General features: G+C 43.9%; 7 protein-coding genes across 13 annotated transcripts in view; 4 read left to right on the plus strand and 3 right to left on the minus strand.

Moving 5' to 3' along the window:
• Positions 1–6,855: 6,855 nt before the first annotated feature.
• On the minus strand, positions 6,856–11,630 carry p2ry4 (pyrimidinergic receptor P2Y4). The gene is made up of 2 exons (XM_056600301.1): positions 10,839–11,630; positions 6,856–10,582 (listed from the first exon to the last, which is right to left on the minus strand). Exon 2 carries the CDS (start codon positions 10,541–10,543, stop codon positions 9,434–9,436), a length of 1,110 nt encoding a protein of 369 aa, XP_056456276.1. The 5' UTR covers positions 10,544–10,582; positions 10,839–11,630; the 3' UTR covers positions 6,856–9,433.
• Positions 11,631–12,108: 478 nt separating this feature from the next.
• inppl1b (inositol polyphosphate phosphatase-like 1b) lies at positions 12,109–34,517 on the minus strand. 3 transcript variants are annotated; one of them, XM_056600298.1, is made up of 27 exons: positions 34,375–34,517; positions 32,689–32,752; positions 29,805–29,943; positions 29,284–29,407; positions 28,838–28,978; positions 28,547–28,631; positions 28,349–28,426; positions 28,052–28,189; positions 27,530–27,644; positions 27,094–27,194; positions 26,880–26,982; positions 26,083–26,279; positions 24,864–24,981; positions 24,610–24,706; positions 24,305–24,443; positions 23,624–23,723; positions 23,129–23,217; positions 22,314–22,395; positions 21,070–21,159; positions 20,843–20,959; positions 20,649–20,737; positions 19,899–19,986; positions 18,047–18,202; positions 17,535–17,619; positions 16,437–17,265; positions 16,034–16,149; positions 12,109–13,177 (listed from the first exon to the last, which is right to left on the minus strand). In XM_056600298.1, the coding sequence occupies exons 1-27, from the start codon at positions 34,512–34,514 to the stop codon at positions 13,063–13,065; spliced, it is 3,735 nt and encodes a 1,244-aa protein (XP_056456273.1). In that variant the 5' UTR covers positions 34,515–34,517; the 3' UTR covers positions 12,109–13,062. The 3 variants fall into 3 exon arrangements, with proteins under 3 accessions (XP_056456273.1, XP_056456274.1, XP_056456275.1); XM_056600299.1 differs by lacking the exon at positions 34,375–34,517 and adding an exon at positions 33,087–33,433 and having other exon boundaries at positions 12,110–13,177; XM_056600300.1 differs by lacking the exon at positions 34,375–34,517 and adding an exon at positions 32,985–33,433 and having other exon boundaries at positions 12,110–13,177.
• Positions 34,518–41,453: 6,936 nt separating this feature from the next.
• On the plus strand, positions 41,454–46,417 carry arr3b (arrestin 3b, retinal (X-arrestin)). Its single transcript, XM_056600551.1, has 15 exons — positions 41,454–41,908; positions 42,012–42,072; positions 42,293–42,337; positions 42,452–42,645; positions 42,915–42,974; positions 43,371–43,447; positions 43,572–43,686; positions 43,788–43,872; positions 43,975–44,047; positions 44,286–44,423; positions 44,526–44,606; positions 44,716–44,739; positions 45,164–45,213; positions 45,581–45,610; positions 45,913–46,417. The coding sequence occupies exons 1-15, from the start codon at positions 41,816–41,818 to the stop codon at positions 46,107–46,109; spliced, it is 1,323 nt and encodes a 440-aa protein (XP_056456526.1). The 5' UTR covers positions 41,454–41,815; the 3' UTR covers positions 46,110–46,417.
• A 333-nt stretch (positions 46,418–46,750) lies between these two features.
• rab41 (RAB41, member RAS oncogene family) lies at positions 46,751–54,158 on the plus strand. Of its 2 annotated transcripts, none has more exons than XM_056600554.1 (8): positions 46,751–46,942; positions 48,117–48,175; positions 48,329–48,382; positions 49,295–49,400; positions 49,723–49,834; positions 50,236–50,329; positions 51,304–51,370; positions 51,768–51,843. In XM_056600554.1, the coding sequence occupies exons 1-8, from the start codon at positions 46,864–46,866 to the stop codon at positions 51,830–51,832; spliced, it is 636 nt and encodes a 211-aa protein (XP_056456529.1). In that variant the 5' UTR covers positions 46,751–46,863; the 3' UTR covers positions 51,833–51,843. The 2 variants fall into 2 exon arrangements, with proteins under 2 accessions (XP_056456529.1, XP_056456528.1); XM_056600553.1 differs by lacking the exon at positions 49,295–49,400 and adding an exon at positions 48,704–48,809 and having other exon boundaries at positions 46,761–46,942; positions 51,768–54,158.
• A 570-nt stretch (positions 54,159–54,728) lies between these two features.
• Positions 54,729–58,382, plus strand: stard14 (START domain containing 14). Its single transcript, XM_056600552.1, has 6 exons — positions 54,729–55,147; positions 55,267–55,414; positions 56,021–56,124; positions 56,337–56,454; positions 56,560–56,612; positions 57,395–58,382. The coding sequence occupies exons 1-6, from the start codon at positions 54,965–54,967 to the stop codon at positions 57,608–57,610; spliced, it is 822 nt and encodes a 273-aa protein (XP_056456527.1). The 5' UTR covers positions 54,729–54,964; the 3' UTR covers positions 57,611–58,382.
• A 396-nt stretch (positions 58,383–58,778) lies between these two features.
• Positions 58,779–61,407, minus strand: pdzd11 (PDZ domain containing 11). 2 transcript variants are annotated; one of them, XM_056600556.1, is made up of 6 exons: positions 61,167–61,335; positions 60,910–61,015; positions 60,577–60,717; positions 60,386–60,484; positions 60,223–60,283; positions 58,779–59,690 (listed from the first exon to the last, which is right to left on the minus strand). In XM_056600556.1, the coding sequence occupies exons 2-6, from the start codon at positions 61,000–61,002 to the stop codon at positions 59,656–59,658; spliced, it is 429 nt and encodes a 142-aa protein (XP_056456531.1). In that variant the 5' UTR covers positions 61,003–61,015; positions 61,167–61,335; the 3' UTR covers positions 58,779–59,655. The 2 variants fall into 2 exon arrangements, with proteins under 2 accessions (XP_056456531.1, XP_056456530.1); XM_056600555.1 differs by having other exon boundaries at positions 58,783–59,690; positions 61,330–61,407.
• Positions 61,408–61,786: 379 nt separating this feature from the next.
• gdpd2 (glycerophosphodiester phosphodiesterase domain containing 2) overlaps positions 61,787–68,635 on the plus strand; it is a 10,599-nt gene continuing 3,750 nt past the window's right edge. The window contains exons 1-11 of one of the 3 annotated variants that reach the window (XM_056600548.1): positions 61,787–61,912; positions 63,172–63,398; positions 65,717–65,820; positions 65,941–66,034; positions 66,328–66,387; positions 66,661–66,759; positions 66,921–67,014; positions 67,315–67,460; positions 67,709–67,791; positions 67,879–68,035; positions 68,633–68,635. The exon at positions 68,633–68,635 is cut by the window's right edge and continues 204 nt beyond it. In XM_056600548.1, coding sequence (XP_056456523.1) covers positions 63,300–63,398; positions 65,717–65,820; positions 65,941–66,034; positions 66,328–66,387; positions 66,661–66,759; positions 66,921–67,014; positions 67,315–67,460; positions 67,709–67,791; positions 67,879–68,035; positions 68,633–68,635 — 939 coding nt within the window. In that variant the 5' untranslated portion in view covers positions 61,787–61,912; positions 63,172–63,299. Of the gene's footprint in view, positions 61,913–63,171; positions 63,399–63,441; positions 65,451–65,537; positions 65,640–65,716; positions 65,821–65,940; positions 66,035–66,327; positions 66,388–66,660; positions 66,760–66,920; positions 67,015–67,314; positions 67,461–67,708; positions 67,792–67,878; positions 68,036–68,632 lie in introns of those variants that run through there. The other 2 variants (XM_056600549.1, XM_056600550.1) reach the window with 2 other exon arrangements.

A 68,635-nucleotide genomic window follows, 5' to 3' on the forward strand; every position in this document is an offset into this window, starting at 1 on the left:
GGGGACACCGGACCTGCGTGGCCCATAGCCCCAGGTAGCGGAGTTTAAGCAGCATAATTACGTTGATCAAGTTGGAATCAAGGCTCTGATAGCCCTGGCCCATATCACCCAATAGGTGTGGCTGTACTTGGCTGTGGGACAAAACGACAGGGGGGGGGGGGGGGGGGGGGGGGGGGAGAGAGAGAAAAGGAAATGAGAGAGAATTAGGAAGAGTGAGAGAAAGAGACAGAGATAATGACAGAGAGAGAGAAAAAATAAAGAGAGACAGAGAGAGAGAGAAAATAAAAAAAGAGAGTGGAAGAAAGGGAGAGAGAGAGAGAGAGAGAGAGAGAGAGAGAGAGAGAGAGAGAGAGAGAGAGAGAGAGAGAGAGAGAGAGAGAGAGAGAGACAGAGCCAGAGCGGGAGAGAGAAACAGGGAGCCAGATCTCAGGAGACGAAGCGGAACAAGAAAAACAGCGTTGAGGAGTCCAGGAACCCGTTGCGTCCGCACGGGAAGCCCACGTCATCGGCACCCATCACATGCTATTAGCGGCCATCAAAGCGCTCATTTTACTTGGACATTACGCCTCCGCCCCGCCGGCCCCGCCCTCTCCTGCTGGGCAGAGCGCTGTATCCTGGTGGGAAAAAGACACCAAATCCCCCCCTGAACGCCCCTTTCAGGCCAAAATCGGCAAATGACAGTTCTCTGCCTCTCAGATTTCGGGAAGTGAAAGGTACCAAATTTCACAGTCTATCTGAGCCCCTCAGAAGCTGGGAGTGGCTGGAGGGGGACAGTGTGTGTGCATGTGCATGTGTGTTTGTGTGTAGGTGTGTGCGTGTTTGTGTATGGTGGGGGGGGGGGGGGGCAGAATAGAAGGACACAGGCCAGGATCAGGGGGACCAAGGGGGGGGGGGGAGCAGGGTTAACAACCTCGCCTTGTCCTGCCTGGTAGTGACGGTGTTGGACAGGTACACAGAGAAAGGAGAGGACAACGCCTACGCAGCGGATTAAAGGTGTGCTTCTGCGGGACCAGCAAGAAGAGTTGACCCCTTCCTCAACCTCTGCCTCCTCCTGCTCCTCCTCCTCCTCTTCCTCATCTGCACTATACTCACCAGCTCAGAGATGGGTCTGGGTCTGAGCCAGAGGGGAACAGAGAGGTGGCTCCGTGGAGGTCGACAGCAGAGTTGGGGCAGCGAGCCAAGCACAGAGGCAGGGTGGCTGGGCACGTGGTGACCTGTGCTCTAGCAACCTCCATTTCCACAGTTCTCTCCTTTCAACAGAGTCCATCCACAGTATTATTTGCAGAGTTAGTATTGAATTGTCCATACCATGGCTCTGAAAGAAATTCAAACAGCAAATTCAATGCACATTGTGGACGAAAGGATGATGATGCGGGATTATAAATGAAAACTATACTGGATTCATATCACAGTGAAGCTCAATGTGTTGAAATACAACCAAGCGGGCAGGCATCTGTATGTCAACCATATTCGAAACAGGCACAAAGACACACGCACGCTTACTGCACGCACAAAAGAGGTACTTTCCTCCCGCGTTCGACCGCCACACACGAGGAGAGGAGGAAGACATCAAACATATTGTGTTGGACAATAATGCCGGCACCCTGACTGAATGCTACTCTTACTGCTAATTAAGTGCTAATGGCAGTTCCCCCTGCAGAGAATGCTAATTAATGCTCCATTCTCCTGCGTGCAGAGCGTGTACTCCAACACGGCACTAATGAGGAGGGGCAGGTACCGCTCTTCTCTCCCCCAGCTGGGGTAATAGGAACACCACACTGGGGTCTGAGAGGGAGGGAGGGAGGGCGGGAGGGAGGGGAGGGGAGGGGAGGGGGGGTGGGATGTGGGGGAGAAGAGAGTAGGGAGGTGACTTCCTGTTCACTCAGCTTAACAGACCCCCAAATCCTCACTAACCACCACCACCCCCGACCCCACCAACACCACCGCCACCACCACCACCGCCACCACCACCGCCACCACCACCACCACCACCACCACCACCACCACCACCACCTCCTCCCTAATCCAAGTCCTCTCAGAACACACACAATGAACTGTAGTGGAGGTTTTCTTTTTGGGGGAGCCCATCAACTCAGGCAGTAAGGCCGGTTTAAGACATTCTCAATGGAGAACGGCACCGTTAATGTTCATAGTATATCTGTATTGGTTTGGATTAATTAACATGCAAGGACATATTCTCCATATCTTCCTTTACACCTGAATTGCAGGAATGCATCTGCTTTCGATATTAAATATGTAGAATGACTAAAAGACATTGTTATAAATATATTTGTACATGCATACAAACTTCGTCACACATACTTTACATTATTATTAGCATAATGATACTAATTAATATTACTATTGAACAACAGCCCAATAAATAAATACAGTGAAAACAACTTGCTGAACCCACCAAGTTCCACTTCGAGTCTGGTATATTTCCCCTAAGTAATTACCCACATAATAACTGCGCCTGTGGAAAGTGCTGATGTTTGTTGTAAAATAACTTTAGTTTGATATAGTTTCGGGGGCTCAGTGAGAGAATAAATAAATACATAACCTGTTTGGAGGCAGGCAGGCTGAGAATCAGATTCAAAGTGGCTAAGAATGGACCTGTGCCTGTTTGCCTGTGTGTGTTTGTGTGTCTGTGTGTGTGTGTGTGTGTGTGTGTGTGTGTGTGTGTGTGTGTGTGTGTGTGTGTGTGTGTGTGTGTGTGTGTGTGTGTGTGTGTGTGTGTGTGTGTTTGTGTGTGTGTGTGTGTGTGTGTGTGTGTGTGTGTGTGTGTGTGTGTGTGTGTGTGTGTGTGTGTGTGTGTGTGTGTGTGTGTAAGTGTGTGATTGTGTGCGTTTGTGTGTGTATGAGTTTGTGTGCGCGCGGGTAAACACAGATTGGGGAAGGTATTGGAATTACCTGTGTGAGATAATGGCAGTGCATTAGATTAACTTTCCGTCCTTAAATGCAACACATTTAGGCAATCTTGTCCCCTAAAAACATGTCAATGTGTGAAAGGCTTCCCTCTCACTATCTGGAGTTTCTGGTCCCCCACACCGATGCAGCTGGCAAGTCACCACGGCCGACTGTCAAAACGCAGCGCCAGATCTAGTTATAAAATAATTGAATTTTCATATCAGAGGGGACCAGAGTCCTAGCAGACAATAGGACTGCTGAGTCCTCTCTGATACTGGCTCAGGCCCTTTGCCACGCGCATGAAATCAGTATGTTAATGTTCCGGCGTTTTCTTTTTTTAAGGGCACTTGTGCTCTCCTCCTCGCAATGTACAACCGATGCGGTACAAAAAAAAAAAAATGCAACTATTGATAAGTAGGCAAGGCAGCAGAACCCCCTCCCTCCTCCCTCGCTCTCGCTCTCTCTCCCTCTCTCGACCCCTTCTTCCCACCCAGCATGCTCCTCTTCCCACAGCACCCGTCTCCCTACTCCACACACCTCACCCACTGCCTCCACCCCCCCCCCCCCCCCCCCCACACACCCACCGTCGCCTCACCCCAGCGAGGCTCTAGACGTCCCCCAACATCGGTCGCCCCCCCCCCCCATCCTCCACCGCCACCGCCATTATTAAAATTGTAATTTATTTTTCTAAATCAGAATGACAGCTTGCTTTCTTTTCTGTGCAGCCGGCAGTGAATCACCGGGCTTTAATTACTTTCGTAACTTCGCTGACCCTCTGAGCGCACGCCGCGCCGCCGAGGGGAGAAACGGGACCCCGTAACAAAAGGCCCCTCCACCACCACGACCGTAGCCTCGGCTCATTCAAAACATGTAGACATTTATCAAACTCTGGATTTTTTTTATTAGATTTTGTTAACATTTCCCCTCCTATCTTCTCCACAAACCCCCCCCCCTCCAAAAAAAAATAACTCCCTTGCTTGCAGCTGCACAACGTGTCCTAATCTTCTGGCCCACTTCCTGAAGAAACTCAATTCACAGGAAAACTAAACAACCCTATTTTAACTCTGTGTTTGTGAAGGTGTGTGTGTGTGTATTCACACATCTGTGTGTGCTTGCGTGTGCGCGCTTGCATTTGTGTATTTGCCTGCACACGCGTGTGTGTGTGTGTATGTGTGTGTCTGCCTGAATGTGTGTCTGCCTGCACGCGTGTGCTTGTGTTCTGAGATTTCTATGTGTGTTAGTGTGCGTGCGTTTGTGTGTGTCAGTGTGTGTGTGTGTGTGTGTGTGTGTGTGTGTGTGTGTGTGTGTGTGTGTGTGTGTGTGTGTGTGTGTGTGTGTGTGTGTATATAGATGTGTGTGTGGGTGTATTTGCATTAAGCGAACAATGACCCCCTGTGGGTCAAAACAGCCAGAGGTCACTCTATTGTCCCCCACCACCACCACCACCACCACCTCCCAGCTCCACCACCCCCACCCCATCCCCCTCCACATCCAGGCCACGGCCCCAGCAGCAGGAAGACAGAGGGCCGCCACGCTGGAAAACAACAAAGCAGCAAACCAATGGGAGACCAACTCCCGCATTTGATCACTTCACACCACTCTTGTGGCTCACAGGGCCCGCGGGGTCAAGCTCCCCAGCCTACCCGGGTCCCGTCATCTAACGGGCAGGGCCCTCCGCCATTCAACCGCCGCGGGAAGCTAACAGGCGGAACAATCGCCCGTGTTACTGTTCAAAAGAAGGGCACGCGATCCGAAGCCGTAACATCACTCGATACCAGTCTGCGTAGGTGACTTCTGTAAAAGGGGAAGATGGGGAACAGAAGCGTTGGACGTTTTTTAAGCTTCTTCCTTCTATTCTTTTTTTTTTTTTTGCACAGAGCTCAGATACGCGTGTCTCCTTTGCCAGCGAAGCCTCATGTTGGCCCAGGTTATTACCGCTGTCTGTCTTATGAAAGTAGCTAATATGGTGTAATCCCCCACTATCGCTCTCACCTTCCCCCCGGCACGTCTGCGGTCGGGGGGGGGCTGTGTTGCTTTAGCGTGAACCAGGCGCACAGCGGCACAGAGTTGGTCTTTTCTTGACTGCCTGATAATTGAATGAGCGATTATCCCTCCCATTAATAGACAATGATACAAAAAGCACTGCCATATGTACGGAATATTAATGAGTGGCTGCAGAGGCCTAGATAAGAGGAGCCACACGCCACAGCTGTAATAGGGGTTAAAACAATTTGCCAGGAGTGCCATAAACCCAGCCTCGCAATCACCCACCCCATCCAACACCACCACCACCTACTCCCCCAAGCTACCCCTGCCCGCCATGTCTCCCAGTCTCCAGCTATGCTAATCCACAGCAGTCCTCCACTAACTAGCTTACCTCCAGCACTGCCCCCTCCCACCCGCCCGCCGCGATGGCCTGGGCCTGTGCGCGGCTGTGACCTCTTCGGCAACATGGCAGAGTCTATAGGAGAGCACAAGCAAGGTCACCTGCAGGCGGCTACAGATGCTAGCAGGGAGGTTAGCCTCGACATTCATGTGAGAGAAGGTCAGTGTTTATACATTGTGTATGTGTTGTGTAATACGTATAATATTAGACAGGCCTAGTTGCTTTTTTTTGCTGTGGCTCAAGTTGTTACCTTCACCATGTGTGTATGATTTTTGGCTTTTTTAAATATTTATTATATATATATATATATTACAATTTTGCGATTAAATGTCAGAAAAAAGTTAAGATGCACGAGCCCTCCAGGCACATATCGAACTGACCGCCACGCTCATCCAATTTGACTTTTATCATTATTTTTGCACAAAATGCAGAATATAGAGAAAGGTATGTGATGATAGCAGAGTTCATGAATCTTTACGGCAATCAATATCCAACGTCTATAGGCACTGGAAACTAATATTTCCCCGTTTACCTTGCAAGGTTCTTAATGCCGAGAAGTACCGTAGCATAGGTCTGACGGCAAAAAGAAAGGCCAGTTACCATGGTGATCGTGAAAGCTATTGGTTTCCTTTTCAGGGGAATAATGAACTTCTCTCCTCTGTGTGTCAATCTTCCCCTCCACTCTCAGGCTCTCCGGTTAATTGGAGTCCACGCGTCCTTGAAATTCTTCAATTCTGCCTTATAATTCGCCCAACAAGAGAGGAACACAAATAGAAATGTTCAACGCTCAACATATGCGCCATTCTATTTAGGTCAGGCCAGGGGTTTGGACTTGCAGTGTAGCACATGTCTAGATAACCTATATGGCTAGTTTATTGTTTAATAACAAAATAATGGGATGGAGGCAAACTATATGAAATTGGGAGGTGTAAACACATTGGTTCCCATTTGCTAAATTTGACTAGAAATATATTTCAATTTAACTTGCCTTGACTTCATTGAGTCAAATCGATGGGTTAACAACCTAGTAAACAAGACGGACACTTGTTATGATAAAATAAAATTGGTATGAAATCGTTTTTATTTTATATTTAGGCCTACTTGTTTGTAGACCAGTGCATTTTTTGTAACACGACCGTCAACCTCTGGGTTCCATGATATCTTGCAGGCTAAATTGTGCGGAAGGAAGGACTTTTGGCATGTTCAAATAATAAATTACGCATTTTTCCCTTTAAGGAAATAAAATGTGATATCCGGCTAGTTTCACTTCCGTAGTGTAACCGTAGAGCATAATTAAACTAGTTGGAATAACTTCTGAAGCCAAATGACGTAAACTTTGGTTATCTATTTCATCAAGATAATCAGGTTATCAATCTAGATTGAAAAATGAAGGTATCTTTTTTTAGACGGCATGTAAAGTAATTAGAGGTAGTAGTTTCATTCTTATTTCAAACAACATATTATGTAGCCTACATGTATACATAGTCGGCCGTTGCTTACTTCCGTAATTCAGAACATTTGCATGTTTGCAAATTATTTAATAAAATTAATAGAGTAGGCCTACAGGCAAAGTCAGTAAGAGTGGTTTTATAGCCTTATCCTACTTAGTTTTAGGCAATGCTTTAATTGATTAAAATGATTAATTCTGTCCATTTTACAAGTTCAACAGAAATCAATCACCCCACATCCGACAATGAGCCATTATGACAAGACATGTAACTCAAAGAAGCTAAATAGCTCGTTTGGAAATTAAGGTAGCCTAAAATGTGCACAGCAGGCAGTTGTCAAACAATCATTTCACCACCATTGTGTCCCGCTTGAGGCGTAAATGACACCTGTTATTACGTTGTTGTCCCGAGGCCATTTGCAATTTGGCTATCCATCACTCCTACCTGTTACTGAAAAAGTAATTTGATGGTTGGGGTCTCTTGACGTAGCACGCTCGGCCACTTGGAGGCGCCCTTACGCTGACCTAAAAACCTTGACCCCGAGGAAAACAAGCGACAACGTGTCAATCATGAGGGGCAGCTAGAGTCTAATTGTTAAGCTTCTATTTCAGTAGTTTATTTATTAGCTCTTATCCTTGAATCGCTAAAGTTTAGCCTTGTCATTGCCCTTACCGGTGTGAAATGAATGTATGGCACAGGTACAAAATCCAGTAGGGGAAACAATATTGAATTTGCCTTACACAAACATTTGGATAAACATTGCCGGAAAATAATAAAATAGAAAACAATAATAATTAAACTGAATGTATTTATGAAAATCTAAATTCAAATTATGTCAAATGTCAGCGTATAAGTGGCCCTTTGAGCGGGTCCCTGACATCCATTTCCTACAATTTAAGTAACAAATATAAATAATTTGAGTATTAAATGGTAACCTCAAAACCGCAGGTAACACATATGTGCTATGTATTTAATAAACTAATTTCCTCCATAAGAACGGTTTAAACAATTAAATTAAAGGGACATGTCAAGATGGTAGGTCTAAGTGTGGAGTAGTTGGCGTTGCTTTATTTAACAAATTGAATTCAAACCCATTTTATTATATTTGTATTCTATTTATGTATACACTTGGGTCCTTATCATAGAAATATATGAAATAAGCTAAAGTGCATCAACTACATGCCTTTTATAAAGTAAGGGAAAATAGTTTTATTACCAAATGTTTAATTAATTATACTACAAATTTTGAAAAAGTAAAATGAAACACAAAATCCACCTTCCTGTTACCTAATTAAATATGAGTCCTATAAAATATATGGATAATTATTCCAGGGATTTATATAAATATGTATTATTAGTTTAACTCAAACTCATAATACCGTCCTAAATCCTTACTACCTACTTTTAAATTAAGGATGTAATGTTTACTGTGAAGGTTTCTTATATCCTGTATTATGTACCTTTGTAGCATGTAGGCCTATGACCTTACAGGGTAGGGGATAATAGGTCCTCTTGACAACCTTACATCTCTTCATGATTCTTCTTTCATAGGCCAGGGTTTTCTTGTGTCAAATAGAATATTACAAATTAATTCATCTACATTCACACACACACACACACACACACACACACACACACACACACACACACACACACACACACACACACACACACACACACACACACACCTTAAATCACAAATACTTCATATATTCAGAAAAACAATCATTGCATACCAACTATATGACAGTTAATATAGTTATACATATACAAGTATATTGGTTTATATACCAAAAATGCTGAACCTCAAAACAGTTCACATAATTATACTTATAACAGAAAAACAATACATCATAGACACAGACAGATTCGACGTATACAGCGAGTGTAGAAAGCACATAGATCTTCCCAGCATTGTCCCCATACGGTGCCAAGATATTAGGAAATTGCGTAATAGTGGTTTCCAAAAAGAAAATAACCCCGATGCAACCAAATCGGTTCAACCACTAGAGGGCAGTGAAGGGAAAGCCCATTTATCCCCTCCAGGGGTTATCCAAAGAGGCGTGGGCTGTTCAGTATTTGTCCTTAGCCTCGGCCAGAACTAGTCTGGTTCCCAGCTCTCATTCAGCTCAAATGTAACAGCGTGCAGATGCAAGAAGCAGCTGTTCATCCTAGGGACCAAATACTAACAGCTGGAGAAAGAGGCTCTGCAGGCTTTGGTTTGTTTATTCTTATTTTTAAGAGTTAAATATAATAGAACCTCACATTACCTCATGTCTAACAATCATTTTAGACATAATATTACCAAACAGCTGGTCAGAGTCACGGTTCATAAACTGCGTATTTTACTTTTATGGCATGACAAACATTGTTATCGCACAACAGAACAGACAAAATTATATTTTTGGTATCACTTGAAAACATGTGTGCTCACCCAGCGCATTATATCCCACTATAGCAGGGTGCCTTCCAATAAAGGCATAATGCCATGTCACGCCCTGAAACCACAGTCCACAACACAATAGTGTTCATGACAGTGTTCTTTTGTGGTACCGCTTGGACCAGTCCCTGCAAAATATGTACCTCGAATATCTAGTGCTTGAACTAGAAACGTTCAATTCTCGGTTCAAATGTACGTAGCCAGGCGATGAGCACAATATACGTAGATAAAACAAAAACATGTTCAATTCTATCCATCTCCACTGGGTTTGGAGTCAGTGTCCTTCAAGGCCAGCGGGATGGCCGGGTTGGCCTTGTTGTTGTTGTTGTTGCGTCTGGTCGCGGCGTGTCCCTCGGAGGGAATGGAGCTGATCACCCTTCTGTTCCCCGTGAGGGCAGACAACAGCTTGGAGCGGTACTTGTCGCCGGCCAGGAAGTACAGGACGGGGTCGATGCAGCTGTTGACGCTGGCCAGCGGCCGGGTGATCTTGTAGGCGAAGTTGATGATGTTCAGCAGGCTGCAGTCCAGGTGCAGCACGCGCGCCGCGTAGTACAGCGTGCGCGTGACGTGGAACGGCACGAAGCACAGGGCGAACACCGCCAGCACCACCACGATCATCCTGATGGACTTCTGCCGCGACGAGGATCCCTGCCGGCTCTGGGACAGCCCCTTCTTGGGCCGGCACAGCGCCCGGGCCATCAGGCAGTAGCACACCACGATGACCAGGAAGGGCACGCCGAAGAGGAGCACCATGACCACCGAGCTGTAGTCCACGTACTGGTCGAAGAACCCGTGGCTGGTGGTGTCGTGGCAAATAGTGTCGTTGTCGCGCCGCGAGGTGGTCACGAACATGAAGTTGGGCACCAGGCAGATGGTCACCGCCAGCCACACCAGGCCGCACACCAGGTGGGCGTGGCGCGGCTTCACCAGCCGCAGCGCTTTGATAGGGTGGCAGATGCCGAAGTAACGGTGCACGCTGATGCAGGTGAGCAGGAGGATGCTGCAGTAGAGGTTGGCGTAGAAGAGGAAGCGGACGCTCTTGCAGGCAAACAGGCCGAAGGGCCAGTGGCTGCGGTTGGCGTAGTAGTAGATGAGCGTGGGCAGGGACAGGACGTACAGGAAGTCGGAGAGCGACAGGTGGAACATGAACACCGTGTTGGTGTTCCACGGGCGCATCTTGGTGATGAACACCCACAGGGCCATGGAGTTCAGCAGAAAGCCGAACACAAACACAAGGCTGTATGACACTGGCAGCAGAATGTATTTAAACTCCTCATCAAAGCGGCAATTAGAGTTAAAGTGTGTGCTGAATAACGTAGACCGGTTCAGTCCTTCTTGGGTGTTGAAAACATCATCCATGATATGATTGAAAATGGCACTTGGACTAAATTACAACACCTATAAAATAAGGGAGAAAATTAAGATCATTTAATTAACATGTGGAATGTGATTAACAGCAAAAAAGCCATCCAGGCAGATTTAATTACTACATCCTCTATGGGTTTTACTTTCCAGGAGCAGACATCACCGAGACAGACTAAATTGTTCAACATCTGAAGGCTACACAAACACATAACTGAAAAAAGACTCGACATTGGGGTTGCTTATATTGTAACATTACTGAGATTGAGTGCTTTATTGAGTGGTTACTTACCAACGGCGTTTCACAATGGAGGCGGTAAACTAGACTACTCCCGATTGTAGAGTTAGGAAAAAAAAAAAGTCGTACGCCGTATCCACGCTGTGCCTGCTCCGGAATGCCCTAATGGTCGAACCCAAATAGTATCTGCCTAGCGATGGTATCTCCTACACCCCTCCAATCCAGTCAGGAAACCTTTTAGCCAGTCAGATTTCGAGGGATGTCACCGTTTACTCAACCGCTCGAACTGCAAGTGAAAAGGCTACCAAACCGTGACAGGGAGCCATGTGATTGAGATCTAGGAAGTGGAGTTGCTGAGGAGGGAATCATGCAGGAGCCGATAGCAGAAACAAACCTATGGTTTCACATCGGACATTTGACTCCGGCGTGGTTCAAAGTGTAGGCCAGGCGGGTAATTAGATTCAATGTGCTATTATAATATTATTCAAGACCAATCTAGACTTTCAGATGAATTTAGTTTTTGTTTGAAAACTCTGTTTTAGTTACTTTTTTCCAAATAAGTTTTAAGTTATTCTATTTGGCTATGTATATGTAATATATGTAAACTGAAACTAAAACATGAACAATCTACCCGAATAGATTAAACTCATTTTAGAAATAACTTATTTTCACAGTAGGACTGACACAGGTGTAGCTCATAAAATTGATCAAGGGTCCAATATTGAAGCATGGCCGTGCCGCAATACAGACCAACCAATCAAGTCAACATGCGTTGGCCTTATGATGCTGCTGCGACACACATCATATAACCTACCTCATTTCAAAAGGACAGGGACATGAAGCTACCTATTTGACTACTTAATAGTGATAAACTCACTAGAATTACACTTGTTTGGGTGCAAATACATGAAAACGAATTGCATTAATTGTATGTTTTTTGGTCTATATTGTGTTATTGAAATAATTCAACTAATAATATGCTGATAATGTATATTATAACATATCAGAAGAAGCTAATGTTTCCATGACAGTCGGGTTGATTGTATACAGCTTTTGGGCATTGGGAATGCTGACTGCCGTAACAGTATATTTTCCAGAAGTAGCCTTGACGGTGAATACCTGATGTCAGGGATGTGTTGGCTCATGCCTTTAATAAGTAACTTCTACAAACAGACTCGAACTCTGTACTTTCACTCTAGCTCTCCGTCTCCCGTTAACGTATATAAATTAAGTCTCCCCCCCCCCCCCAACACACACACACACACGTTCAGTAAACAACTAACTTGTAAACTAAAAAAACATGGAATCAGGTCACAATAAAAGTGTACAACATGTGGTCAAGGTGTAAGAAAGAGATTGGAGAAGTATTTGGGTTGTTTGGTGGATTTATATCAAGTCAATATTAACATGCAAAGCAAATCAATCTGTTGCAACATTTGTTTCTCGGATTGGACCTTCCAAAATGTGTGGTACATTATGTCATACATTAGCAGAAACATCACTTATTCCGGAATGAGAGAAGTACGATAACATGATTGTAAAGGTTAACCAAAATTCATTTCACCAGCCAAGTGCAATGATCTACGTCAGGGGTCCATGAACACGGAACATACATGAAGTGAATTTGCTTTGCTCGCTCGCCGTTGCATGGCAGCCTAAATGGACCTCATTGATTGTTCAGTCACAGGGAAAAGCTGCCTTAGGTCTCCCAGTTAAAACATGACACAGGCACAGATTAAGTGACAAGATAGCAATAGCAGCACAGTATCAGACGGTAAACAGGAGATCCTGAAGGTTGTCCCCACCCCCGTCATCGCGTTACAGCTATACTGCCGTTTCTGGACACCGTGACTGTAATTAACTCCCTCTTTTACAAGCAATGACAGTACAACAGAAAGAACATCCAGGAGGCGGTCCGTACCAATGTTAAACATCAGCCATGAATGAATGCATTCAAAGTGAGGCAGTGCGCTTTTTACAAAGTAATTTAACAAAACCTGCGTGGCTTCAAATCCATTATCAATATTTGAACATGTCACAGTATTAAACGAGACACATCTTGACACCACGATTTGAATAAACATCTCTCATGAGGAAGGTGGACCGCTTGACAGAGCGATGGGAATGTAATGGTGGCCTGAACGGACCCTGAACATCGTGTGTGTGCACGTGTGCAGACAGGGCCCGGTGACAGTATTTGCAGAGTGAATGTAGAGGTTTTTAACGAGGACCTCTGAACCTCGCTGTCTTTAGTCTCTTTTGTGATTCTGCAAAGGGTTTAGTTCCAGATGCTGGGAAGGTTCTCCAGGATCCGGGGCAGGTTTTCCAGGATCCTGCGGCGATGAGATGGGTTCAAGACCCCTGCGGCGCGCAAGTCCTCCTCCGTGATTCCACTATGGAGAATAAAAAGAAAAAAGACCAGCACGAGCAAAATCAAGTGTCAAGCAAGGAAGACTGGGTTTATTTTCCTCTCAAGTTTAAGAACAAAACCAGAGAACCAAGCATGTGTACATTAATTCACATATATGGTATGAAAGTTTTAGAACTATTTCTGGGTATTACGTACAGTATCACATTTCTATAATACATTAAGCTACAGCAAGGCAGGGTGAACAGACTCCCTGCACATGTGCAGTACATTGCTGGGCTCGCTGATGATTAACAGATGTTTCAGGGAATAGAATGATGTTCCTATGCATCATTGAGGAACGGTTCTGCATACCATAGCAGCAGGAAAACTGTGTGGTAGTTGGGACTTATGTGTGTCAAAACACCAAGCTATGTTTACATTTTTTTATCCTCCTGTTACAATGACTATCATGTGTGGAGACATACAGGAGGAATTCACACCAGCTATGATACCCAATAACTCCTTTTATTTGGAGGTAGGCAACATTGCAAAGGTTGCATATTTAATTTGAGGGCTTATCCACGGCTGCCGTCTTCATTCTATGCATACACAAATAGGTCAGATATGTGAGCTGCTAAACCAGGGAAATATGATGGCCTGATGGCTTGTTTGCAATCAGATCCTCATGGTGACTTGATGTAGACAGCCCTTCTTTTGCTTTAGTCGCTTCATAACCTTACTTCTATTTGCATTCTTACATTATAATGATATATAAACCCCATGCAAAAGGAAGTGTGCAGACAGATCTCAGCACCTTAGACCTTGGTCGGTGTCTTACAACACCATGTAAGGGTGCACTCACACTTGGCCATCTGGCCGTGGCCGTGGCCGTTTTCACACCTAACCGTGCTCAAATCTGCCAGTGTGAGTGTGGCCAGTCTGGCCAGGCCAATTTGGCCACTTTGGAGAGGTGCGCTGCTACGGTACGGGCCGCTACGGTACAGATGCTAATGAGCCGACACACGCACGGCTACGCAACCTGAGCTGGATGACATATAGTCCATGCGACGACCACGGACATAATAAAGGCGACAAGCCTTCTTTCCCATTAAACGGTAAACATGGCGTCAAGCGGTTCAACTGTTGGTGTGTTCTCTGTGTTGTTGTCCATTGTTGTTAAAACTCTGACTGGCGGCAGACTTTATTATGGTCCATGCAGCGGACGCTTGGTGATGACGTGTTACGACGTGACGACGTATGTACCTACCGTGGCCAGGCCACAGTTGCGACGGCCAACGGCCACGGCCAAATGGCCTAGTCTGAGTGCAGGCCAGAGAACAATGGGGCCATTTGAGCACGGTTAGGTGTGAAAACGGCCACGGCCAGATGGCCTAGTGTGAGTGTACCCTTAGTTATTGTCAACACAAATCATATTCTTTTTTTTTCATCTCCCATAGCAGTGTTTTAGTTTTCTTCCAAAACAAGCACATTCAAACGGCCCTTGCTAGGTCGTCTTCGCAAATTGTGCCCACAAACGAAAAATCCACAAGTTCTGATTCAGATTTTACGCGCCACTGCGCGGGCTGTGCATTTGGGCGGGCAGGTATAAATCTGTCCAGAGATTGTGGCTGTGTTTCAGGAAGGTGAATCATTCTGAATTCTTGAGTGCAGAGAAACATCTAAATATGTGGGAAAAATAATTATGTTGCTAAGTGTGGGAGGCCAGAACTTTGCACCTGGAGGGTCAAAGCAGTTCCACATCCACACATTCACATAAAAATCAAGTAGTTGCGCGTAAACAGAGTGGTTACGCTTTGTTAAGATCAGTTAAAAAACACACCCTTCCACACTTTAGATCAGATGCCAAGGTTGCGGTTGATTGATACAAACGCTTAGCCTCGTGAGACCATCAGGATATTCAAGTTTGCGGTTCATAATAATTGCTCTGGCCTTTACTGTGAAGCAATTGATTTCCACATATGGGCACAGCCTATCTTTCATCAAAAGTCAATCAGCTTAGATTAGGTAAACTAGGTGAGCCTGGTGATGTCTTCACTCTTGCCGAATCCGGCCGAAATTAAAGCAATAAAATCTTCTAGTATGAGAGAAGCCTTCATCCAAATCTGTTGATCTTTTCACAGCACAATTCTATTCATTTTCAGATGAAAGATCAGACTGCACACTGATCTGCAGGGAGACATTCTTCTAACTTGCGAGATCAGGTTGTTCTCTTATGGCGCATTTCTACCGGAGCGGGTCGGTTCAGTCTGCAAAGGTGCGGCACGGGTCGCGTTCCACCGCCAAAAGTGGGCGTGATCCGGACTGAGCCGTACTCGTCTCGCAGTACTCCTCCGTTGGGGTGGTTCAAGCTACACACGCCGTCCGTTGATGGGTCGACAGTATCGTCAGTTCCCTGCGACACGGGGATAATAAACAAACACAGTACCCACAAGGTATTTCTGTACAACGACGAAAGCTTAGTTTATTGAATAAAATGTCATGCTAAAGTTTGACGTCCTTCTTGGACGTGCTACATTGTTGCTCTTTTATTGTGTCGCGTTCTTCTTCCTTGGATTTAATAGCCGGCTACACCGAGTAGGGCTGCTTTTAGGTCACGATGCTTACGTAGCTGCCGCGGCTATCGCCATCCGTCTTAAACCCCGCCCTTCCATAAGGGCATTGTCGGCGGTGGAAACACGAGCCGTAACAGAGCTGGGCTATACCGCACCCTCACTACCTGGGATGGCTGGGTCCGAAGCATACCCGCCAGTGGAAAAGTGCCATTAGGCAAATAGACACTTCCCTACCCGACTCCATGGCCCCCCATTGATCACAACCTTCACCCCTCCACCACAGACCGGATGTTTCTCAGGATTGCTACTGTCTTGGCTCATTTCACCTGAAGTAATCAAGGTCGTCCCAGCCGTGCAGACTGAGTCCCAGTGTGTATTTCTGAAGGCCCAGCATCCCGAGAAGCTCCCGCACTGTCTCCGGCGCACCGCGCAGGACCGACACCTGCAAAATAAGGAAGGAAGTGAGCGGTCACCTCAAAGTCCAAATGAGCCATTATTCACCTCACAGCCATCTTGTTTCTAAACCAAGCTGCAACCATGACATCTGTTTGGGAAGCCCTGCTGGAAGCGCCTAACATGGAGTTCCTCTAATGGCCTACAGGCAGCACTCCTAACACAAAATGTACCGCTTCATATAGGTTGTGTGTAAACCAATAAGGGATGTCACAGACACTACGTCCAGACTTTGCCTTCATACGGCCACCTGGGTGAAGGAACCCATGTCCAAACCTCATTCTCCCTGCAGTAGCCCCTCTCCGCCGGCGTGCCGGGGCCGTTCCTCTGTCCCGACCTCTGCTGTGCTACATACTGGCTGCCCATGTCCGGGGGGAAGAAGTCCATCTCACTGAGGGACTTGGCGATCTGCAGGGCGGTCAGGGAGTGGTCCCCCGCAGGTCTCGCTGCGTGTTGCTGGTGCTGCTGCTGCCGATGCTGCTGCTCCACCTTCCAGGGAGCGGAGGCCTTGCAGGCTAGTGGCAAGCGGGTAGAGGCGTAGGGGAACAGAGACGGGTGCTTCAGGCCCTGGAGAGGACCGGCCCTCTCTGGGGGAGGCATGGGAGGATCCCTCCTGGGGCTCTCCCTGGGGATGGCCGGGTGGTTGACGTACATGCTGGCCAGGTTCTTCCCCGGTGCGGGGGTGTGAGCCACCATTGGAGCCACCCCCGGGCCCTTGGCTTTGGCCTGTGGAAGATGCTCGTGGGCGTGCGCGATGCTTTGACTCTGTGCCGGGGGTAGAGGAGGTGGGGATTTGGAGGGGAACAGCTGGTAGGAGTTGGAGGAGTTAGTGTGATGGTGCAGGTGGAGGTCATTGATTTGGGAGTAGGGCGACGGCGCGTTTGGGATCTCGATCTCGGTGAAGTTGGACCTGCGAGCGGATTTCCCGTCTGGGGCGTTCCCGGCGGCGGTGAGTTTGGGAAGCTGCAGCGCCTCGTCCCCTGACCAGACCACCTGGGGGGCTCTTGGTTTGGGCGGGGGGTCCGCCGCCCTGGGGGCCACGGATATGCCCTCAAAGATGAAGTAGGCGGGGTTGGTGTAGCTGCTTGGCTTTGGATGGGAAGGACTTGCCGGAGACCAAAAGAGAAACCATACACATAAAAAAAGGTCCTTTAAATAAATACGTTAAGGAAACATCCTAAAATCGAAAAAAAAAAGGTAGCTTCACTATGACTTAAAATGTAAATCCTGGCACATTTGGTAATAGTATACAGCAGAATATCTTTAAGTGTACACATCCGCTTTAAGTCCTCAAAGTGTATACGTCTCTGTGTGTGAGTATGTGTGTGTTAGGAAGTGTTTGCGTTCAGCACAGATCAGTCAACAGGTTCTCACTTGTGGACGAGGGCCTGGATGGACGGCAGAGCCACTGGGGGACCCCTTCCTGGACCCTTGTCGTCCTTCTCAAAGCAGAAACACTCTGAAGAACAGCAAAAGGCAGAGAGGATTTTATTCCAATCATATAGTTCAACATCAGGAAGAAAACGTCAGTGTGTTTGTGTTTATAACGGCCAAAGCAGACTGAGGAGGTTCAGTGCGGTGGTGTTCCGGAGAGGTTCTGACCAAGCGGGGAAGGGGGTTAAACACACTACCCCTATCCCCCAGTATCAGTGTAGGCTCAGGATGCATCTGGTCAGAGGACTGCCAAGCAGAAGCAGCCAAAAAAGCAGAAGCGGTCAAGGGACAGCAGCTAGACACAAAATAAGGTCAAGATGGAGGTTAATTCAGGAGACAAATAGAGGAAGCACTGAGGGTTTCACAAGAAAAAAGAGTCAGTTGGAAGCGGAAGTTTAGCAGAAAGTGATGGCACAGGGAGAGCTCTGGACCGGTGGCTCTCGTGGACCAACCGTAGATCTTTGACCTGGCTGCTCGTCTGTAGTCTGCGGGCACGTGAACTTTGACATGGCCTCTGATGGTGCCCATCTCCTCGCCCCGATGGCTCAGAAAGGTTTCAAATTGCTCCAGCGGGCCGCTCGGTGACCGCAGGGCCACACAGCATTCTCCTAGAGTACACAGGTTTCAACAAGACATCATGTTTTCAGCTTATGTTGTATCATGTTTTCCACTAATAATATCTAATGTTTCCTCTTTCCTGCTCGGTTCAGTCCTGAGGCCAATTTCAATGACCAGTTTAAGATATCTTTAAACTTAAACCTGAACTCTCGAGTGAACGTTTTCTTGCGTGAGGCTGCTCACTCAACTTTGACCGGTTTAACCTGAATGAAGCATGTTCATTACAGGCCTCAGAAGCCATTATCGAATTAACCCTAGTCTAGTTGACTATATAGCTCAGTATATGTGTCTTTACTTGTGTCTGAGTATATGTGTCTGTACTTGTGTCTTTCCTGTCAACACCTGTGCTTGCCTAATCTGTCATCTGTGCTGTATCTCTGTGCTGTCATGTCATGTGTCATTTGTACTTGTTTACCAGAATGTCTTAAATGTTTTGAGGGGCCTTTCCAGGGAAGCAAAATTAATTTCAGTTCCCTACTGACAAATAAAGTAGTATTGTATCATATCGTATCGTATAGTGAAATACTTTGAGCATGCATCAATTACAAAAGAATGATGATGAAACTATCAATCCCTGGGGGTTTATTGCTGTGATCCACAGCTTGGCGCATCAAAGATATACCCTAAGCCGGAACCAAAAAGCCTTCGTTGCTGCCTCAGCCTTCCATAGGCTAGACTTCCTCTAGAAGTCTAGTGTCAATTGTTCAAGAAAGGAACTGCCCTACGATGTCAACCGCAGGTCGGACAAAGGGTCAAGCCATTATGTCACCGTTCAGAAGTGTCACATAAATCATTGCTTTAATATCCTACTGTATGCGTTTGTGGGGTTACTTTATAGGTTACTTTAAGCTTCTCTATGGCGATAAGCGGTAACTACGGTTGTGGTATTTGACCTCACTTCCCAGAGGCCCAAACAATGTTGCCTGTGTGACATCAGTCCGCTGACGGTTTGTTTACCGTCTGGTTCACCGGCAAAGCAGGCAGAGCCAGGAAAAAAACACTACGCCGCTTCACACACAAGTGGGCTGAAGAGCATGTCTGTTGCAGTAGCTCCGTCCCCCTCTCTGAACATCCCCTGCCGGGTGAGGAAAAATTTGTCGCAAAATGTGTGCTGCTTGATTTTTCCTGGTAATGTTGCAGTCAACCTCCAGTTCCTAACATCACTCATTCTTCATCAGACTAGACTCAAGCACCATTTTGTGACCTCATTCGGAGATGGATAGTGAATTAACAGTCATTTATTGACCTGAAAATCTTGTCAGACTAACAAGTAAAAAAAACATTAGGCCTTGAAAAACAATAGTTTCGGATGTGACAAAATCAAGCGTTATCTTTATCATTATTTAGACCAATGAGACAATAGAAGTCGCCACAGCAGCAGTGAGCAGGGTTATGTCTGAGCTAACCTATGCTAGTTATGTCATGCTCACAGCATGAAGTAGCTGAACTGATGGAGGTCTGATCTTGGTATCCAAAACTGAACATTCTGCCTTCAAATATCCCTTAAACTTGGAAATTCAGCATCTTCCAAGAGGGCCCTGCTCTAATAACATAGAAACATAGATTACTTAGAAATACTGCATATTCAAAAAGTTATGATAATTGATCACTTATCGCTAAGATAGATAAGGGCAACCACATTGCTATTGATAAGCTTTTGGAAATAGCGATGAGACAATGACCAACCATATGACTCAAAGCCATCACATGATTTGATGGACAACAGCAGGTGCTGATCTTGCAGATAGTCCACATCCGATGCAACAGGGAGCAGCTGTAAACACAAAGAGTACAGGTTTACTAGATAGACATCAGTTTACAATATGACATGTTGCAGCAGCTCGTGGATCTACAGTGGTTTACAAACTGTAGGGTCCGTCCCACAAGTGGGTCTGAGCAGAGGACCAGGTGGGTTGGTGGAAATGGAGATAAAAAACGTTATAAAAGAAAATAGAAATAATATAGATGCATGCCATGTCTACCATTTGATCATTAGGATGTTTAAAGACTGAGTGGGAGGATCCTATATTGAACAATTATTCACCGCAGGCGAAGTGAATGGTGGGGAATAGCCCTACCTCAGGCTTACTCACAGAGACTGAGGTGAATAATTGTTTTAGTATATACTACACGAACCAATCAACCGAACCAATCAAATTTTGTCATCTTACGAGGTTGGCATGTAGCATATACTAATGTTGACTATACCTAGAGAACTGTTCATTAACACATCAACAATTTCCTTAACAACATATTTGATAAATAAAACACACAGGTGTGTCAAGACAAGGTCTGCCAAAAAAGGTTTTGGCTCCCCCGAAGTCTGCAAGATCACCTTGTATCGGCTCAGATTCAGACAGGTATAGGCCCTAAGATGCATATCATCCCTTCTCTTTCGCCCCCCACTTCACTGCCCATAACATGCCTGGAACTTACCTTCGGCAGTTGCTTGGCTGACCAGCCGAGCTTGAGGAAACCGGGCACATCACAGCTCTGTGAGTCATTCTCACTAGACCGACGTGTCTCTGCAGGAAGCACACACAAACAAGCAGTCAAAGGGTAAGGCGGCTTGGAACCATAATGATGACTAGTGGTGTAACGGAAGAATTAGGGGGCTTCACACGCCATACCTTCCAGACAAGCGGAGTGAAACTCCACAAAGAACTTGGACTTGCTCGCAGTCTTCACGATGGCTTCCAGCCTCTCCAGCTCTATCCGGGCCCTCTCGGTGCTTGACTTTTGGTCCGCTGTAGATAAACAGGCCGGAGCCGCTCACATAAACCACATGTCTGATTGTATCACTTTTGTATTTTTGTGAAGGGCTGAATTTTTATCGGAGCCAAACCAATGAGCTCACCTGTTTTTGAACCGGGCAGTGATGACACCCCGACTTCGAATGTGCCGAACACAGGCGAATGGTCACTGGTGAAGATGTCGTCGGTACAACCTGGTTCAGGTGACATCATTGCATCATTATCATGGTCATCATGAGGCATCTTCTTCTCTCAGACTCCTATAATTGCACTGGTGTGCATAATATGCTTACTGTTCATATACTTTCTTGAGCCTTATTTAGGACAAAACATCTCTCTCTCTCTCTCTCTCTCTCTCTCTCTCTATCTCTCTCTCTCTCTCTAACTCTCTCTCTCTCAAATAATAATAATAGTCTGTATTTGTCCTCGCATGTGAACAAGCACTACACTATTAAATGAGACCTCTGCAGTTTACCCATCCATAGCTGCAGAACTGGGATATTCCTCATATTATTTGTGCACACACAAACACACATTGTCCTGTCATAGCTGCCTACACAGAGCCTAGAGGGCTCCATCTCCACATGGAAGCCCATGCGCATGTAGCCCTCTCCTGCTCCTCCCCACTCCCACAGTTTCTCTTTGTTTCATTCCCACAGAAAAGATAACGATGATGTTGTTATCGTCTTATGGCCTTGGTACTCCCTATGTGTTCCCGTGTAGAACTGCTCCTCTTAGCGGCTCAGAGGTCTAAGGGTTTCTCACTAAGGGGTTTTCCCACTATAGGCTCCTGTAAAGATAATAACGTTTTCCTCAACCGAGGGTCAAGTGCATTTTTCATAATCTTTATATATCCTCAACCTGTGGTAAATTAATACACATTCGTTTTTGTATTTTTCTGTGCCATAAATACATTAATCCAAACCAGTTATTTAACATTAAAGCCGAACAGATACATACAGCAATCACGGTTGTTCATCTGGTGGATTCGAGACATTGTTTTGATGACCAATGTAAAAAAGGTTGTGTAAAGAAAATGTGTAAGAAAGGACAGGGGTCATTTTGTACTGAAAGGGAACTATCAGCAGAAGTGATAGTCACATTTTCTGGTTTTGTTTTCTTACATGAATTCAATGAAAGGAAGTGACTCAGTTGGCCTCTTTATTGACCACAGATCAGGCAATGGTTTAATATTTTGATCAGAGGTATTGTTTTATGACAAAGCATTATACACCATCTGTTTATCTCATAAAAAATACAAGTGTCATTAATTCATGTCATAAGTTCCGCCTTCATAAACAGTTTTTTGCCAAGAACACCTTTAGATTATTTTGACTCCGGTATTTACCATAAGAGGTGCAGTTAAGGTGAGCCTCTGGATAGGTCCTCCACAGAACCCGGTCACACCACGATGGCACGTTGACTCGCACCTGGAACAACCGAGTCACAATGGGGTTAGACACAATGGGGTTCAAACAGGTCCACCAATTTAAAGAAACTGGTTTTAGTGTGTGGGTGTTGGCAAGGAAAACATACAAAATAAAGAAAAAAACATTTATGAAGTAAGTAACGAGTCATTATAAATATTTCCCAAATATTACAAAAATAAAAAAAAAACATGTAGATATAATGTAGAAGAAAACTAAACATTTGTGTAGTCTAATAATACTTCAACCACTATTTTTAGTGGTGTTGGCAGCTGCTGTCACGCTAGCTAGCCTTGCTGAGACCCATAAAAAGGATTAGCTTCCATGCAGAAATAGCCTTTACACTCAGCCAATGGTATACTTAGAATCTTTGGGTGAAGGGAAGCTTTTTTTAAACAAGCGCAGTGTATCTGCCTGTAATTTATCATCAATCCCGATGCAAAAATTGTTTAGGGTTTCCATGGCACTAACAGCTCTTGTGAACAAAATGATGAAAATGATGATGAGGTTCTATTACATAATTGTTGATTATGTCAATATTTTTTTATTTTATTGCAGTTTTTTTTAACTACATTTCTCCGTTTCATCTGTTGAGCACTTTGTAACTGCCGTTTTGAAAAGTGCTCTTAAATAAAGATTTGTATGATTCATTGAATATTCATTTTTCCGATTGCAGATAGGGACAGTAGGTAAGGTAAGGGAGGGGGGGGGGGGGGGTCAGTGTTTGGCTACCCACCCCTGACGTCTTGTACTTCTGCCACAGGTAGCATCCCCTAGAGCCTCTCTCGTAACGGTATGTGGGTGGAAAGCAAATCTTCTCTTCCTCTTAACCATGTCAAAATTAGAGAGAAGGGAGAGAGAGGGTAGTGAGAAAGGGATGGACGTTAATAAAAAGAACCCACTCGTAACGCATCGGACCTATCTATACCTTTCTATTAATTACACAAATGTTCTTGTCTTCCCATGTATAGCTACACGCCTTTAAGGTCTAAAGCAGCTACGAATGTTACAAAATTATATAAAATGGCTCATTGATATATGAATGGTTATTTTGAACACGCAACGTAGTCACAATATCTAGGACGGTGGTGCAGTTGAAGGAGGGAGAGAGAGAGAGAGAGAGAGAGAGAGAGAGAGACGGAGGAGAGAGAGAGGAGAGAGAGAGAGAGAGAGAGAGAGACAGAGAGACAGAGAGACAGAGAGACAGAGAGACAGAGAGAGAGCAACTCACTGAAGTTGAGGAAAGCCTTGTTCTTCTGTCTCTCTCTGGTAAGCTGGTCTGCACACATCAGCTCCTCAAACTCCCTCTTGGATACGTGCTTCAGAATGTCCTGGAGACCCCACCAACGTTGACTCCCCCCAGAATCGATGAACCACCAGGGGAAGACAGAGGATAGGTTGAGCGGGTGCATCCACTCGGTTTACATTGTTTGCACCTGAGCATTGTTACAGCACTGTCAATAATGGGACAACGATCTAAATGTTCAACTTTGCAATCTAAATTGTAATATGTTTAACTGGTTAAAATGGACATGACAAAAACAACATTATAAAACTAGGCATGAGCCACAAGCCAGAAGAAGAATTAAAAGAAATGTTCTTCCAGGTGGAGCAGAATTCCCCCTTAGGTAAATGCCAATGTTAGGGATGTTAGGAAAGGAAAAGCAGAAACCTGAGCTGAACTTCATCGCCTGGAGAAAAGCTCTCCAGGAGAATGTTTCATCTCAAATTCAGAGAAAGTTGGTTGGTCAAGAAAAAAGATGTACAGAGAGAAAAAATGTTTATATTTAGCTATTTTGCTTGTTACATGACTTTTGAGACCAATTTCATTGTGTTTCAGTTGTGCTATTCACACACTCGTAACTACCGATCGACCCCATGACGGAATTCTGTATAAACACCCATGTCCGACCTGCACGTCCAGGTCCAGTCGGTAGTTGAGGTCGCCGCACCAGAAGAGATGGGTGAAGCGCAGGCTGATGTCGAAGGCGTTGAGCTGTTTGTCTCCCAGCGAGAGCAGCCGGAGAATGTCCACAAAGTTCTGGTTCCTCCTATATTATTCATATACATTCATAATAAGATGCTCGGTCTGTCTTTCCAACCACAAGGGCTGTATTTCAGGGCACTCAGGGTCTGCAATTTGGGGCCCTGAACTTCCTGTGGGAAGAATAAGTTATTGTTTTTACTGGCAAACCCCTAAAAGTGTATTTATTTTACCTTATTACTTTCTCACTGCCAGAGGACAGATGGCAGTTGACAAAGCCAAAAGATGTTCCATTGAAATGGAAGGAGACCCCAACGGCTCCCTTGTTTCCTGAAACAGAAAAAGCAAAAACACTTTTGTTCTTGGCTGATCACCCACTGATGTTTTTGGCTGTTAGCCATTGGGCAGTACTTTTCCGGTATTTATTTTGCCTAATTATTATGTGCACTGGTGCTGATGGAAATGGCATGCAGGAAGGGCAGCTCACCCAGTGTGTTTCCCAGGCCGGTCTTCACACTGGCCGTGTTCACGTGGCTGATGCGGCCCTCGTGCTCAGGCTTTACCAAAACCACAAGCCTCATGTTCCAGAGGGACTGCACTGCCACCTGTAGGACAGAGAGCCTTACTGCATTAAGGAGCCATATTATACCACTCAGCATACAGATTAATATTTTCATGAATATGAAAATGATATGCTATGCAATGTCATGCAAATCTTGGATACCCTATCTATCTACATACATAGTTTTGAAATACATTTACAATTATAATTTCTTTTAAATAAGAATACTTAGATATATCTTAAGATATCATGGTCCTGTAAATTACCGTAATCAAGTAAACCAGTCATTCCTTGCTAATTGACAGGCTATATAGGCTATTGTTCATCTGGTGTTCACCCGTTTGAAGTCCAGTGGTGTTTACCCATTTTTAGTCTATGTGATGGTGTTTACCAGTTTGTAGTCCAGGTGATGGTGTTTACCAGTTTGTAGTCCAGGTGATGGTGTTTACCAGTTTGTAGTCCAGGTGATGGTGTTTACCAGTCTGTAGTCCAGGTGATGCTGTTTACCTGTTTGTAGTCCAGGTGATGGTGTTTACCAGTTTGTAGTCCAGCTGACGGTGTTTACCTGTTTGTAGTCCAGGTGATGCTGTTTACCTGTTTGTAGTCCAGGTGATGCTGTTTGCCAGTTTGTAGTCCAGCTGACGGTGTTTACCTGTTTGTAGTCCAGGTGATGGTGTTTACCTGTTTGTAGTCCAGGTAATGGTGTTTACCTGTTTGTAGTCCAGGTGACGGTGTTTACCTGTTTGTAGTCCAGGTGACGGTGTTTACCTGTTTGTAGTCCAGGTGATTGTGTTTACCTGTTTGTAGTCCAGGTGACGGTGTTTACCTGTTTGTAGTCCAGGTGATTGTGTTTACCTGTTTGTAGTCCAGGTGATTGTGTTTACCTGTTTGTAGTCCAGGTGATGGTGTTTACCTGTTTGTAGTCCAGGTGACGTGTTTACCTGTTTGTAGTCCAGGTGACGGTGTTTACCTGTTTGTAGTCCAGGTGATGCTGTTTACCTGTTTGTAGTCCAGGTGATGCTGTTTACCTGTTTGTAGTCCAGGTGATGCTGTTTGCCAGTTTGTAGTCCAGCTGACGGTGTTTACCTGTTTGTAGTCCCGGTGATGCTGTTTACCTGTTTGTAGTCCAGGTGACGGTGTTTACCTGTTTGTAGTCCAGGTGGGTGCAGCCGCGCAGGGTGGTGCGGAGGTGCTCCGTCCACTCCCTCTCCCCCTGGGGGTTCTCCTGTGTGCCGAGGGCGTAGACGTCGTGGGCCAGCGAGGCGGTGGACTCGTCCGGGGTGCGACCCAGACCACAGCAGGTCACCCAGGAGGTCAGGTCCCGGGGCGGCGGAGACCCTCCTGGACCGGGCAAATGAGCGTGTGAGTGAATGACGAGCTAAAGGTGACATAGACATCATACCAGGTGTGTAACGGCTTGTAACGGCTAATCATACTCACACCTGGTGGTATAATAGGTCACCTTTAACTGGTCCTCAGGCCAAAGTAGCTGGTGAAATATCCCCATTTACTATTGCTGCATAGACATCTAGTGGACACTTTTATCCAAAGTTCAATCTTTTCAGAAACATGCAATGACTGAGCCCGTAGCTTATGCATCTTGCAGAAGAATACCTACAGGTTACCCAGGGACCCTTTGGCTGGGAGGCAGACAACCTCACCACTAGACTATTCTTCCCCCATATCAATAGCTTAGTGTTATAAAAATTTTAAATACATCTATTTATAGCATTAATATTATATGAATGTACTTACTGCTCCTATAATGTGGACATTCATGTGATGTATGTTTTGTGTATCTGGCAAATGTGGATGATTATTTCTTTGAACGATCACACACATTTGCCAGAAAAGGATACCTAAGTTAAACAAGGTGTGCAAATAAGTGTCAGAGCCAGACTAAGTAACCGTGGTCACACTGATTCTCCGCTCCCTCCCTACCCATGTTCCAGGTGCCGACGAACACCGAGAGCAGGTCGGGCTCTCCCAGCTTGGCGTGTCTGGTCTTCATCAGCTGGAGCAGCATGCAGAAGGCCTCCCGTTTCTGGAAGGAGAGAGGTGTGGGGTAGGGTGGAGGACACTGATCAGATCTGCCCTCTGAACGTTAGCTGAACGACAGAACGATCAGGGGCGGGGATGACCTTTGACCTCTCACCCTGGCGCTCTGGAAGGTGAGCTCCCGTGGCGTGCTGTGGTGACCGTCCACCGCCAGGCGCAGCTTAGCAGGGCTGGCGTGGAACTGGACCACCTGCAGAACTGGAGGAGGAGATTACTTCACATTACTGAACGTGTTTAAAGACATATTCATTTTTTGGTTGCTTATTTTCATAATCTCCCTTGACATCTTACCTTGCAAGATCTTACCTACAAAAGCACCTTTAATATTAAGAGTTTATAGCTTGTTAGTACCTATGTTGCACTTTGATATCAGCATCCTATACCACGGCAAATTCCGTGTATCAAAGCCATATTGTTTGTGGGTATAAAACTGATTCTGATTCTGATATGGCTTGATCATCAAAGGGAAATACAGCAGGTGCCTATTGGAAAGACTAAAGTTGAACAGAGGACATAAGTGTTGTTCTGCTTACCCCGCTCGTGGGAGATGGTCTCCACGCCAAAAGTCCCTGTCTTCTTGTCAAAGAGCAGCACTCCGGTGTCCACGTCCACGGAGACGGTCTGCCGGCCGTAGCGCGCCATCTTGACCTGGACACGCAAATATTGACAAATAGGGTCGATATGTATGTTCGTTACAGATATTGTTATTGAATTAAGAAAAACATACGTGTTTATATTTTCTTCAGGTCTAGCATGGCGTGATCACAGCAAGGGTTATGGGGTTCGATTCTCATTTCGAGCACAGTATGTTATTGTAAGACCCTTTTAACAACATGGTGAGCGACCCCTTATAAAATCGCTCACCGTGTTGCAGATACTTATTTACAGTAGGCTAGGCCTATGTATTAAGTGTTTAGATAGAAATTCAAGTTTTGAAAAACAGCGTCTTTCAGTGTGTGATTTATTTATTAGGTACAATGCAGGTCACCATTGAATTGTACGGTCAAGAATGAAATGCATTCCTGAATCGTCATGTTTCATGTTTCATGTGGTACCTGGAATGCGTGGACGGGCAGGGGCCTGGCGTTGCTCCTGGCGGTGTTCACCGTCACAGCCGGTGGTTCCGGAGGAGGGGGGGCAGGTTGGACTGCTAGATTGTGATTGGTCACTGCATCTTGCAGCGCTTTCAAAACCTTCAAGCACAGAGCATCATCACAATTGGGTTTCTAATTAGTGGCATTTTGAGGTTAACGCTCATAATTTGTACAGCCAAATCTAAAACTTATTTATAATCTGGACAACCAATCTCAGCAACATTGAAACTCTGTTGGCTGCTCAAAGTTACAACTGACCCTTTTTTCCAGAGAAGACAGCAGGCTGACCAATGCTGAGATCTTACACAGCAGACTGTCAAGCTCCATCTCCGGGCCCTGTGTTCAAAGTAGGAAGATGCGGATCATTTCCCAAATGTAACCACTAGAGGGAGTCCTTCTACAGCTCATCGGGAGTTCCTCGAGCTATAAATGGCTGCTGCTGCGAAAATTCAGTACCTGTGACTTGTTGCAGAGTGGACTGGTTGGATGGTCAAACACCTTGGCCAGTGTCTCTAGACTCGAGAGCGTGAGGTCAATTTCACTGTGGATCACATGCCCTCAATGTTTAAAATATGAACAAACTAAATAACCATAAGTATAATAACCAAGAAGATAAATAGTATCTTCGCAGAAAATCTCTTTGTCTGTCCATCAAATATATCAAATATATCAGGGCAAATGGTCTATTGCAAAAAAGCATTTGCAAATAGTCATGGCAAGCCGCACCAGCAGCAGATGGTAGCTAACCTGTTGAGGCCTTGGCAGGTCGTGCCTAGTGTGTGTTGCAGGTTGCGTAAGCACGTAGCCCCTTTAAACACACTCTCAATGTCCAGAGGAAGATCCTTGTGGAGGTAGTCAGTGAGCAGTCCCATCACGTCTCCTGAGATGCTAATAACAGAGTAGAAGATGCATATATTTGAAATTAAATGCATTCTGGGATCCCACACAAATATATCCGATATAGCATAGTGCATGGTCATTTAAAGATGAATAATGGATAAAACTATATTCCAACCAAGATGGCAATATAATACAATGTCAATAAAACAATATAAACATTAGTCCAGAGATTCCAGCCGATTGGTTGATATCTATGGTCCTTAAACTATAAGCATCCTTGAGCACGATCTCTAACCCACCCATTAACCTCAACGGCTATAAATGACTGGGATACTATGAGAGCAGATGATAACCTGGTTGTGTTGAGTTCCTGCAACTTATGGAGGAAGGGGAGGTGAGAGGGCGTCCTCGCCTGGGCTGCTGTGGAAGAGGCTGCGGTGTTGAAGGAGGCCGGCACAGGAGCGGGCTTCTCTTCGTCTGCACACGGGGGGAAACGGGTGCTTAACATGGGGCGGAAAAACGTACCTGAGGCCTGTGAGTTAATGTCACTGGCACTGACTGATGATTTCAGTGTTGATTGCATATATTGTGCTCATTCTCCCAGCAATATTTGCCAGTGGATCACATGCATTGTAATACGCCAAATGTATTGTTGTCACTTGAAACATCATTATCCAATTAGCAAATGTGAAGAAGTGCTAAGAGTAAGACATTTTAATGTCTGTAATGTTTTTTTTAGAAACGTTGTGAAGCGTTTCCATAATTACTCCATTGTGCACTGTATACTTTGATTGTTCTCTGCCTCCCCATGTTAGTAACTGCAGCTGAACGTGTCAAACCAAGCATGTAACTAAAAGCAGACGGCCGGTCTTACCTGAGCTCTCGTCTCCAGGGTCGGTCACACGGCTCACAGGGTACTGCAGCGGGGTGACCAGGCCTTTATGGGGGTGCTGGTAGCCCATCACCAGCTCCTCCAGTGTACGGAAACAGTTGACCTGAACTCCCTGCATGGTCTGTGGGGCATGAACACTGTACGGTCAGTACCAGGTTGTGTGTATTCTCTGTAGCTGTCTTGGACTGTGGTGACAACACGGCTCAATCCCACCAAGGTCACATGGAATCCCAGTCAGAGGATTCATATAAGAATGAGGTTCTGAATGTGTTTCTAAACTTAATTTTAGGCGTCTCACTTGGAGCGGTGAAATCATTATGATGAATCAACAATACCTGAATTACGTTTTTACTAGATTCCTTAATTTCTTAAAAAGGCGTTTTGATGTATTACTATCATGTTATTTATCAGAAAGTTGTATAAAATGACAATGGATTCAGAAACATGACATGAAGGTAGGATATGGGGAAGGTATTTTGCATGCCTAAAGTATAGGCTTTCGAGTTCATCAAAATCCATTGCATCAACCCACCACATCCTAAATAGCCAAGATCTTCCAATGAGGATCCAGATGTATGCATACATACAAACACATACTCACATATAGAACACACTCAAACACACACACATAGGTCAGCTAGAGTTGACAAACTGAGCCCCGCCCTTCCAATGCAAAACCAATTTTTTCCAATGCAAAACCAACTCTCAGACCGTGGACTGTCAGCCCACTGTGATGAGGTCCACAACTTGTATTCAGATGGCACATACAAGCTGCATGCAGGCCAATGCAGAAACACACAGACCCGTTCAAATATACTTTGTATTTTTGTATTTATAAACTCATTCCCTAATACCCCTGGCGCTCCTCAAGAATTGTCCTTATCTGTCAGCAACTGTAACACTGCATCGGGCTGTTAAACCGTATTTCCCTCATAACAAAACTAAGCTAAGAAACCTTGTTTGGTTGAAGAAACACGCGTCCTTTAAGTGACTGAAACATAGAGTTTGCTTCCTGTATAACTTTATGCAACAGTTTGCTGTATGAAAAGCATAATAGAATAATAAATCGGAGGTATGCACACAACAATACCGTAGGTTCCACATACATTGTGTGTGGTAGAAAATGCATAGATCTGACAATGTTTTTACATATCAATAGGTGTCATAAGAGGGTTCATTTCAAAAGTACCAAACAAACCAAAAACAAATACACATAGCTAGCAAGATGTGTATTTAATCAAACAGAATACGCTGAATTGTTCAGGCAGAGATATTTTTTCTCTGTTTCATATTTTTGAGTCATGAGTTTTATGTTTTCTTTGTTCAAGTTGAAGGAGCCGTTCTCTGGCCTGTGTCACCCGATTCTGTTGCCAGGATCCCTTTGAATCATGCTTCTCCTTGTGCCACAAGGAAATCTTGAAAAGTAATTACAAATAACTGAACGGGAATAAGAGACGTGGAAAGGCAAAGTAACCCCAAAATATCTCCATGGCCCTCTTAGAATAACACAGTGTCCCGAATGTCAAGTCTTTGTGTGCTAGCGAAGCAAATCCAGAGAGGGAAAACGTTGATTGTAGGCTTTGCTCATGGCAGTGGAAAAACATCTGAACGAGTGATATAGTTTCTAGGAGGCTGGTTATATATCTGAAAAAGGCTAAGGTCCCCTTGCTAGAGGTTTGCAAATACAAGACACTCGCACACACACGTACACACACAAACACACACGTACACACACACACACACACACACACACACACACACACCACACACACACACACACACACACACACACACACACACACACCCACACACACACACACACACACACACACACACACACACACACACACACACACACACACACACACACACACAAACAAAACACCATGACTGAGCTAATGCTTTTGGAGTTGAATAGGCAGAAAACCCTTCAATAAAAGTTGTTTGTGTGTGTGTGTGTGTGTGTGTGTGTGTGTGTGTGTGTGTGTGTGTGTGTGTGTGTGTGTGTGTGTGTGTGTGTGTGTGTGTGTGTGTGTGTGTGTGTGTGTGTGTGTGTGTGTGTGTGTGTGTGTGGGTGTGTGTGTGTGTGTGTGTGTGTGTGTGTGTGTGTGTGTGTGTGTGTGTGTGTGTGTGTGTGTGTGTGTGTGTGTGTGCATCTGTCTGTCTATGTGTGTATTTGTCTCCACTTTGATACTTATTGGGATTACAGGGCGTCTGTGTGTTAGTTGTTTGGCCGGGATGTAAACAATAACAATGTTTTCACTACGCCACATCCTAGAACAGCCAATTACACGTCATACATAAAAAAACAAAAGTACACAGACACATACACTGTCTTTCTCTCTCTTACACACACACACACACACACACACACACACACACACACACACACACACACACACACACACACACACACACACACACACACACACACACGCACACACACACACACACACACACACACACTCACACACACACACTCGCGCAACCACAATACACAAATACACTCATTGGCCAATGGGCTAGTGGGCAGCGGTGGAATCTATGAGATCTTTGCACAATCCTCCTCTGTTCGAATGAGCTCACAAAATGAGCTCCAAGCATGCAGTCGTACGGCAGGGATGGCACTCTGACCGTATGACTGCTGCAGCTGTGAGGGGAACAGTAAGGAAACTGGGGAAAGAACAACACCTTTCTTGTGCTCCATCCCCCCGGCTATAACAAACTGCAGCCTCATGCGGCCAACTTTCTCGCAAATGTGAATCCCCCGAGCTGTGATGGTGCACTTAGTTGTTTTTGACTGTGTGCTATTTGGGAGCAAAGCAGGAAGACAAGGTGGTTAGTGAAAGAGGCGGGGCCTGCTCACCTGCACTGCCAGCAGACCCTCAGCATCCGGAAGGATCCGGTAGGTGTGAACATGACGTTGGAATCTGAAAAAAAACGAACCAATGAAACCAGAAACCAATTCCAATGTATAACCATAATTATCATAAGAACAATAACAAGCTAAAATAAGCATGTATAATAACCGTAAATGTACATAGGATAACATAATATATGAATAACAGATGCATGATAGCTAATTGCCTCAGAAGGGATTACAATGCAAACATGGTAAAGTGTACTACAGTTCAACGATAAAATCAAAAGCAGATTTCTTACTGTGGTAAAAAAAAAACTTATGAAAGCATGATGGATTTGTGGAATTTCCTGTGGAGACGTTAGTGTTAGCACGTTTTCAACAACACATATGACCCACGGTACCCCATTCCCAAGAGCTGTAGACCAGTGAGGATGTCTCTTTCAGCCCACTGATGAAGATAGGAGACTGGGGCAGGAAAGGTCTCGTGTTGGTTAGGGTGTTGGACTCCCAGCCAATCCACTTCAAACTTCAGTATCTGCGATCCGACTGTAGGCTACCTTGAGCAAGATGCCTAACCCCTATCTATGTATCCAAACAAATCCACCGTCAACTGACCATATGTTGGATAGAAGAGAAATAACCAATAGGATGGAACATTTTAAGGTCAAAGAAGGAAAAAAAAACTAAAACGCGTAAGAGAGCACCAATCGCAGGGATCCGATCAGCACGGAGAAACAGCAGTGTCGAGATAGGCCCATAAGGCTTTTCTATAGAAAAGAATGAGACAATGTGCCTTGAGGTGGGAGAAATATGGAAGAGGCAGGATGGGAGGGGGGGGGGAGTTGCAAGCTCAGCCTTCAGGAATGTTGGGCCCTGACGCGGGCCAGCCAGCGAGTGGGGAGAGTGGTGTGGTCGCAGGGCCTTCCTCCCTCCTTCAGGGGCCACGGGGGAGGGCGGCGGGAGCGGGGGAACCGTCGACTGAAAGACGTTAAGAGGGCAAAGGTGGAAAAGCCCCTCCCCCAGCGAAAAAGGGAGGACAAAGGACACAGGGTACGTGGTTGTTTGACCACCGCCACCACCACCCAGGAAAATGGGAGTCAAGGTGTGAACGATGTCCTGTGCGACGTAGCCTTAGCATTCCTTGCTTGCTTACTAGCAGAGAGTGGGGCTGCGGAACCCATTGAGAGAATCACAGGTGGCTCAGAACATCAATCCTCGCGCATAGTTTTCCGTAGTGGGAATGCCAAAATGAAATAGTTGAAGAAGTAGTGAGTCAGAAACTTAAGTCGGGGTTCGGAGAAAGGGAGTTCTGAGCCACGCTAGAATCTTCCAGACTTCCGGAACAATGCAGTGATGGATCGATGCATGGGCTGCCCCTCATTAAAAGCATCTGAGCAACCACAAATTACGATCACATACACATTACACACACACATTAAGTTTTTTACCTACTATTACACATAGTAGGTATAGGATGTGATACGTGAGGGTAAAAAACAATCAAAGAGGCAATAAGTCCCAAGCACCTACCTGACAGCCTGTGTGTGTGTGTGTGTGTGTGTGTGTGTGTGTGTGTGTGTGTGTGTGTGTGTGTGTGTGTGTGTGTGTGTGTGTGTGTGTGTGTGTGTGTGTGTGTGCGTGCGTGCGCAGATGTGTGTGCGTTCGTGTGTGTGTGTTGATGCTACTCACAGCAGGCACAAGGCGTAGGCGCCTGCCACCGATTCGCTGGCCCGAACCAGGTAGCTTCCGTCCCGACCGGCGCGCGCCAGCAGTTCCTCCGCCTGAACGCGGCTGATCTCGTGGTGGAACCACGGCCCCGGCGTCGACATGGTAACCGGGGGGGGGGGGGGGGGGGGGGGGGCCTGTGCGTTTATCACGACAAGTCACAGCCGGAGAAAAGTAAGGGCGGACAGGGTACGGTCGCGGTCCTCGGCGTCCCCCATACGGGAGACGTATCAGAGTGCTCCCGGGTGCGTCCAGTCACCGGCGTTCCCGTACTCCCCTTTTAGTGCTCAAAACAAACGCTTCCATTGGCCGGGATGAGCTGGAGCGATGGAGGCGACCCGACGCCTTGTGGCGGCTGACCCGACGGCGAAGGCCGCTTCCTGAGCCCCGGCGAGGTCCTCCGGGGTCAGGCGTCCCGTTGCCATGGAGATGTCCTTGGGGACAGCGTTCCCATGTGTCAGCGTCGTCGCGTGTGTGCGTCTTGCTCGTTTTTTACGACCCGCCTGTCTCGTCCATAACCCCCCTGGATGTGGACACCAACACCCCTGAGGCTCGCCTCGCTGACCCGCTTCCCTCCCCGGCGGCTGACTGGAGACCCTGGGATGTGTTGCTCGACTAGACGGCCCACGGCATCGCACCCCCGACAGCGGACAGAGGCAGAGAGTGGGAGGGAGAGAGAGAGAGAGAGAGAGAGAGAGAGAGAGAGAGAGAGAGAGAGAGAGAGAGAAAAGGGGGGAGAAATGATCCAGTGGATCCAGAATCAATAAGTGTTGCCCCTTGGGCCGTGGCCACTGCCTTCAGCCCGACCACAGACACAAGCACCGCCCCTCGGCCCGAGAACACAAGGCAGGAGAGAAGGGATACAGAGGGACAAAACAAACCAATCATCTGGCACACATGGAGCCCACACACGCGCGCACATATGACGGGCAGACAAACACACACACACACACACACACACACACACACACACACGCACACACACACACACACACACACACACAGGCACACAGACACACGCTTACCAGTTCCGAGATTGCAGTGCTTCCACAAGCAGCAACCAGACTAATTCAAACGATTTCCCAGCTCTGCTGCCATATAAGGGAATAGGACCAGAAGAAGAAGAAGAAGAAGAAGAGTGGAAAAATCTAAAAAACAATTGGTTTGCTGTTCTCCTCTGGGGCTCCTGACAGGCTTCTCCAGCCGGCGGTAGAATCGGCTGAAACCAGAGTGCCTGATGGGGGGGGGGGGGGGGTTGCCGGGGCTGGTCCGGGGAGATGTTTGTGTGCCTGTCGGCGGGGAGTGTCCTGCCGTCTGCGCCTGCCGCTGTCTCCAGCTGCTGTCCAGGAGGTGGTCAGAGAGGAGGCAGGCTTTGGAAAAGTGGAGGACGAGCCCATTGGAGCCGAGAAAGACTGAGGAAGTGACTCGCCATTACAGATGTGAGCACAAAGAGGAAGTGGGACGGGGAGAGGGGAAAAAAAGGAAAAACCAAATAGAAGAATTCTTGCGAGGGGCTCGACTTGACAGCCGCTGTTGAAAAAGTACTCTGGTGTACTTTCTCCAGTCCCCTCTTTCGTTTTTTTCTCCCTCCCTTTCCCTTTCTGTCTCTCCCCCTCCTCCTTTGACCACTTTTTCCTCAATCCTCAACCTGCCCTATATCTCCGTATCACTTTCTACTTCTCTCGGTCTCTCTTACTCATTGCCTCTCCTTTCGTGTTATCTCTACATCTTGTAGATTTCAAATAGAAAACACAGCTATGGGTAACCCTCTCCCTGTCTGCTGCATTACCCAGCCCTCTGTCACTCTCACTAACTCCCCTGCCCTCTCTCTCTCTCTCTCCGACTCCATTAAAAACACAGCCTGCATATGGTTATGATCATCGTTCACTTTCCAGGGCTTATTTTGGTCTTCCACCACACCCCTCGCTTCTCCCTCCCCTCTTCTCATTCTTTCTTTATTAGATGCAGTTTGTAACTCCATGGCTGGGTCCTCTTGTTGTTATTCAAGAGTCAGCAACAATTCAACCACCACCCAAAGCCCCGACTCGATAAAACAAACGGATAGAAGCACAAGCCCCCCTACTCATAATACCCTTTTAAACCAAACCCGGGCCAGGCTTAGGTTAAACAGTGTTCTTTGATCAAGTTCATTGTGTTTTAGTCGACATCTGTTACAAAGAGACATATTCTGAACGTTCTCAACTAATTTCTCTTGAATTTAATATATGAAGAAAACGAAGAGAATGCATTTATTATATTGGGGGGTCAAATTTGTATACAGGGTGTATGCATTTGTAATGATTGTCTATGTACCGACCTTGTTCTGGTGTGGGACGACACAGACGTTTGTTGTAGGGTGGGCTTACAAACGTCTATGTAAATAGACCAACATATCCTGCACAAACACACGCACACACACAAACAATAACACAAACACACACACACACACACTCATATAGACACACAGACACACACACACAAATACACACAAGCACGCACACACCAACACACACAAACAAACACACACACACGCGCACACCCACATAAACACACACATGGGTTTTGCATGCAGGAAATAGTTTGCATTCGCATTTGCATACTGTACAACGTGAATAACATAATTTAGCGGTCAAGTTTGAATCTGCGTAGGCAGGCTACTATCATAATGGTCTCTACACATCAACAACATCTCTAGTTGTTCACATACACAAGCATACTCACTACGCTCAAAGTGCAGCTCATTTGACATTTGCCATGTTAGTGATATTTACTTTTCCATACGGCAGGATGCAAATCAGATTTCGCTTGGAACCACTTGCTCTCAGTTTGATTGTTTGTTTGTTTGTTTGTTTGTTTGTTTGTTTGTTTGTTTGTTTGTTTGTTTGTTTGTTTGTATATTGTAACTGTGTTGATCCATTTGTAACCAACCAGCTACATAATCAAGAAGTTATAGATTCTTACTGGAGCTTGACTATCAGAAGTATTTTCAAACTCAGGGTAGTGTCAAAGTGATGCTGTGAGTAGACCTACCTAGCATACACAGTCGATTTTTTTTATTAGTGAATGGTCAGTAGTAGTACACTACGCCTGGCGCAAACGCTATGCAAGCTCCTTCTAACCTCAGGCAACTGCCGAACAATGTAAGCACAGCAAAGATTTAAAAATAGATGTATGTGTAAAGAAATACGATTTGCCACAGGAAGCCAAAATAGCACACATTCATACATTTCACGTCAAATGAGCTTTGATTTGTAATTGATTATTTGATTAGGCACAATATTCATCAATATTGTAGTACTGGAGGAAGCCTTTCTCTAGTATTGTTCTTTTTGGGGATTAATCGAGGAGTCTTTAAGTTCATCACGTCCTTAAACAAGGGTGAACCATATGGTTCAATGTGCTATTAGGAGCCGTATTGTCAGTCTGTTGTTTGGGTCTAAATTGGGGCAAGATTATCTATAAGGGGATTATGGGTTGACAAAGTGTGACCTCTAGGGTCAAACTTAGTGTGTTACCCACTGGAGTCAAATGGTCTATCATTTTTAAGGAGCGAATTAAATATATTATTCCCCATGAATTGTTGAATACCTCAGCATTGATAACAAAGAAACTTTAAAATTATAATGCTTTATAGGCTAAAGCTCTGTTCAGGAAACCCACCTGTGTGTGTGTGTGTGTGTGTGTGTGTGTGTGTGTGTGTGTGTGTGTGTGTGTGTGTGTGTGTGTGTGTGTGTGTGTGTGTGTGTGTGTGTGCGTGCGTGCGTGCGTGCGTGGGTGCGTGCGTGCGTGCGTGCGTGCGTGCGTGCGTGCGTGCGTGCGTGTGTGTGTGTGTGTGTGTGTGTGTGTGTGTGTGTGTGTTTTCCTGCATGTATGTACTTATGTGCATGTGTTATTTAAGAAGCTGTTACAGCAGCTCAGAGTTTCTTAAAGAAGTCAAGCATCAAGCTGCAAGAGGCGCAGGCACAGACTTGTAAGAGGCTTTTCTGCTAAGAGGCTAGCCCATACACTGAAAAACCTCAGTCGTAAACCTAATCCTCAACTCTGAGAGATCTGCAGATACAGACCAACCCACAAACGGAAACATCTTTGAAGGAATCTTTGAACTGAATATGGCAGTTAGTACATCATTAAAGTTCGTTGCTAGGACACACTGCCAATGACATCACTTTTTACAGAAGGAAAGGACACAAAAAAGTCTGACCATAATGCAAATACATATTTATTATAATATTTGAAAAAACAATCTATCAAACAAATCATAGACTGGTTTAGTTGTTTAGGTGAGAGTTCATGAATCTTCACACAATAAAACAAGAAAATAATTAAAACGTACTATCACAGCATTGTTCAGAGATTAAATGCAGGAATTAAAAAGTTGGCAGCTCAAATTGAACTATACCACTCAATACATGTTCCAAGTCATGGGATACCAAGCCTTTGTGGTTCAAAACCCTTACATGTAACTAACGAATATGAAAGCTTCCAGTGAGGCCAGTTCAATTCAGCAGAATGGCATTCCAGGGAAGACAGTGTTCATCCAAAAAGGAGTGGCCTTCTGTGGTCCGGCTTTAGGAGAGCCAAGCAGATGTCCCTTTATGACAGAGAGATCCATTTGATTTAATTCGTGAACACCTGGTAGAGAGGCTACTCGAGTCCAGCAAGGCATTAAAGATCATCTGCAAATCGTTCACCTTGGTCCCCTCCTAATTATTATCAATTAAATTTAACTGTGGAGGTGATGAGTTGTGCTTTAAATCCGTCTAATGGATTCGCCGTGAGTTTAAGTCCACGGTAAACTGCATGGGGGTGTGGGGGTGCCTGCCAGGAAAAAGTATGCACTATTGGCACTGGACTCAAGTACAAAGCTTGATCTTTAAACCCAGGGTGCGTCTATTCATGACCCAGCAGGACATTGTGTGAAATATTAAAAGTTCTAAAACTTATTTGGCTCATATACAAGACGTTATAGGCCTACATATGATGCATCATACTAGAAAGGCACACTGCACTCTGCAAAATGTAACTGTAAAAACTGTTTTGTAAATTGTCTTTTTTATATTAAATTACATATCAATGTAAATGTAAAATAACTTATCTTACCGATGTTATGTTTCTAGTCAATGTATCTCAACATAACATTAGCATACAGCTTATTCTGATTCAATGGCAATTGTTAAAAAACAATGCACAATAGTTGATCTAATTGGAAACCAACCAGCCAACACGCCACGTGTACAGAAGCAGAGGAAAATCCCATGCCCTCCTGTAACTTACTCACACAACCTTTGAACAAAAACAACCTAACTAATGGATTAATCTGACCGTATCTAAAATAGAAACCTGGGATGACAAGCCCTGGTAAGCTGGAGGGACGGGCCACCTGCCTATAAGAGGCAGGACGCACCCTTACACGCACCACACAGAGACAACTGTCACGGAATACATAACACACAGAGCGGGAACCAGAGGTGAGTAGATGAACTGGTCACCTTTGGGTGGGTATTCGATCCGAATAAGATAGGATTTTGCTGTGTGCCTGTCAACCTGTGTACATGTTGTGCTCAGAAATGTTCAGACTTATTTTGGTATGTTTCAAAGGGTTGGTATGATTGTACATTAGGGCTGTGGTCTGGGCCTCCTGAGTGATATCCTGGCTTTGACTTTGATTCAATCAATTAAAAACAAATGCACATGTATATTCATATGTATTATTTAGTAATAGGGTTAGGGTTAGAGGGCTAGGACTAACTAATCATGAATATTTACATATTACTATTATGATTATTATTAATAATAAATAAACAGTTATGAATTGTAAATTATATTATTGATATTGTTATTACGAATTGTTAATACGAATAATGTTACTCGTAGTTGTAATAGTTTGAATAGTCAAGAGATTGTTGGGAAATTTTGTAGGCACTTCGGAATTTAGTGGGCCTCATCTTAATAGTTTAACGACTATGATAAACACGTGATCTATTTATGTTTTTTATGTCTTATTGTGTCTTATGTCTTATGTCGTTTTTTGCCTCATTTGCAGGAACCCTCAACTAACCTGTCGAGATGTCAAAGTAAGCCGGCCTTCCGACCATTTACACTTGTTACACACTAAAATACATGCTATATTAAAATATAAATGTATATTCAGATTTAACCAGGTTAGTCCCATTATCGATTAAATACCACAGAGGTGAACCTTAATTTTAGACATTTACTTTGGGTGAAAAAAAGTTTGACGAAGCAGAACAGTTCTGTGATTGGAACATCCGTTCGCATAGCTTTAAGGATAGCTTTAAGGATTGAGGTACTGTATATCGTATCAGTCTCCGTTGGTTTCAATGTCATTCCTCCATACAGTTGAATGTTGGAAGTTCAATGACCTGTCACACACCAGGGGTTACTGCCCGTTTAAACCCTTTTAACAATCTCGACCACCACACCTATCTGTAATAACGTTACGTAAACAGTCTCATATATGTTAACTCTAAAAGTAGGAGGCCTACTGCCAAAAAAAACTAGAAGGAGGGATTAGGCTAAATCCCATAATAACAGAGAAGCCGGGGGGGGGTTACAACCTCTCCTATGTAACTTAGTCTTAGTATAAACATGTCTAACCTCTGTCTTTGGGCTTATCGGCTATCCTGATACCACAGATCGGGTGGATTTCACCTTGAGTGAGAAGCAGGGGAGAGCATTGAGGAAGAAACGTCTTACAAGATGCGGAAATAAATATCATCTTATATTATAGTAATATGACGCTTTATATCAATTGTCAAACTCTACTCATCCAAATCGAGTGAGAGCTGGAAACGGATAGTACAGAAACAGTATGAGTGACTAAAGAACACTTTGTCAGCTGTCAGTTTAAGAAGCAGTATGAATGGAGACAGGATATGTTCACATCGAGATCATGACGTTTTGTGATAGTTAGGCTCCTGCTTGTCCGGATTACACCATCGCCACCAGCAGTCGCCCTATTTACTAATCCATGGTTCACCTAGCGAGGGTTTGTAGTGGTTGAGCTGGGGGGGAGGGGATCGGGGAGTTGTAATTGGCTAATCTTAGTGACATACTATGACCTTTAGGTCTCTCCAGGTTAACAGGAACCCTGATCAGTGCTCCACTATCATGTAAAGCAGTTTCACTTTTAAATTTAAAACCGTTTTGCACAATATTGTGTCAGCCTCCCTGTGTTAGCCTTCCTTTCCTGATGTGTTTAGGTCCTTTTTATCTATTGGCCTGTATGATTGATACTGTATTTGTCATCTCCTGTCCTCATATCCTGTAAACCTCTTGACTTGAAATGCCCCTTAAGTGGAAAAATACCGGATTTGGATTGGTGGATTTTGTCAGTGATTTATTGATTGATTGAACAGCATTGTGTGGATGTGCTATCAAGTGAATGTGTTATTCTGGAGTCATCAACAAGATTCTGTCCTTTGCCTTTCCCCCTTCTCAAACCAGAGTTTTCAAGAAGACCAGTGGCAATGGGGATGTAAGTTTCTTCTCGGACCACACTACAAGAAGCTACTGAAATTACACTTATTTCCCCCTATGAATTTCCATGAACTTGTGTATTTTCTCTATTTTCCACCTAGTTGACCCTCTACTTGGGGAAGAGAGACTTTGTGGACCATGTGACCTCTGTGGACATTGTTGGTGAGTAGCAAAGAGATTGGCTATGTGTATTAAAGCTGTTTGTTTGAGGTGTTATAATTATGATATGCACACCCAAATGCCTGCATTGTCAACTTTAGACATTAGAATTGATCAAATTTTTAGGTTTTGCTTACCAGCGCTTTTAGCATTTTGTTGAAAAGATTGTTGAAATGATACAAATTGTTTCAAATGATGAAATTTGATCTTCTCTCATTTGTAGATGGGGTGCTGAAAGTCGACCCTGCAAACCTCAATGGCAGAAAAGGTAACTCAATCCCCCCTGGCCTCTATAATCCTTTTCAGTAGCAAATACAACTAAATAAAACATCTAACCTGACCATCTACGCCGCACTGACTCCCACGTCCACTGTCTTCATAGTGTTTGTGTACCTCGCCTGCGCTTTCCGCTACGGCAGTGAGGACCTGGACGTGATTGGGTTGTCCTGCAGAAGAGACATCTGGGTGAAGCGCGTGCAGGTCTTCCCAGTCCTTGCAGGGGGCATTGGCAAAACCCCCATGCAAGAAGCTCTGGTGAAGAAAGCTGGGGAGCAGGCTCACCACTTTTCTTTTGAGGTACAGAAAAGGAATTCTATGAAACTCAATATTTCTCTTCTTGTCCTGTTTGGATTAAACCAAATCATATTTTCACTTACGTTTAATTATTAATTATTATTAATTATTTTGTTGTTATTAATTTAGGAATTCATCACATTAAGAACAAATGTTTGCTTGATTAATTGCAATCAATATCAATGACTCATCAATAAAATTCATAACTGAATCCCTTCACTGCCACTTTGTTTCATGAAAGTTTCCATCTTTTTCTTGTCTGCCTGTAATAGATGCCTAACAATCTGCCATGCTCAGTCGCTCTGCAGCCCGGACCTAGCGACAGCGGAAAGGTATGTTTACACTTTACTGTTATTTCCCTCTTTCACACAGTACCCCCCGCCTCTCTCTCTCTCTCTCTCTCTCTCTCTCTCTCTCTCTCTCTCTCTCTCTCTCTCTCTCTCTCTCTCTCTCTCTCTCTCTCTCTCTCTCTCTCTCTCTCTCTCTCTCTCTCTCTCTCTCTCTCTCTCTCTCTCTCTCTCTCTCTCTCTCTCTCCCTGCCTTGTTTCTCTCTCTCACACTCTGCCCCCCGACTCTCTCTCTCTCTCTCTCTCTCTCTCTCTCTCTCTCTCTCTCTCGCTCTCTCGCTCTCTCGCTCTCTCTCTCGCTCTCTCTCTCTCTGCCCCCCCCCCACTCTCTCTCTCCTTGGATGTGTAAATCACATGTTTTTCTGTGTGTTCTTCTTGCAGGCGTGCGGTGTTGACTTTGAGCTCAAGGCCTATATTGCCAAGGCGGCTGATGACGGCGATGAGGTCATTGAGAAGAAGTGAGTATGCGTTCTCTGTTTTCAAATGCTCATCTTCTGCTTTTTAGTAAGTCAGCATACGCCGCAGATGGAAGGTGGCTTCACACTGAGTCTTCTCCTCCTCGTGGTTATGTTCTCGCTTCAGGGACACCTGCCGTCTGATGATCCGTAAGATCCAGTTTTCACCCGCCAGCACAAAGGCTGGCCCCAAGGCGGAAATCACATCGCCACTTCAGCTGTCGGCCTCTCTGGGAAAAGAGGTAGGACAAAACAAAAACTAAAGTTTTCCCTCGTATTCATGATGCATGGTTATGTTACATGAAAGCATTATCTCAATTTGAACCTTTGTTTTCTTTTTTAGAACTACTACCACGGAGATCCGATCTCTATCAACGTAAAAATCAATAATGACAGCAGTAAGGTTGTGAAGAAGATCAAAATAACAGGTATGTAATCAAAAAAGACCACAGAGACATTGTGTTAAATAGTGGTCGTCCGTACAGAATCCATCCTAATGATGAACATTGTTTGTTTTGTGTTATAATTAGTTGAGCAGAATACCGCTGTTGTTCTGTACTCGTCTGACAACTACGTTAAGGCCGTCTGCAGTGAGGAGTTTGGGTAAGGCTTCCTACATAACACATGTTCTGCTACAGGCAGGGGAAACCGTTGATTTACATGCAACCTAATAATGTGATTGATCGAAAACTCAATCACTTTAAAACAGTTGTATCCCATTGTTATACTTTTATTTTTCATTTTAATTGACCTATTTCAAATTCAAGCAAATTCTAATCCATAAAATGTTAGTTAGTTTGCAAATTCCCACTTACTGTCACACTCCTCGTCATCACTGTAGGGAAACAATCGAAGCCAACTCCACCTTCGAGAAGGAATTCACCATGACCCCCCTGCTGGCCAACAACAGCGAGAAACGGGGCATCGCTGTGGACGGACGCCTAAAGGACGGAGACACCAACCTGGCCTCCACCACCCTGTAAGAACAAGCATGTGCAGTCCCGTTCTCCGCTGCGTGAGTGTGATTGTATACCATCCTCTTCAGCTGGAAGCTTGAATATTCTTGCTTTGTTTTTCCCAGGTGCGAAAGTGGTGAGAAGGAGATGCAGGGTATCATCATCTCTTATAAAGTGAAGGTCAGCGTGTCTTTGTCCAGCGGAGGGTAAGGCCCAGCTATACACTAGTGCACTTCCTGACTTATAGCCGTTGGTTTTACTCTCTGTGCCATACTACGCAGAATAGCTCTAATCGGTCTGTCCTGCTATTCACAGCCTGCTGGGGAGCCTTACAGGAAGGTGAGAGAGACCTTCTGAATACATGCACACACATTCTTCTTCATTGGTGTCTTATGAATATCCAACTGAACCAAAAAATATTATGCATTGTCGGGGCAATTTTCTTTACGAGATATTGCGTCTAGGACAGATGAGACTTCTAAATGCAAAAAAGTACAAAATAGTTGTAGACAATTGACCTATTTTAATGTAAGAATATACAAGTCTCCTCTCTAGCTGAGGGAGCCCAGAATACAGTTTCACAGAGCTATATAAACAACCTCACAACCCTCCCCACAATGCAATTGTCAATGATCAAATCAGGGATGGCTAGGCAATACAAGGAATAGGAAAAAACTAACTGATAAAAAGTAAAAAATACATGTATTTTTCCATCACAGCATGCAGTATATACAGAAATTAATATTCAACTTCTTGTTTTTAGTGATGTCGTTGCAGAGCTTCCTCTCATCTTGATGTCCCCTAAGCCAGCAGGTGGGTGAATTGTGCCTTTTTAACCTAGTGGCCATCTGGGTTCTAATAGCTAGCTTGGTGGGAGAACTGAATACAGAATACCAAGGTGGAAAAAATAGGAATTATAGGTGGATGGTTAGCCTAGCCTATGCAGAGTTTAAAACACTGTATACGTGGTGAGACATATTCTAACTAATGCCATTCTTTTATTCTTGTTTTATTCAATGCATCGTCTCATTGTGAGCAGAAGTGTAAGTATAAAACCTTAGCGACACTATATATAATGACATTACTTTTGATACTTTGTGGGATGTAGTCCTAGTGCTGTGATGTGTGTGTAGCTTTCCATTTTTAAACTCCCGTTTTCTGTGTATCTTATGATCTGCAGCAAACTGGAGTAAAAGTGTCATTAGTTCAGGTGAGGTCACATTCAGTGCGATAGTCAATGGGCACAGGACATACCTGCAATTTACACAACTTTAAAGGACCCTCTTGATAACCTGTGTAATAAAAACATATACATTTAACAAGACTAACTTTTTTCAGTATTGCGACACACATTTACAAGAAGTAAAATGGCTCAAATAAAATATACATGTACAGCACAGATATTGCTTGCATTTAGCCTCTTCAGAATATGTACCACTAGTTTAGCTAGAAGAAATATGTTGGGTTTAATCAAGACAAAATGACAGATGCAATGTGTCCTCCCCCCCGCAGATCTGATGTCACACTCGAGTAGAGGCGCCAGTGGACCAGAGATGGTTCTCTGTACCAGCGATTGGATGAAAGTACCACCAGGAAAACTGCACATCAGCGACGATGGACACAGCAATGTTGTTGCACTACTGACTCTTTATTTAAATCGCAATCACTTCAATCAAATCCTCTATAGTACTATTGGGTATCGACTCTGACAAAATGCTTGTTTGAGTCCCTTTCTTTAGACCAAAGGTTTTCTCACAGAAACATGCTTAAATAGTTTGCAGTTGTAACGGTGTGTCTTGTTTTGTTTCACTTCCAATAAAAACATAATGTATTGTAGAAAATGTTAACTGTTGTGAATTTTACAATTGTGTACAGTTCTTTTCAGAAACATACACAAATTGATGTCAAGCTGTGCAACTAAGAGAATGTACACAATTTTACAATTGTGTACAGTTCTTTTCAGAAACATACACAAATTGATGTCAAGCTGTGCAACTAAGAGAATAAATTCAGTGATTCGGTTTAACCTCCTTCTTGCTCTTATTTTGGTTCAGACTTGAGTTGGTTTTGTTTTCGATGCAAAACCTTATAGTAAATTAACATTGTGTATTTTTTATTCTGGTAGTTTAAAGAATAAAAAATACACAATATCAAAATATATCAAAAATATTGATTTAACTATAAATGAAAATATGTAAATATAACATAAAAAGTATAATATATAAATAAAATGAAATGGCAATCTCTACAATATAAAAGAACAGTCATCTCAAATCGTCTGATAAATTGATAAACAGTCATGGGATATACAAATGCACCTTGCCCCTCGGTAGTTCCGCTGGTGACCACTGAGGGGCGCCATGTTTCGTCCATGCGCGTAACGAACCCACAGCGCTCAGTCAGGATACACTTTTTCCTCCTCCACAGTCTCGCCTGTATAGCCGTTGTTTATCGTCAGTAAATATGTCAACCACGACCGGCGGCGGAGAGTTTGGCAACCCCCTACGAAAGTTCAAGCTTGTCTTCTTGGGCGAGCAGAGCGGTAAGTGTATCAGGACACCGTACGTGGATGTTGGAATGTTATATAAATCAGTGAAAGCGATAGCTGATTGAAGCTAGTGTAGCTATCGAACGCCACTTTGCTAGTCCATCTTTAATGTGACGCTCCGTGCATTGCAGGAACGCTGCCTGTTTGTGTGGCGAAATGTAACACTAGTTTGAACGATTACAAATTGCAAACGTCCATTTACTCCCAAAATTGTCCGTCGATGACGTCGTTATACGGGTTAAGCAAGCTAGGCGTCTCATCGCTCAAGTTAACAACAATCCCCTGTTCGTTTCAAATGGCAGCGTCATGGTGGTGCACGGTTATCAGTCGTCCTAACCTAAATCCTACAGAGCCATTGAAATAATGTACGCGTTTAATTTTCAATCAGATAACCCAGATATGGAGCCTTGCGTTCAGTGGTGCCTCAGCATCCTCTCGTCGCCACCGTCACCTCTGCGAAGGAGCTATCTTAGCTAACGCTACAGCTAACGCTACACATACGTGTCAGAATACCGTCCCCGGACAATGTTTATTCGTCTCACTTTATCTGGTCCCAGATACTATATTAAAAGTGGATTCCATGAAAAACATGTTTTATGGTGTCTTGGGTCGGCTTCAAAATATCGCTTTATCTCAAAAGCGTGACGTATCGGGATGCTATGCTTCGTAGCTCCCCGTCTACCAGCGCACGGCTCGCTGCGTCTTGCAGAGCCACGTCGGCCACAGGAAACGGCCGGCTGTACGATTCACCCCCCATGTGCAATGAAACTATAGACCAGGCACTGACACTGCCTTGAATGGGACGGGTTTACATGCGTGCTTGTTTTGTTGGAATCGCTATCACTTTTCTTACATCCACGACACAGCTGTTTCAGAAGCAGTAAAGCTTCACAATCAATGTGTTTCCAAAAGCCAACATTTTGGACTCCACCCTATATGCCAGCTCAGCGTGTGGGTGCGATAGTCCACACAGAGCATCATTGATGTGCTTTTCTCTGCCGGCTTTCTCAACATGACGCAATGTGGGGAAAATCAATTTGAGGATGCTTTTCAGGTTCAAAACATGTTGAAAACCTTCTACTCTAAGATATAGTTTGGGTCCTTTTTATGTATTTTTATTGTGTTCAGTCATAGTATGTTTATGTATGTTCTTTTTTTATGGATACAGTTGGGAAGACCTCGCTCATCACCAGGTTTATGTATGACAGTTTTGACAACACTTATCAGGTAAAAGGTCATTTCCCGAAGCCGTCATGAAATTTGTTGATAGCAATTCAAAATGTGTATTGCTTGCTTGAAGCTTTTAATATGAAATACTTTAGTGTACATATGACCTGTGAAGCAATGCAATTATTAATATACCAAATCATTTTCCCACAGGCAACAATTGGCATCGACTTCTTGTCGAAAACCATGTACCTAGAGGATCGCACTGTAAGTCAGCACGGTTCTGTTTAACCAATATCACTGTTCATATTGCAATGGCATCATTCGTAATTCATTATTTAATAGAGCTCAAAGATTCTTGTGTCTTCAATGTTTTTTTAAGTAGAAACCATGAGCATGCCCATTTCACCAAATAATCTCACCGACCCAGTTTATAACCAATCAAAACATTACAGCCATGACGTTTTTGATTTAAGCCATTGTCTTTTCATATCATTTTTTGTTTTTAAATGTGTGCATTGTATTTGTAAATCCCTTGTCCGAGTCATAAACTCCACCCGTCCCCACACTGTTTGCGGTTGGCCACAGATTCGGCTGCAGCTTTGGGATACAGCCGGACAGGAACGTTTCCGCAGCCTCATCCCGAGTTACATCCGCGATTCAGCTGCTGCTGTGGTGGTTTATGATATAGCCAGTAGGTATCGTGGCTTCTGCTCCCATACGAGCACGGAAGGGCACAGAGTTCACCAGTCCGTTAGTTTGATTTGGACGGTGGTCTCCGAGTGATCTGAGGATACATCACTCAAGAACTAAGAAATCAGCCGCCCTTAAGTTCAGTGTCTATGATGACATGGCACATTGGGATTTCTAAAATTTATCTTTTTCCTAGACGGATGATTTATGAATACGCAATTTATGATTGGCATGGAAAAGTTCTCCAAACTGCCTTCGTATTTTGTCTTCCATTTAAACAGATCATGCATGTTCTGTTTAAGGACAATTGGCCGCAGTCTTGGCACCTTCCACATTTAACACATTTTCCCCATTCCTTTGTGAAAGGCTTTCTTCACCCTCGATCCCTGGCTTGCAAAACCCCTTTATCCTTCAGTTTCTTGATATTCTCTTTCCTCTCACCTTCTCTGCCTCTTCCTCTTCCTCCTCTCCCGTTCTAATCTTCAGGTCAGGCTCCAGCTTTGGGACACTGCCGGACAGGAGCGTTTCCGTAGCCTTATTCCCAGCTACATCCGTGATTCCACCATCGCTGTTGTGGTTTATGACATCACCAGTGAGTCAGGGCCGCAGCCCTTACTGTAGCGGTGTAGGACCAATGAGAATAGAGCTTATGGTTGCATGCCCTTTGTCCTTAACTGTTTCCTTGATGCTTTTTATTTGCACAAGCTGAGATTCAAACCTACCCTGTTCTCTTGCGTTTCCCACTGAAGGTCTCTGCTTACAAACTAATATATCTTTCTATATATTTTCTACATTCAAACCTTTTAATATAGGAAATGGCTACTTGGTGCACATTTCTGCTAAGGCAACAAGTGATATATATGTTGATGATCACATCCTGCTTGTTTTTATACAATTTTTTTTCTTCTTCCCAGATCTCAATTCGTTCCAGCAAACCTCAAAGTGGATTGATGATGTCAGAACAGAGAGAGGAAGTGATGTCATCATCATGCTTGTCGGAAACAAAACTGACTTGGCCGATAAAAGGTAAACGGTTGTGGGAGATGTTAGTGATACATCCAGGGGTGACAGTTTCCACAGTGAATAGTGTATGCCTCTGATTTATTTCAAATCAAATACTTGGATTACCTGCGTAGTTTCTTCCACGGCCTGGATCCCTTGTTCATGCCCTCATTTCATCAAATTTCCTTTTGCTACTCATCCCTTGGTATATCACCATGACATCACACCAGATTTGCTATATTTATTATTTATAAATTCATTTATTTATTATAATTTCTGTTTATTCAAGTTCCTTTTTTTTGATTGGTTTTCTTTGTCGTGGTCTGTCTCCCTTGTTTCTTTTTTTTTATGTTACTCCCTCCTTAATCCCATGCCACCACACATCCCCTCTCCTCTCGCTCCGACCACTGGCGCCACCATGGCAGGCAGGTTTCTGTAGAGGCTGCAGAGAGGAAAGCTCGTGAACTGAATGTGATGTACATAGAGACGAGTGCCAAGGCTGGCTATAACGTCAAACAGGTTGGTGTCCCAGCAGCCGCATCATTCGGGGTGGGGGGGGGGGTGGATGCGTGTCAAAGCCACTGCTACTGGGAGGCCGATGGCCATAGGGTAGAGAGGCTCGTTTGGGAATGTCTGGAGGGATTTACCCTTACATTGTGTTCTATGGATCTGATGTAGACTCGTTTCTCTCTCCCTCATTCTCGCGAAACGGTCTCCGCTTTTCATCTCCTCTCAGCCCGCTTCCCTTTTCCCTTTTTTATTTACTCTATACTCCTATACCCCTCGTTGTAACTGTACTAACCTCTTATTTTCCTTATCAAAACCAGAGTCTGTATTGAGCTCTCTTTGTTTCTCTCCCTCCTTCTCTCTACCCATCCTTTGGCCCGGTGTCTCTCTCTCTCTCTCTCTCTCTCTCTGGCGTGTCCTTCCATACCTGTGTGTGCGTCCACCTCGCCCTCTCTGCGTGGCCCTGAGCAGACAGATCTCCACCGAGGGGGGCGAGCAGAGGGCTAAGGAGCTCAATGTCATGTTCATAGAAACCAGCGCAAAAACGGGCTACAATGTCAAACAGGTAGACATGCTGGCGGCCTGCCCTCGGAGGCACCTGCCCTCCATCACAGCTTTTCTGTTTCCCTCCTCCCCCTGGCATGTTTTCCCGTCCTGCCTCCAGGATACAGTGTTCCCCTCTGCATACCCTTTTTTCACATGATACATTCATGACAAGATCTATTGTTAAGCGTTACTATTTTCCCTCTTGGATCCCCAGCTTTAGTGAATTGCATGTCAGTTAAAATAGGAGAGGCTTGCATGGTAGCCGTCCCCCGATGCCTATTTGTCTTAACTCAAAACTAAACACCCACTGTCTGCCTCACATACTCTGGAGCATTTGTGATGTAACAGCACTGTCATGGATGATGTGTTCACAATGTGCTCTGCATTGTGTGTTGCAACACTGTTTGGTTCCTCACATGTTCCTGTCGTCTTCCTCTCAGTTGTTCCGTCGTGTGGCTGCTGCCCTGCCTGGAATGGATAGCACTCCAGAGAAAAGCAAAGAAGACAGTATCCTTTTCTTGTGTGCCCTTATTATTCTAATTATTGACATTGCTGTCGTTACCATCATTATAACCACAACCACTTTTCTTTTAAAGCAATTAAAAAGCAGAACGTTGCTGGCGAATGAGTGAGGAAAGTGAGGATGCTTTGAAAGAGGAAGTGGTGGCTGCATGGCAATGGGATTGCAATTGCAGCAGCATAGCCTCTAAATAAACATTTTCTCTTTGGTTAGATCAGAGTACAGATACAACACAACAAATGCACCGTCAGTCGTGGAAAATGGTTGATTTAGCTTACAGTGCTTTGCATGCAATCTGCTGTGCTTTCAAACCCCCCCACCAGATAGTACACGCGCACGCGCGCAGCTAACTGTCGTTGTTGCTTTAACCCTGGCCCTCTCCAGTGATCGACATCAAACTGGAAAAGCAGCCCGAGATGAGCGTCACCGAGACCAGCTGCTCCTGCTAATAACCCCCCCCCTCCCCCCCCCCCCCCCCCCCCACACACACACATTCTCACCAACAGCTTGTTTCTCGGTGGCCTCTTACTCCACCCATGGCACAGTGCCATGGCGGCGGGTGCCTCCCCCTCCCCCCCCCCCCCCACCCTTTCGACTCAGTGACTTTTCCGAGTAACCTTGTGGATGTGCTATTCTGTATCACAGATTACAGATTATCTGGGACAAAACGAAGAAAAGAAAAAAAAAAAGGTAGAAGAACATAATAATGTGCATTAAACAAGAAATAGGTTAATAATGGTCAGATTCTCTCTTATTGTTTAACTGCATGGTATTCTATAGGGTTGCAGATTGACATAGATCATGGTTCTTAAGTTATTGCACCATTCGGAGCTTGATTGCTGCCACTCCAGTCATTGTTGTAAAGTAATATTGCTTGGGGATACTCATTGTTTGCTGCAAGGTTGAGATCCTGGGATTGATATTATAGGTTGCTCTTTTTGCTTTAATGGTCATTTAGGACTGTGAGAACTTCTCCTAAATATGAGAGATCCGGTATTTATTGATTGCTGGACATTTCAAATTATTCTGAGCCAATTGAAGTAACTTGTTGCAAAAGGTTTGATTACTACTTTATTGTTATTTAAACTACTCCTTTACCCAGAGTGACCATTAGGACCAGACTTTTAAGAAACTAGTAGAAATGAACCTCAAGGGAATTGATACACTCAGTTTTGCGTAGGAGTGACATTATTTCTAGATGATTTCGAGAGGGTCGCCACCAGAGGGCGCTACAATAGCGAGATTGCACTGATGTGAGAAATGGATGGTGTTTCTTTTGCTTTTCAAAGGGAATCCATCCCTAACTCCATTATCTGTAGTACTAACCTAAAAAGGACGTTTGACCAGTTTGACCATATCCACTAGCGACAGTGTTGGATTGACCATATACGCATACCACCACTTGATGATCGCACAGGCATTCTTTAGTCGGCCGAAGAAACATTGTTTGAAAGCCAGTGTTTAGTCACCATAGTAATTATCCCTGCCCTCCATGATATTTACGCTAGTGTTGTGCTGATCACACTTATGGCAGTAACATGCCGCATGCTCTCACGTGCAGGAATTCAATGGTTAAGAACACAGATGCCTTCCTTGTTCACTGACGGTGTGCACTGAAACAAGCCACATTTCTTGTTAAATAAATACATGTGCGAATTCTGCAGACTGACTAATGGCTTCACTAGTTGTTTTGTAGAGCTGGGATATGAGTCTCTCCTCGGATACCCAGCTAAACGCGTACTAACACCCTCGCTTTGAATAGAGAAAAGTGCAGAGAAGTCGTAATTGCAGCCTTTTTGCTAACGCCTTTTGTGCGACTGTTGGTTTTCCGTGTTTATTTATTCTGTAACTCAAAACAACTGAATAACGGTGTACGCTTGACCAAAATGACATACTAACACGCATGTTGAAGGTTTTTTATTTTGTGTGCGTGTGTGTATGCCTGTTTGGACACTACTAAAAGACAACTTGTAGGTCTGGCTGTGTGTGTGTGTGTGTGTGTGTGGTTTTCCCTGAATTTCACACGGCTTGGAAGTCTTTTTGCGGTGTGATAAGTCAAGACGGCGGTTTACAGTCAGACGACACACATGCACCCCTGTTTCTAGACACAGTATCACAATACTTATTAGCCATATCGCTTTTAAAACACAGTTGTGCATTTTGTTGTAGGTTGTTTTAAAACTGTAAACATTTAAAGGTTTAAAACAATTGTAAAGTATTTAACTACATCGAACAACAGTCCTAATCCTAGCAGATTCTCTATTGTCACTGATTGCTCTGTGCTATTCTGACTTGTGTCTGTCCATATAAAAATATGCTGTCTACTCGTGTTTAGCAACGTTTGTGTGAATAATGTACTATGACTATCTGCTGTATAAAAAGGAGAGGCAAATAAAAAACACCCAAGTGTAGGTCTGTGGTATAAAATAAAGATCTTTCACCAAGGTTTATGTCTACTGCTTTTCAATGTGTGAGAAATTGAGCTAGACGAAGGTCCCTTGTATTGATTATGTAGGCCTACATTAATTTGTACAAGCAAGAAATCCAACATGTTGTTCACAGGGTAATAAGATGTATAAAAGGTTTCTATTAATGTTTCATTTATATGCTTTGCGGTGATAAATATTGCTGCTGACACGTGATACTGAGTCCAAGGCCGATATCTGAAAATTGGGGATCGCAATAGGCCTAGTCAACTTTCATTGTAGCAAACTGTTCACAGTAGAAAAATAGTTATTGTCCAATCTTAATACATCTGGGGCTACATTGTATTCATTCTGATCTGTTTAACATTAACAGTGTGCTATTGGCTTCTGATTAAATTAAACTGATTACTGATTAAATGGATACTATTAGCATCATAGCGTGTGCAAAAGCTATGATTGGTGAGAATCGAGAGTTGCAACGATAAAGCAGAAAGGAGTTGAAGAGAGCAAGCTTTTGAAACTGAACATTTCCCTCCCTCTGTACACTGCTCCCTCCCTACATTTATCAGAGGTGATACGTTCACTTATGTGATGAAATCACGGAAGAGATTGACTGATTGTCAGAAATGTGCCTGTAGCTGTCTGACATCTAAATTGCCTCTCGGTGGCAGTCGCAGTGAACTAGTTGTAGTCGCACAGCGCATTTCACCAACTATTTGCAGGCTATGGCAATTGTAACAAATTACCCTCAATAACACTAGTTCTCATAACTCATGCCTACAACACCTGGGATGTGGATTACGTCTGGTATATTATCCGTTACCATATACATACACCCTCGATTCGTTTCTGTAATGTAAACAAAAGCAACTACATTCCTTTTAGATTCTTTGACCAGCCCAATATTTCTGCCCACCTGCGTAGCACACACCTGTGTGGCCCCGGAAGTGGAGTGACGCACGCTGCGCGGGGCCGCGGCCTGCAGGAGGAATTCATCCGCACAAGAATCTCACTCAACTGGACCGGCCGCCCGCTAGCGTCCTATATAACTACAGGAAAGACCTCTTTTAGCAGGTAAACCAGCACGGAGCTAACTGCTCGCCGAATGGGACTTTATTTTGTTCACCTATTTTAACTTTTTCGCCAGAAGAAGAGATGTCTCGTAAAGAAAGTATTTTACCCGACGAAGCAATTTTTTCTCAATTCAGAAAACATTGTTCATCAACAGATAACTGGAGCAACAAGTATGATAAGAACGGAATGAAAGTTTGGGTCGAAGTCCCCTCTACAACGCAAACACAAGGACAGAAAAATGGTTCTAAAATCCACATGATTAAGGTTGGTAGCGTGATTGAATCCAATTGCATTTCTGTTTGCATTATAATAACATCCATTTGGACCTGTCCAGTAGCCAAATTACCATTTAAAATGTAATGTGTGCGTGACTCTGTCTATAGTGTACGATGACGATACAGGATGTGTCCGCCGCCACCATGTACGACGTCATTCACGATGGCCCCTACCGCAGCACTTGGGACTCAACGATGATTGAGAGCTATGACATCGCCCGTCTCTCCGCCAATGCTGACTTTGGTTATTACGCATGTAAGCACTGACAGCAGTATTTGATGTATCCGTGCCACTTATCACTATACACTTGTTTTGTGTAACTTATACATCAGTTAACTTTTATAGTTAACTGAATGTTACATCTGACAAAAACAATATTAGTCATGCAAGGGTTGGGTGAAATGACTCTTCTACAGGAAGTACAACTGTGTAACTTTTATTGATTCGGGCAGTTGGTTGCTGGTTCATAATCTGTTGGAGAACCTGAGATTTCCAGTATTCACACGTGCTGTTTAGATCCGCCAGTGTATGCTTTGTGTTGCATAGAGATGTCATTGTTCAGTAATCAAATGTGCACATCTTTTTGCTTTGTGCCACAGTCAGTCAGGTTATTTTTCATATCCTTGTGCTACAATCTCATTGTTCCCCCAGGACTTTTATATGGAGCATTTAACCCTTTGGGAGCAAGAATGAGTGCTCTTTGTTATACCTGGTATTTACGGTCAAAGGTGTTGTTTTCATCTCATAAGGCTAATGTAGAGGGAGAATGTGGCTTTCTGAACTTCTGCTGTCAAATCAGGGAATTAAATGTGGGACAAATGACCCTAATCCTTAGTATTCATTTTCTTCTCTATATTTTAGGGGCCTGTCCATCTCCGCTGAAGAACAGAGATGTGGTCACACTGCGATCATGGCAGGTCACGGACGAGGACTATCTCACCGTCAACTTCTCTGTCAAACACCCAGTACGTCGCTGCTGCTATTTCCCCCACTGCATACTACTGCGCACAACTATCTGAAACATAAACAGGTCATTCCTAGTTCCATGACCATATGTATTGCCTTTGTGTGTTCTGTACACAGAGGTTTTCACAGAGAGGAGGTCTGTTCCAACTGTAGCTAACCAGGGGCAGAGAGAAAATGAAACCTGAGTCATTGTTTTTGGGTTTATTTACAGAAATACCCACCTCGCAATGGCCTTGTGCGGGCCATCTCCATACTGACTGGTTACTTGATCAAGCCCACGGGGCCGAATAGCTGCTCCTTCACATACCTTTCACAGGCCGACCCCAAAGGTAAGTCCTTGAACAAAATAGTCATTGATAAAAGAGTTTGAGCTGTTTCAGACTAATCGCAATGTCATTTATTAAAAATATATATATTTATCTTTTATGTTACAGGTTCACTTCCGAAATGGGTCGTCAACAAAGCATCTCAGATCTTGGCTCCTAAGGTATTAAGGATAGTTATTCCCCTTTTTAAACTTGGTGCTCACAACATAGTAAATGCTTCGAAGTAACATGAAAGTAACTTGAAAGTAATGTCCCTAATGTGTAATTCATTCCTGATAAGTTGGTACAGGAAGGTTTAAGACAATATGCCCAGTGTATAATTTGCAGCTGGTATTTCCAGTATCTTGAAAGACAATGGTAGCTAGCTATACTGATTACTGCTCTTGTTCTTGACAAAGGCAGAACGCTGGCTAGTGCTGTGTTTCACACTGCTAGTAGAACTCGTTTGCCAGGTTTCAAATCTTAAACTATGTCAACCAAGTAGTATCAATGTGCCTGAAACGGAGATGGTGAGGCCCTGCACAATCAATTGAAAAGACAACCTTGACCCGTTTGCTAATGATTAACATAGCTTATCGACACGCAGAACTCGCCGCCTAGCCATGCTTAATTTTGTGTCGAAGACAATTGGACTGCACTGCAGTGGCAGAATACTCATGGATCTAATGTTGCTGACTTGGTTACTCACCTGGTTAGCTTTTGAATACAGGAATGGGGCTGAATTGAGATGGTTAGACTGGTTTCTAACTGGGGGCCTACGTAATACACAAATTACAGTGACACATTTTTTGAATGGGCGTTTCTAGAGTCAGAGGTTGTGCAAGCCAGTTTCGTCTCGGGCTGAGTGTTTGGTACATAACTTATCGTATAGGAATTAAGGATAGGCCGGTTTTGCCTTGTGTCACATATCTGACGTGTTCCGGTGACTCCTCCCTCTCCCCAGGTAATGAAAAGTGTGCACAAGGCGGGCCAGGACTACCCCAAGTGGAAGGCTGAAAACGTTCCTGATGAGAAGCCCTGGTTGTTCCCAGTGCAGAACAACCTGCCCATGATGGACCCTCTGGAGCTGTCGCTCCAAAGGGCAGACTCCCTGGAGAACGTGGACGAGAGCTCCACGGTGGAAAATGGAGACAACGGGGAGAACGGGGACAGCAGCTAAACACTCTTTTAAGAGGCCATGGGGATACTCAAATTAACAGACTCTCAAACTTTTTAAGACACTTTGGTGGAGACTTGTGTCCTCCACCCCTCGTTTATGTTTTAAACCTCGCCCCAAAACACCGTAGCGATGCACTTTTACCAGATTAGCCAGTGGAATGAAGTACTCACGGGCTATCCAATCAGATGTCGGGAGGAACTTGGAACAACCAGCCTGACAGATCAAACCAAACAAGATTCTCTGGTGTTTGAACCCATTAACCTATCTTAACCTTCTTTTAAGTTGGAGAAAGGGCCACATCGACGTTGTTTAGAAGTAATGCGCATATGAAGGTTAATCCCAGAGGAATGTGCTTTAATTGCAACTGTGCGATGGATGTGGAGTCACTGTTTTGGGAAAAAAGGTTAAATTAAATTTGTAATGTTCTTTAAATAATAATTCCATATATAGCTACCCAAGAAACGTCACTGTTTAACTATGATTGGTAGTTATAAGCATATGCTTAAGCTTCCTATTCAATCTCAGTTTGAGGAAAAAACATATTGTGTGTTTGTGTATAGACATTTTTTTATTATTATTTTTACAGCTTTACAGTGCTGTATTTCCAACCTCATGAACGCCAAGTCTGAAGGCTTTGAAGTGAACATTTTATGGACCGTTGATGCGTTGTTACCCATTACTATGCAAGTTAACTATAATTGTCTAAATAGACACTGAAGGTACAGTCTAACCTGTATTATTTGGGTGTGTCGGGATAGATTCTTTTACCTCATCTGTATCTAAACGATCTGAATTCCTGCATTTTGAGTATGACACCTTGTGACTACATGAATGATTTTTTAATTCTTAAAAAAAAAAAAAAGGTGTTTAAGCTGTTATGATGGAGCAGAAAAAGTAAGTCCCACAAGCTCTGGAACTTAGCCCTGCCCAGATATGAAACATCCTGTAAAAAAAAATAAACCTAGGTTTACAGGTTTCTGTGCTTCCGTGTGATTTACTATACTGCTCATGGGCCATCCTCAATTGAAACGATCAGCCAGTAGAACAGTGGGTTGAGCTTCTCATATCACAGTGCTTATGTCTCATGGATATCACTGTTAAAATACTAGTGACTTCAGGGAAAAGAATAAATCTTAAAACATTTTAATGTTAAGTTTCTAAGCCCTGAGTTGTATTATTCAGTAGGATTAGGCCTGTTAAATGCTTGTTTATGACAGCCATGTGTCTAAACGTCTATTCAGAATTAAACTGTAATAACAAACACCTCAAAGCAAATTGTGAACTGAAATAAAATGTGTAAACATATGTGGCAAAATAATGCCTTTATTTATGATTGATAATCATTTTATACACCAGTTAATGAAGTTATATACCATGACAATATAAATACTATAATCAATTATATTACCCAGTCAAGTATAAGTAAGACAAGTGGTTTCGTGATATGTCTGCATATTCATACTTGTTTGTTCTACACACACAAAAAAAAAGTTTATGGCAAGTACTAATTGTTTAACGGCTTGAGTAAATCCAACTTGTACTTGTCCTGGTTGGTGAAATGATTTGTCAAGAATTAAACAAGACAATTCTTCTTTTAAAGGAAACACTGTTTCTTAGTAACTAGTTGGGCATCTGCTTCAAGATGAGTAATGTAAAATCGTGTCAACTGGCATTGCCTCAGGTAACCTTTGTAGTGCTTATCAAGCACCTGATATTCTTTGAAACAGAAGACCAAATTTGACTATGAACGTTGATTTTCTTATTCAGAACGATGGTACGAATGAACTGAGCATGAGTGGAAAAGTTTAGTGTGCGAGGGATTTTGATTAATTTAAATAAATGAAACTCTGGTAATCTATTCATCTATTTTCTAAAACCTGGGAGGTATCCTTCCAAAAGAGACTGATGAATGGTCACAAAGCAGAGGGTGAATGAAGGCAGCAGTGCAGTGATCAAGATTGATGACATGCTGTTGCGTCGGTCCGCCAAGAGGGGGCTTTAGTTTTTGTTTTGGTCGGTTCATCTTCGTGCTGTTCTGCTGCCACCTAGTGGACAGTCCTCTCCTTCTGTCTCTGATAATCTAATGGCAACAAAATAAAATACATTCACAAAAGCATTAGTGACCTTCAACAAGGGCCAAGAGGCCTTCTTGGTGTCTTAAGACAGTAGTGGGATCAACTGAGGATGTTTCTCTCTTCTTTTATTTTCTTCCTGTTATCTAATACGCCAATGGCATTGCTGCCATTGGCTTATTAAACAACTCATTGTTATTAAATAACTACATTTTTTATTTGTTTGTCTGATGGTAATGTGGCTACTGGGGCTGTACAACAAAATTACATAATCTATCTTTGGCTGAACAGAATAAATATAGAGCTAAATAATTGAAAAATGTTTAGCATGGAAGCTTGCATTGTTGGTTTGTAACATTCTGCATAAATCAATCAATAATGTAAAAATATTGATGGGAATCTGAGAATTGTATAAACCAATCAAAGCTGCTCCAGAATCCATTAAAAATCTTCCGCTAAACAAATGGGGTTATTGGTTGGATAAAGGCTTTGAAAATGTGGGAGCTGATTCCGATTCCTCAGGGACAGTTTGATACTCACTGTAAGGGAAGAAGCGGACCCTCATCAAGATTTCCCGTGCGCTCTTCAGAATTTCTACAGCCTTTAGAGAGGTTAAAGAAACAAAAGGTCAACAGACATCCTACATGTTTAACATACTTTAGTGAGCCTCACACACTATTGACACTACAGTATTTGTATTCACCCTCGAATGTTCAATGTCTTGAAAGTCCACCTCATTGACAGACAAAACCTGGTCTCCCTCTTGTAGTCCTGCTCTATGAGCATCCGAGTCTGGGACCACCTGTCAAACAAACAAATGCATTGAAGAATTGAGGTGTACCACACAAAGACACCAGCACAAAACATGAAGAGACACCAAGGGGCCTCAATCACCTTGGATATGAATATCCCGAGTTGGGAGGCCTTGCCGCCACGAATGTTGAAGCCAAGCTGAGCACCTGGAGGCTTCTTCAGTACAACGGTGCGTGGTAGGAACTGTGTGAGCTCATTGTTGTAGTCCGGGTGCTGGATCCTCTTTAGTAGACACACATAATCTTTTCTTGACAAGTAGTCTATTTCATTAACATGCTGTCTAAGGTCTGACACTTCACAATGTAAGCAGAGCCCAGCAATTTACTAGGATCGCTCTGTCATTTGTATTATGTTGACGAGAGGTCGACATAACCTAATCAACGTTCAATACATTATATATAAGCCAATTCCAACCTCCTGTGGGGGGATCCATGCTGGTGGGCTCTCGTAAGATGGGAGGAACACAACTGGTAGCTGGTAGTCATCATACGGAATCTTCTGGTCCATGTTTTTATGAAACCTTTAGGAAAACGTGCCGCGTCGACAAGATGTTTAGACGTTTCACAGAGAACATCAACTAACATCAGCTATTCAAGTGACAGCCCTCATATAATGTATTTCTACTGCAGTAACAAGGCAAAACACCTGCAAGCTATCTAGATGTCCATTACCGTGGCTATCTAGCTGGCTACCTCAGACTGTTACCACATCAACATTGGAGTTATTCGCCCCGTTGTAAACTAGCAATCACAACTACGTGTATAGTGTACTGGCGAATGGCAAATTCAACATCAAAGTATTTGCCAATATAACTTATAAATGACATAATATTACCAGATTAGTTGCAGCTCGATAGCAAGTCGAGCTAAATTTCCTCGTTAAGCCACGCCTTGCGCATGCGTATTCCGTGACTATCCAACCACATACAAACCAATCATGAATTTATATCTACAAAGTAAGTAAATTTGATTTCTGCAGTGACACGTATTTCTGCAGTGGATTTCTGCAGTGACACGTATTAAACGTAATGAATGATTTTTCATTAAAATAAAAGTACAACTTAAAAAAGGGACACCCGACATTATTTTTTTAGTGAAACGGTAAAACAATTTAAACAAATAGTTTGTCTATTTGATATTTGATGTGGCATGTATTCTGCTAAGCGTAAAAGTCTTTTGTTAATATTATTGCATGACAATAAGGAGCGGCATGAATGAAACGCATTCCCCCATGTCCACACCACTCCCACTTTCGCTCCCTCATCCATTAAATTTCTGTCCATGCACTTTGCGAACCGTTCCGCAACAAGTGCACACGCGAAAAGATAAAGTGATGGTTCCTTCAGCGCACATTAAAAGTGTTTAAAGTTTATTCAACACTCTAAAACAGGACTATTTTGCACCGAACCAATATTAAGGTAAGTCAACTTTTATTAATATAATGTTTGAGATAGATAGATAGATAGATAGATAGATAGATAGATAGATAGATAGATAGATAGATAGATAGATAGATAGATAGATAGATAGATAGATAGATAGATAGATAGATAGATAGATAGATAGATCTTTTTATTTTTTGGTCAAAATATTACGTTTTAATTAATATAATGGCATGATATTTACAATTAATGACTTTTAATCTCTCAGGTTAAGATATTTGGCAAAATCCCTGTAATATAAGGAAATACATGTAATATAAGGAAATGTTTCATGAGTCAAAGTCCGACGGCTTCATTTGCCACATGCCAGGTATTACAGTGAATAGCCTGGAAGACATAATAAAAATAATACACGCATTCCAGTCATTATAAAAAATAGAAACAGGTAGGCTATCGTGGTGTAGCTGGTGATAATAGCTAACGGGAAAGCAGGAATGGACAATTTGAGAAATTTAATATAACAAACAAAAGTGGAGAGACATTTAATTCAGGCAGTTAATGGACATTGTTTGCACATGACCAATACATGTGTAAAAGTGTTCATGTGATGATGATTCGATTCGTGTTGCGGGTGGACAAGTATGGCCTGGGGTTGCAACGATGTTTTGTGGCATGTTTGTGCTTGATAAAGTCCACGCAATTCCATAAACGGAGTTTATGGAGTTGTGCAAAGCTGAGTTGTGCAAAGCGGAGTTGTGCAAAGCTGCCTTAGAGCTCCGAGGTGTGGTGGTGGTGTGTTTCTAACGCCCGCCAGATTATAAATCCAGCTATAGTGGCGAACATGATATTAGCAACTGACAAACGGACCAAAAAAAATATTACAATATTATTAAAATTATACTCAAAGGGAATTGAAAAGTTGACCCAGGCCTATTGTTACCACCGAGGTTTTAGTCGGTTTTTTTGTACCAAGTAGAGATTGCAACTAAAGCGATGATAAAATATAAGATGTAACATTAGCCTATTCATTTCCCACGCGCGGACGACCAGCTACAGTGTGGGTACGTGCCTGTCACCGAGTCGTGTCGTGAAGGCTTCTATAGTGTGACATCAGTCCCAGCCAGGCCGGTCTTTTCATATGCACCCCCTCTCCCTCCCCTTCACCCCCCTTGTAAGGGCTTAAACATTCTCACGAAGAGGGCTCTTAAGAAGAGCCCCAGCAATATGCCCCCCATAATTTGCTTCAGCATGTATTTCTTGGCCTACTTGCATATTGTCTTTTCACTGCTTCCCAGAAATGGCTTGTTTTCCCTGGATGAAGGAATAATCACCCCCACCACCACCACCACCACCACCACCACCGCCACCTCCTTACAAAGACACCCTGGGAAAGTGCTCCTGGAGGGGGGAGCCATTGGAGGGAATGCTGTCACACAAGAAGGAAGAGAGCGGTTGTGGCCTAGTGTGCCTCAGAGGTTTCTACAGCTGCAACTGCAGGCAGCCGGAGGGCAGGAAGAGAAGGGTGCGTATCAGCAAGGCAGTGTTGAGCGTAGCTAGGAATATTGGGCCCCATGAAAATATTTATCGCGGGCCCCAGAGATATCAGAGATATGTCTCACGGGAAAAAAACTGAAAGAACTTTTAAAGTTTTTGTCACTGTAGATCAAATTATGTTCTCTTTGCTTTATTTTAAATGTAAACGGAAATGGCTGTATTTCACAACCTACTGATAAATCGTATATGATTTAAATTCCACTCTTCCTCTTAGGGCCCCCTGAATCTACCTCACCTTTCAACCCCATAGGGCAGATTTTCAGCTTGACCACATTAAGAATACATGGACAAGCACACATGGAATCTTTAGTTTGTAGACCTGTTGTATAAGTAAGGGACAATGCCTGCTTATACCATGGTCACTTGCCAAAGAAAATAAATTAAGACCATTCATTGATATTTTCATGCATTTTACAATCCAAATATAACGTTTTTCACAAGCCATAACTTTGTTTCCCTGGTAACGCCTTTGTGCTTCAGCGTTGGTGTTACGTTGTTGCGCAAAATTTACTCAAAGCAATTCATGCTCCCTTTTAGGTTGCGCGTGTTGCCAAGCAATTTACCGCCAGAACAGTAGGTGGAGTAATATGTGGAGGAAAGTTTTTCGTTGAAGACGACCTCGAGAATGACGTCTTTGTCTGTGGGAGTCGTTGGTTTGTTTATGTGCCAGATCGTGTTCTCCCCATACACAGTGAATGATGGCAACAGACAGAGGAACAGGGGTGATGAAGTTGTTGATCATTGGGGTTGTATAAATGTGCATATCTCTCTACATTTTAAAACGACATAATGTGTTGGCAGCAAAGTTAACTTCACTTCAGGTTAATGCTTTTGTATATGAGCCTGCCGGGTGATACTCCAGACAGGAAGTAGTAACCAGACCAGCAAACCAATCACAGCCTTGCAGGCTGGGCTGCTCGCGTAAAAGCTTACGTAAAAAATGACGCAAGTCTAGAAAAATCACCCGACGCACGCAAGACGTGAGAAGTCGCGCAAGGGGGGCGCAAGGGCGCGCAAGGGCCTCTTGCGCTTGCGCTTACGCTTACGTAACCGAGCATAAACCAGCCTTTAATACCTGGAACAACCATTACGCTCCCGTAAGGGTTCTTATGCATCGGACACGTTGTTCACTCCCCTAGTAATTTGGACAGACCTTAGCTACGAATTGGCAACGGAGGTATTCTAGTCCGCTCAGCTATGAGCCAGAGAGCTAACATTATGCATTGTACATATTTATAATTCGAAATTCGTCCCAGCCTTTATACCACAGATACTCTAGGGTCTATAGCATATAACCGCGTGGTCTGATTACAGTTTAATTCATTTTTCACAATTTACCAGCTCTCGTTTTGAATACCGAATCACCACGCCATTTGTTTCAATGGGAATCGCGACGGTCCATACTTTCAACATAAAGTGTACAAATTTATAATTTGAAATTCGTCCCAGCCTTTATACCACAGATACTATAGTGTCTATAGCATATAACCGCGTTTTCTGATTACAGTTTAATGCATTTTTCACAATTTACCAGCTCTCGTATTGGATGCTGAACAGATTATTTGACTGGAACTACAGGCGTCCGTATATCAGTTAAAGCACACCCTTCAGCCAATCAGAATCGAGTATTCCCCCAGACCGTGGGAATAAACAGTTTCATATAAATAAACAGTTTCCTGTGTGCTTGTATGGCGACAACCCTCATTCTCATATAACCGTCACAAAATCCCTGTGATTTGGGATTAACATTCCTGGTGGACTCAATTGAGACGCATTGTCAAATGATTTTCCGCGTGAACAGTTTTATAAAACAGCAAGCCTCGGTGTCGATTGGGCTGAATTTTTTTTCTTTCCTGAGAGACGTTGGGTTATCGAGTTTCTTCGAGCAGTTGGTGGGGAATGCAAAGTGTTGTTGTTGTCAATGTTGACACTACAGTCCTTGATAGTTGGGCCTGTCGGAGCCTGTGAGAGGACAAGCAGTTTAGGACGGTTGCATTGTATTGTTCCACAGCATGAAGTGGTGATGTTTTTAAAGATAATTCACAACTAGCGCTGCTCACAGAGACGTATTGAAATATTTTGGAAGTGATCCAAAGGCATGTGCTAACATCTGCAGCCAACATGCATCTCCACATATACTCAAACACCTGCCCACACCCTCGCATCAATCCCACAGACATGTGCACGCACGCAAGCAAACAGAATTATGGTAACAAAGAAAATAGGTAAACATGCATAAGCCTACTATTGTTTCATAACCACTCAAACCAGTTTTTTCTCTTCTAGCGTGAGGGATGCTGGCTGTCATTGGTTTTCCTGGCCTGCCTGCTCGCTGTTTGTTGGCTGTATGTTTGTATGGTTACATTCAATGACAGAGAGGATGTTAATTGGTAGGTAATTTCTCACTCACTCACTCACTCGCATAAATAGTTAGATGTACACACTTGCATTCACCAACAAATTGACCCCTCAGAAGGGCTAACGCTAGCTTGTAATGTTTTTGTTATCAGGAAGGGCTTCACAATTCTGAAAAAGTGGGTGAACTGGTTCATGGTGGCGATCATTATATTTGCTGTGTTGACCTTCTACTACGCACTGCTGCTGGTAAATCAAACCTAATGGAGAATATGGAGAGTGTATGTAGCTTGTGTCAGCATTTGTGTGGAAGAAATTATTACTGAAAGCCCTGTATTAATGCAACAGTGATTAAGATTGTTTAAGTGTATTTTATACCCAGTTATATATATAAAGCAGAAATCCACCACTTCCACAGTATCTTCCTACAATAGCTGTACATTTAAGCATACATGTAATTAATCATAGTATTCATTCCTATTGTGGATTTAGGAAACAGGCTCAGGTGGAGGTTTTATAATGTCTTACCTTATTGATTTCAGGTCTTTGCACTGTTCCAAATTGCCTTGAAAGAACCACTTGAATTGCACTGCGTACACCAGGTTTGTAAAACAACGAAACAAGGAGAATGTTCCTAATAGGACATTTATCTGATGCTCATATCGAAAGCAGCTCACTTTTAATTCAGACACATGTTATGACGGAGCAAGCACAGCTTACAGCTCCATGCACCCATTCGGGATCAAATGAAGATGTTTCTGTTTTTGAGTTCAACTAAACCGTCCCACACTATTTATTTTGCTAATTCCTCACGTACGTTACCTGATGTGTTCATCCCTGTTACCACATTACATGTTTGTATCGGTCTTTCCTAGGTCTTTCTGTTAATGGGTGTACTATTTGTGGCCTTGGCTGTTGCTGCATTTACCCATGGGTGGCCAGGGGAATGGCCCACGGTCGCCGTCTCACTCCAGGTACAGTCCATTTAAGGTTGACAATACGGGCATGACAACACCTAGCCTTATATCAGTGGTGCGCTGCTGTATCGTGTGTGTTGTGGGTTCTCTTTTGGCCACGCCCCTGCATCAGTGTATCTGATGTGTGTGTCTGTGTGTGTGTGGTGGGTTCTCTGTAGGCCACAGGCCCCTTCTTGCAGATGGGTGCTGTGGTAGCACTGACTCTTCTCAGCTGGTTCGTCATCCAGAGAGTTCACAAAGCTCGCAGAGTAGGTGAGTGGCATTGATCCTTCATTAGTACTCAGAATGACAAACAAATACATAACAAAAACTCACAGTGACAATTACTCAAAATGGCAACCACAGCTTATTAGTCCATAGTCAATTAATTAGGTATTAACACTAATATAAGTCAGCATTTACAATAAGTAGTGGAATTGTAACTTCGTTAGATTGTGGGTTTAACGATTCATGTTTACGTAGATTGCTTGTGGATTTTTGGGGGGTAGAAATGTCCCATTTGCTCTGTTGGCTGATAAGCTGATGTATTTGTCCGACCTGTTTTCCCTTTAGGATCCAAGATCCTTCTGTCGCTGGTGTTTTCTATCATAGTTATAGCTGTGTACCTGAGTCCCCTACTTATCCGGTGTCATACCCCCTGCCTGTCTGACGACATCCCTCCCAAACCTGAGCTCATTGGCCACCGAGGTGCACCCATGGTGGGCTCTCTCTCTCTCTCTCTCTCTCTCTCTCTCTCTCTCTCATCATAATGTGTTTTACCTGGCTCAGCCTTATAGAGATAAAGAGTCTGCATGTACGGGAACACTACAGTGTAGCTGCCTTTTGTTACATACTTTTTCTCTGGGCCACAGATATTCAGAACTTGACACTGTTTTGCTGAACCAACTCTGGATATATGTGTTAATGTTCTCTCTTTCTGTCTGTCCGTTTGTCTGGTTGTGTTCAGCTGGCCCCTGAGAACACCATGATGTCGTTCGAGAGGAGTGTGGCATGCAACGTGACAGCCTTCGAAACAGACGTGCAGATCAGGTAGTGTGTGTGTGTGTGTGTGTGTATTGGGGGGTCAACACATGTTGTATAACATTTGCCTGGTTTAACCTTAACTTCCTCCCCCAGTGGAGATGGGGTTCCCTTCCTCATGCACGACCATGACGACTTCTTTCTGCGGACAACAGACGCGAAGCACAAGTTTGCTGGGCGGGACTTCAACAAGAGCGGCAAGCTAACGTTGGAGGAGCTCCAGGACCTGAATGCCGGTGACTGGTTCCTCAAGGTAATAAAGGCTGTCATCACTTTCATTGACATTTGGTTTCCTCTTGATAAGTGCCTCTGAATTTGTAATCATATTCAGGGCAGGGGGATAAAACATGAAGTGATCAAGACATTGAGGTGCTTGTAGTTCGTCAATGAGGACTCTTCGAGTGGTGGGGTCATACATTGTGTGTGTGTGTGTGTGTGTGTGTGTGTGTGTGTGTGTGTGTGTGTGTGTGTGTGTGTGTGTGTGTGTGTGTGTGTGTGTGTGTGTGTGTGTGTGTGTGTGTGTGTGATGCAAGTGTGTGGGTGTCTTTATGAAATGGGGATTACTTTTTGGTGCCTGAAAGTCCTATGGGACCAATTCCAATGTGCATGTTATGGTTCACTGACGTTTTATTAAGGTATGTAAATATGAGAATTCAATCTTTCTATACCTTTACAAAACAGGTTTAGAAGAGACCATTTTACCTTTCCTACCATTGCCTTAAGTTGTATTTATCATCATTACTGTGTGTTTTCTTTTGAAAACAAAGATGACCCTTGCCTACTTCGTTGTACAGAATGACCGAGTTATACACAGCACATTGGTCAATCAAACACTATGACGTGCTTCCAGACA

This window comes from Gadus chalcogrammus, chromosome 10, assembly GCF_026213295.1.
Source record: "Gadus chalcogrammus isolate NIFS_2021 chromosome 10, NIFS_Gcha_1.0, whole genome shotgun sequence".
Classification (NCBI taxonomy): Eukaryota; Metazoa; Chordata; class Actinopteri; order Gadiformes; family Gadidae; genus Gadus; species Gadus chalcogrammus.

What these genes read in the sequence shown, in the direction of transcription:
- p2ry4 (XM_056600301.1), bottom strand. Translation starts at nt 10,543, where the DNA reads ATGGATGATGTTTTCAACACCCAAGAAGGACTGAACCGGTCTACGTTA.
- inppl1b (XM_056600298.1), bottom strand. Translation starts at nt 34,514, where the DNA reads ATGTCGACGCCGGGGCCGTGGTTCCACCACGAGATCAGCCGCGTTCAG. An exon ending in AGCCAGGTCAAAGATCTACG is followed by an intron (nt 17,620 to 18,046) that starts GTTGGTCCACGA and finishes GCTGTTCTTCAG; the next exon opens with AGTGTTTCTGCTTTGAGAAG. An exon ending in ATCCAGGCCCTCGTCCACAA is followed by an intron (nt 17,266 to 17,534) that starts GTGAGAACCTGT and finishes GTCTCCGGCAAG; the next exon opens with TCCTTCCCATCCAAAGCCAA.
- arr3b (XM_056600551.1), top strand. Translation starts at nt 41,816, where the DNA reads ATGTGTTATTCTGGAGTCATCAACAAGATTCTGTCCTTTGCCTTTCCC. An exon ending in GATGAGGTCATTGAGAAGAA is followed by an intron (nt 43,448 to 43,571) that starts GTGAGTATGCGT and finishes TTCTCGCTTCAG; the next exon opens with GGACACCTGCCGTCTGATGA. An exon ending in GTGTCTTTGTCCAGCGGAGG is followed by an intron (nt 44,607 to 44,715) that starts GTAAGGCCCAGC and finishes TGCTATTCACAG; the next exon opens with CCTGCTGGGGAGCCTTACAG.
- rab41 (XM_056600554.1), top strand. Translation starts at nt 46,864, where the DNA reads ATGTCAACCACGACCGGCGGCGGAGAGTTTGGCAACCCCCTACGAAAG. An exon ending in CTGGCTATAACGTCAAACAG is followed by an intron (nt 50,330 to 51,303) that starts GTTGGTGTCCCA and finishes TCTTCCTCTCAG; the next exon opens with TTGTTCCGTCGTGTGGCTGC. An exon ending in AGAGAAAAGCAAAGAAGACA is followed by an intron (nt 51,371 to 51,767) that starts GTATCCTTTTCT and finishes GGCCCTCTCCAG; the next exon opens with TGATCGACATCAAACTGGAA.
- stard14 (XM_056600552.1), top strand. Translation starts at nt 54,965, where the DNA reads ATGTCTCGTAAAGAAAGTATTTTACCCGACGAAGCAATTTTTTCTCAA. An exon ending in CTAAAATCCACATGATTAAG is followed by an intron (nt 55,148 to 55,266) that starts GTTGGTAGCGTG and finishes CTCTGTCTATAG; the next exon opens with TGTACGATGACGATACAGGA. An exon ending in ACTTCTCTGTCAAACACCCA is followed by an intron (nt 56,125 to 56,336) that starts GTACGTCGCTGC and finishes GTTTATTTACAG; the next exon opens with AAATACCCACCTCGCAATGG.
- pdzd11 (XM_056600556.1), bottom strand. Translation starts at nt 61,002, where the DNA reads ATGGACCAGAAGATTCCGTATGATGACTACCAGCTACCAGTTGTGTTC. An exon ending in AAGACATTGAACATTCGAGG is followed by an intron (nt 60,284 to 60,385) that starts GTGAATACAAAT and finishes ACCTCTCTAAAG; the next exon opens with GCTGTAGAAATTCTGAAGAG. An exon ending in GGTCCGCTTCTTCCCTTACA is followed by an intron (nt 59,691 to 60,222) that starts GTGAGTATCAAA and finishes TGTTGCCATTAG; the next exon opens with ATTATCAGAGACAGAAGGAG.